We start from the raw sequence: 72,089 nt of genomic DNA, 5'->3' as shown, positions 1-72,089 counted from the left end.
TTGATCAGTATCGGACACACTTTTGGATATGCATGCTTGTCATTGTCATTTTCATCTCCCTGGTCGCAGTAAGGATGGTCTATGTGTCATTAAACCACACCTTTCTACCCTCATGACATTGCCACAGTCACCCTGTCCAACCCTACCTCAGAGATATCACACTAATGGAGATGAGAGATGATCAGAGACTTCATGCATAAGAGCACAGTCTCCATCTCCATCACCAATCAGTGTGTCACGCTCAAAGGGTCGCCCTTTTTATTTCACACCCACAATCCTCCACAAGAGCAGCTGGTAAGAAAAAACAAAATCATATTTATTTCAGTAATTGCCCTCTGCGCTTAAATGGATAATGTGTTTATTGCTCTTTTTTTCTCTTTTAGTTTGATTTCACCCTCTTTTTCTCCCCCTCTCTGCCCCCTCTCGCATTATCTTTCATTTTTTTCCTCTGAAATTGTTGAGCTGGTAAAAGCAGAGCGGAGACACGTATGCACTCTGGAAAGGTAATTTAAAAGCGAGTTGAGCCATGACAAATAGGGACAGCTGACCTAATTGAATCATTTGAGCTAATACAGCTCAACTTGGTTATCCTCAGCGCGGTGCCACAGTGATATTAGTATGAGAGTCACTAGCCATGAAATCACGTCTGTGCTCGCCGGCTGCATGCTTTATGACGTGACAGCCAGCAAGGCCTGCTCTTCGTCCCTGCACACCAAACAAGGCTCTTTTATCACTAACAGGCCAGGGGGCACGATGATGCTGTACACTACGCTGAGTTCTGGGCCCCCCAGCAGAGCACTGTCTATTAGTGTGTCCACTTTACTGTGTTAAATGACACTAAATAACATCTCTGCTGTGTGTAGATCTGTGTCTTTTTTAGCAATGTTTACACACACGTTTTAATAAATGGAATAACTGTGGTGTGAAAGATATCCATTATTTTTTTTACAACAATAACTAAGGGAAATATGGTCTTTGTGTAGTCAGACTGTGTGTATTGGTGTGTGTGTATGAATGTGTGTATACATTTGACCATTTTATTTTTATTTGTAATGACTATGGTAAAAATGTTTCGATAATAACATGAAAACAGAAACTAAGATAAGGAGGGCTTTTTTGTAGACTTGTGTGTGTGTGTGTGTGTGTGTGTGTGTTTCCCCTCCATGTGTGTAAGAGTGACTGTGTGAATACAACAATTGCAATTCTGTGTTTTAGGAACTGCCACACTTGAGAGGCCATAATGAGGTGCAATTACGTCGGTTCCCGGTTCATTCCTGAGGACCGTTTGCCAGTAATGTAATAAGGGGCGCATGATGGCGTCTGCTGTGGCTGGCAGAGGGGGCGGCAGCAAGCAACGCAGCAGGGGGAGAGAGCGCCACGCCACGCCACACCGCACCACACCACACCGCCCCATGCAGTGCCACATGTTCCGAGACACCACATGCCCCCGGGCCCACACTGCCTGGTTCCTCCCAGCGGACACCATGCCATGCCAGGACCGCCACACTACACTCGGCCACATCACTGGCGCTTTCTGAGCCGTTCACGAACTTTGCTATACAGAGAATGAGTTTCTAGAGAGGGCGATGTTTGAGAAGGAAACGAGGAGATAATGTTGTCCATACCAGGCTGAACAACGTGACTGCAACTCATACTGTTCAAGATGAATACTGTTCATCAGGGTGTAGTGGGAGAGAGATTTGGCTTTAGAATAGGCAGGGCTAGACAGGCAGGGGCTAGTAAAAACCTAATATAGATTTAGTATTGATGGTCCACCATCCCACAGATGCCCCCCCCCCCCCCCCCCCCCCCCCCCCCGGGGTTTGTCCCTGAATGCCAGACAGCCCGTACACCATTGTTGTGCATGGTTATCACGGAAGACAAAATAAATGCTATTTTGAGGGTGAATGTTATGTGCTACAGTCTGACGGATGAGTGGCATAGAGTAATTTGCTTGAATCAATGTTAAGAATATTGTTTTTTTCCTTGAAATTGAAAGAAGGATTAAGACTAAACGGAAGAAGATAAATAAAGAAGGACACTTTTAGAAGCTAACGTTCTCTTGACAACGAGTAAATATCATTGAATCAAAAGACTAGGATTACTGAAGATGTACCATTAACTCACTCACACACACACACACACACACAGACGCACACGCACACGCACACCCACACACACACAGGGGCAAAGCAGAGAGAGGGATTTTTAGAGGGGACTGGAGTGGAGAGCTGACAAAGGTCATAAAGAACTAATGTTATCCGAGCATGAGCGCACGTCACGAGCGTAATCTTCACTGCCTGTCTGCGGCAGGCCAGGGTCAGACAATTTAATGTAGCCTCATGCAGGATACTGTGCAATGTTCAGGGCCATTTGCTTGCGGCACTTTCCAAAGAGCGCAGGATGAGTGACCCCAATGAGTCGCCCTGTTTTAACTGTGGTGGCAGAGAATGATGCCCCACTAAACTAAAAAAAAAAAGACAGGGGTTTGGAGACCACATCAATAAGACCCACCTAAGGAACTCTTCACTGAGGCCAAAACACACACACACACACACACACACACACACACACACACACACACACACACACACACACACACACACACACACACACACACACACACACACACACACACACACACACACACACACACACACACACACACACACACACACACACACACACACACACACACACACACACACACACACACACACACACACACACACACACACATACACACATCCCCCTGGCCCTAGCCACTCTCAGGGAAAAAAATTGACACAAGCAATTACTGAGGAGCTTAAACATGACAGGTCTATTCCAGGTCTAACTGAGAACAGATAGGAGAGGCGGGCTGACAATCGTCTGGAAAGATGGAATTACCGACGTCCTGACTAAGCGGTCTGGGCTGACTGACTGCCCCTCTAACTCAGTTTTCCTCTCTCTCTCTCTCACTCTCTCGTTCTCACTCTCTCTCTCTTCCTATCTCCCCCCCCCACTCTCTCTCTCTCCTTCTCTCCCCCGAGGGTCTTTTGCAGTGCACGCTCCCTGGTTGTTTACACATCATTAATGGGATCCTCCAGAGCATCACTTCAGAAATGTGGACACGCACATCCAGGACAGAAAACTAGACAACCCAGCTCAGGCGTGATGGAGCCGAGTAGCCTGCACTGTAACATTTGATTACTTCAAAAGAAAATGACCCATGCCATTGCGACGGTTAGACTAAGGGACAGTAAGAGGTTGGCAGGAGTGCCATTACAGGTTTGGGTCCTGCTCCTAGATGCACGCCTCTCGTCCCCAAAGACACCAGGTCACAGGGCAATTAAGGAGATGGTGCCAGGCTGGTAGATCCCTTTGAAGCCTGTCACCGGTGAGCTGTAGGACAACAAATATGAGAGATGGGAGAAATGTAGTTAAAAAGATAAAGCACTTCTACTAGATGGTGCCCATATAAATCTCATCAAAAAGAGGGAAATGTTCATTTGATAATGACAGTGGATTTCACTGCAAAATGAGTTTGTTTTTTAAATTATGTTCAAATAACTACCATGTGCGTGAGACCTACTGCTTCTTGCTTAGGAAAGGCATCCACTTCACTTCCACCTTCTGATGGTTAATTCAAATCTCCAATTGTTTTTATCTGAAAATCCTCTAATGCTGAACACAACACTTTTCCAACAGCAAACGTAAGGGAAAGGGTCTGTAAGACAAATCATCAGATTTACTTCTTTTTTTAATTTTTCACATGGCACTGTTCCAAACAGGAACCTCTCCTTACAAATGAATCGGAGGCAGGTATCTATTGTCATGTTCTCAGCTTCTTCACTTGTGAAACATCTTCTCTGTGTGGGGCAGAGGAAGTGAGAGAAAGGGGAAGTCTGGCGAGCGGCAGCCAGCGCTCAGACAACAGTGGTAATGGAGCATTGGCAGAAAGTGATAATTATTTTAATTAATGATAATGGTTTTAATGATTCAACATTTTGGCTAATTGATTATGATTGATTGCACGTTACTAAACAGGGAAAGTGAACCAGGGAGGTAATCAGCGAGATGACAGCACGGGTCAACACTGCAGCGTGACAGGACATACAGCACACATGCAAATCAGGCCCGCAGAGAGAGAAGGGGAGAGAGAGACAGGGAGAGAGGGAGAGAGGGGGAGAGGGAGGGATAGAGAGAGAGAGAGGGGCAGGGAATTAAATAGATGAGAGAGAGAAGAGAGAAGTAGACAGATGGAGAGGAAGAGAGACAGAGGGGACAGAAGGAGAGAGACTAAGAAAAGGCGAGAGGGAGGAGAATGAGACAGAAGGAGAGAGAAAGAGAGGAAGATAGAGAGACAGAGGAAAGATGCGAAGAGAAAGAGAGAGAGATTGAGATGTGAGCACATGGGCATCAAACTGCAAGCTGATCTGACTATCTTGCCTGATCAGGATTCCTCCATGGGGTCTCTGGTCGGCCCCAGCCAAAACACATCAGGTTGACATTCCTGCTTGTTTTGACTCCGATGAGTCCCTAATGTGTTCTTTATGTCTTTTGCCAATTATGCTGGTCCATTGTAGATATTGACGAGGGTATTCAACAGCTATACAGTAAGGTGTTTTGGACTACGGATTCGTTTTGGGAGGTGTTCATTGTCACGTTAGAGCAAAAATTAGAGAGAGAACCGTACACAAACAAACATGTCACTGAACTATTTCCGAGCAAATCTGATCCGTTCAGTTAGTTTTTTTCATAGACCCCATCATTTTTGGAGTACTTTTGATATTCTGAGTCTTTGTTTTTGGTATCCACAGATTCATTGCCTGCTCTTTCTGTTTATTCCTCCCTGTTAGATATGTGGCCATGCATGTGTATGAGGGGCTTTTCAATAGCCTCATGAAGTGTAATCCACCCTGAATAAGTACAGTTGTGGGCCCTCGAGGAAAATGGCGGGGGTTAGCGAAGGGTTAGTGGCCATGAATAGAGAGGGTGTAAGAGGGTCCTCTTCCTCCTGCCAGGACACACTTTTAACGACTTGGGGTCCATGTCAGCCCCCCCTTGTCAGGGACACTCCACGTTTGTTTGAGTCGCAGGGGGAGCAGTGTTGGAGTCACCCGGGCGCCTTCACCCTCCCGACACAGCCGTGCCAGGCATGTAATTGTTTTGCCCACCCCTAGTGCTGCCCTGTCCTGGTGTGTTTGTGTGTATGTGTGTGTGTGTGTGTGTGTGTGTGTGTGTGTGTGTTTGTGTGCCTCCTCTCTGAGAGGATACTTACCCAGGGAGAGAGAGAGTGAGAGAGCGCCTCGGAGGCAGGCAGACTGGCACAGCCATCAAACAGTCCAGCCCCCCAATAACGAGCACCTCACATGCAAATGGGCCTCCCTTATTTCACTTTGGAGAGACAGTGAGAGTGGAGAGCCTGGTGCCCTTTGCCCATCCACCCACTCTGTACCCCCCAACACACACACACACACACCACACACTTTCACACTTTCACACACACACACACACACACACACACACTCACACTGACACTGACACTGACTCCCCCCCCCCCCACCACATTCTGAGCTCCCACCACTCCGAGGTGGCACTCCTCTCTCTCAGTAGATTGACTGGGTTAGGCTTTAATTAATGAAATGTATGATAATGTGATTTCTTTAATAGAATGACATAGTCTAATGGTGTTGTGTGATTATGATTAATATAGTACTTTACAACACGGGAACCCCTGCCAAAGGGGCTGAGCGAGGTTCGGGTTTCTCTCTCTGAATTCTAAAAAAGCCTTGATAGATTTCAACGATGGTGCCGGCGGTGGTGGTGGTGGTGAGTGGAAGCGGGAGTTAGTGCTTGAATTGCTGCCTGATGGTGGGCTCCCGGACGCATCACACACCCCAGGAAAAGCACCTATTGATTCACACACCCGAAGAAAACGACCTATTGATTAACACACTGCAAACCCCTCTACTAAAAAAAAAATATGTAAAGTCTACAGTTCTTAGAATCTGGAATTAGCATCAGAATGTGCTCCTTTACATTGCCAAAATAAATGTCATTTGAAGGATAACAGCAAAAACAATATCTGTCTCTGTGAAAAACAGCACTTTCCTGTGCAGCAGCATTTGTCCCTCTGATACCTTGCGAATTTGATAATTAATACCGTAATTCAACTGAAGCCACTCTGTGAGAGCTATAATGAAAACTGATGTACCTACTTAGCGCACTCTGCATCACAGGTGGGCCCAAATGAATGTGCAAATAGAGCTAAATTGCATGCACTTAGTGTTTTCGTCAACGTCATTCAGTTTGGGGGGAAATATCCGTAATTAATTCTGATACAACAAAGTCATAAATTTAAGGTTAAATATCTAGCATTACTTTCAGACGATGTGACAGGAGGCCCCCTGGATCAAATAGTCCCAGATGGGACCCCAAATAGCCTTCCTCCTCTGACAGTTCTGCAGTGCTTTCTGCCTCTTTAATCTCCTATTACCCAAACAGACTTTAACTAGGTTCTTTCTTCAACACAGATGAACTGTGCTTTGTGTCGTATGTTATGTGTTGCTTTATTTCATCAGAGGCTTTTAGTCTCCCATTAGATTTCTGCACTGCAGTGGTCTTATGCTAAGCCTAAATAGGTCCAGTATTTTGCACATTGCTCACAAAGCAGACACTAACTTTTGACTTTTCACAAAAAAAAAAAATTGGAATTGCTTTCAGCCTATTTTCAGTGTTACCTGTTATTTTGGAAATGTGTAAATTAAAGAATGTTCAAAAGGAGACTTATTTTTCCATCCGTGGTGAGTTATGCATTGAAGTGTGAATCAAAATCAAAACATTTCCATTCTGTCGGAGCTTCAGTTTGTGTTGCTGCTGGCGAGAAACTAAGGAGTTCCACTTCCACTTAATGAAAATAATGTCTGAAACCGAACCCCAGACGAATCGTAGAAATAATCACACGTTTATGAATATTTAATACCATAGTCATGGCAAATAAGGCAAGTAATTAGCAGTTTCCATAAATTTGCAAATTGTTATTTTCTGTTAATGAAAGATCTTCAGTGAGACTCATGAATAATTTATGAGTCAACAAAAAAGTTGAAGTGAAGGAGACAGGGAGTGGAGTGGAGAGACAGCCTGCTCTGTCACCAGAGACAGTATGATTTAACTATCACGCGCTCTACACACACGTTGCGTGTAACCCTAACTATCATACACACATAGCGTGTATTCCCTGGGAGTCAATCATTGCCCCGGTTAAATGAAAAAAAGAAGAAAAAAACACACACACAAACAGCCTTCCTGTCAGGCACCAGATTTGTCCTACAAGGACTTTCTCCTCTAGCTGACATTTACTTGTGAAACTGAAACATTTACCTCAAAGTCAGTTCCACAATTAATGTTTGGGTATAATAATACAATAGCTATCATCACCTGAGATATGTATATGTGTACACGAGGCTGCCACTGCTCACACAGTTCTAGTTTGTGTACTAGGGCCCTCCACGTCTAGGATGGGCTAGACGTGCTTTGAAATACTACCGCACTAAACTGACATTTTTTCTAATTACCCACAGATACGCCTCAGCACAGGAGATCATTTATCTGTAAAAGCGGGACATTACCAAAAAGAGCTGGCCTCTGCCTGACAGCCCGGGGATGGGGGAGATGGGGGGGGGGGGGGGGGGAGAGATGGGGGGCAGGCTTGGTGGGCTGCCACGAGACGAGTTGCGGCACGGTGCGGCGATTCGGAGGTGCTGAAGAGGAGCTGGGAGCAAGGGTTAATGTGAGCGCGGAGGCGCGGGAGGCAGCCAGTCAGAAAACAAGAGCAAAACAAATCTGTGATCTGGAAAGTTCTTAAGCACCCACTCAGGGGGGATTAATGGGGAGTGCGCGTCTGTGAAATTACGTGCCCTTTGAGTCAGGAAAATGGTCCTAGTGGTGCATGACCTTGAAATGAGGTGAAACAAACTTCACCTGATCCACAATTAACAATGTTACATGGGTGTGAGTGAGTGTGTGTGTGTGTGTGCGTCTGTGTGCGTGTGTGTGTGTGGAGGGGGGTGGCTGTGGTGTTGTCAGTACGGAGGCAGAGAAAAATCGCAATGTCGTCTGGCAAATTAGCAGCGAAGAGAAGGAAGGAGAGATGAAGAGAGAGGGAGAGAGAGAGAGGGAAATGAGCAACCAAGTGAAAAACACAAACGACGAAGAAGGTGAAGAAGATGAAGAGGAATAGACTCGTCCTCTTTTCCTAAATACTTTGCCAGATGATGGTTCCTGCTGCACACCGTGTGGTGTAGACACAGTGTAGGCTACTGTAAGGCCACACATGATTAAAAAGCATTACGGACAAGGAGCACTTGTTTTGCGACGCCGATCTTTGTGTGCCTTTGTTGTCTGGTGGGCCGCCTTCATCTTTGTGTAATTCTCCGTCTGATGAAATGTGTTTAAAGAGATGAATTGGGATCGGAGAAGCCATCCTGACATGATTATGAAGGATTCATCGGGAGCCATCTGCCATCGTTATGAGAGGGGGTGGGGAGCAGGGGGTGGGGGGGGGTGGGGGGGGGTGAGGGAGGGTTAGCCGAAAGAGAGCAGGGAGACGGCAGACCTTCTGTTCAAGCAGCTCTGTCACTAGCACACAATAGACCAGCCCAGAGCACAGAGAATCAGCATGCTGCCTGCTCCCTCTGTCTACATCACAAAGAGATGCATTGCCGGGTCAAAACCAGACTTGTTTGGGTTATATAGAGTAACCTGATGTTTGCCCTTGAGCTTAAATTACAGTCAAGTGGGGGTTAAAAATCAGGTACCGGATTCGGGCCAGAGCTGGTCCGAATATGGGTCGGACTGGGTTGCTTGCTGGGATCACGTGGGGAATAAATTAAACGTTATACGTCATATTCACACTCCAGTTGGAGAAACGTGGGCGCCAGATGGGTCCCATTGCTCATCACAAACGTCCAGGCGCTGTCCAAAATGGACAAGGCCACTGTGTTCCCCCGGCTGCCAAAGGCTTGCATGTGGGAGAAACATTAAAGGTTGTTTACCTCCGATTCCTTTTCAATATCGTGGCAAACACTTGGAATGCATCAGAGATAAGATCCAGTTTGAACATGGATATATCCGTCTTATAAAGGAATTATTGTGTCAGAGCAAATACTGATCAGCAAGTCAGATCAAAATATATTATTGATTCATCTGACAAGATCATTGTGTAGAGAGACAAGATTTAATATTCAGAAAAACATTCATAAAAAAACAAAATGCATAAACATGTGCAGCATTACAAGGAGGAGACAAGTATTTACCACAAGAAAAATATATTGACCATGTTACTATTTCCTCCATTATTCTGTGTACCAATCCAATCTATGTCTAATCTAAAAATCTAACCCATAAGAATGCATCACACTGGGCATTTCAAGTGTAATGATATCAGGACTTGAAAGGATTATTGTTTTTCATACAGTTTATAGGTTTTCCTATCATATTAAGGGGTAGTGAGACACAATGTAAACAAGTGTGTTGCCTCACGGAAGGTGGCCACTGACTAACCATTACGGTGAGCTAGCGATGTTAGCTGTGATATACAGATGGCATGTAAGCCTTAGAACAGATTCAGGTGATCCGGATCAGGTGCTGATTTATAATTACACTCCTTTGCTATATTATCATACATTCATGGATTCTTTTCATCAGATTCAGGCCGGACTCAGGTACTGATCTGTAATATATTTGAGATCAACAGAAGAACTTTGCACCTCAGATCAATCAGGTGATCAGACTCAGGTACTGATATATATCTATATTATATACTTATATAATAAGACTCATTTTAACATTCTGGAATCAGAATGCGGTGCCGATAAACATAGATGTCTTGTAAGAAACAGTGGGCCTGTGAACCTCAGGTCACACTTAGGGGGGCAAGGGGTAGAAAAAGAAATGTTTCCTCACAGTAGAGCTCACTGAAGTAGATGTATCCTCAGTAGAGCTCACTGAAGTAGATGTATCCTCAGTAGACCTCACTGGAGTAGATGTATCCTCAGTAGAGCTCACTGGAGTAGATGTATCCTCAGTAGACCTCACTGGAGTAGATGTATCCTCAGTTGACCTCACTGGAGTAGATGTATCCTCAGTAGAGCTCACTGGAGTACATACACCCTCAGTAGAGTTGCCACGGTGATGACTAGGAGGCTTGATTGAGTGTTGTTTTTCCACAGAACTGCATCCCCATAGGAGTGTATCTACCAGTGGGGGATTGAGTGAATAAAAGGCCCAACCAAACAAGATTGGACTTTCATTTAGTGGTCTCACAGTTCTGCGACACTGCATGAATGTATTGACAGCACTCGCTGTCAACACAGAAAGGACGGGATAATGAGTTGCATCCTCCCTTGCTTATCGCCAGTCTACTGAGGTGAATGCCGTTTTATGCCATCGCATAAAATGTCAAACGATCTTCCACAATGTTATAACAAAATGGAGGGCAGTCTCAGCACTGTCTGAATGCTTTGATGACAGCCGGTTACAAAGAGAAAATATATTTCCCTCTCAGCCCAATCTCTACACACACACACGCACACACGCACACACGCACACACACACACACACACACACACACACACACACGTCCTTCTGTTCAGTACGGCACTCTCGAATCCCCTGAGTTTCACAAAGTGCCTATTTCACCACCCCTCCCCCATATTAAAATGCTGCCATCACTTCATATTACAGGTCAAAGTTATGGTGCTTAATTATATGCCGGCCGCTCTCTGCTTCTAATAACCTGTCATTTGGGGGGAATTTGAATGTCACACCATATTGTAGACTAGTAATGGTGGTCGGCAGATCCACTGATGGGACGTTTTTGGACAATTACAGTGGATATTCAAATCGCAGGTGGAGAGTGTGAGTGTAGTGTGTGTGTGTGGTGGTGGTGGTGGAGGGGCATATTGAGTGAACTGCCAGGCTTCCTGCACACACATACACACACACACACACAGCTCTTTCCCTTTCACCTGTATATTGAGACGTACAAATTACACATCTTGACCCCTTTAATCCAGCGCACTTGACACAGACAAAATGAACACCCCCACCCCACACACACACACACACACACGCACCAGCATCATCACCATCAACCACCCACACCCTCCCCCTCCCCCTCCCACCGCTGAAACAGTTTAACTGTAGCCTGATCGCTTTTATTATCCTCCTAATCCAGATATCAGCTTTTTCATCAGGCCGGAAGATATGCATATCATGAATTATTTTGACACTGAGACCTTTTAATTTTCGCTGGCAATATTTCATCCCACCAATCAGTGCCGAGCGCCAGTGCAACCGCACGGCCATGGGGGTGTCAGAGGACAGTGCACCCTCCTACACACACACACACACACACACACACACACACACACACACACACACCTCTGATGACAACTCCAAATCATCTGGGAGCCATAATGAGCTGCGGTCAGAATTATGATCAGCTCCTGTGCTCATACATTTCATCAGCACGCCATGAGAAGGGAAGGCGAGTGGGAGGAGGGGGGGGGGGGGGGGGGGGGGGGGGGGGGCTAGTGAATAGGGGAACGAGAACACAGCTGACTCTTAAGTGTTTCCGGCTCTGTTCCGGCCCAATTCTGGCTCCAGTCTGACAGCTGAGTAGGGGGGCCCAGTTACAACATAACAACACATCAAACTCAATACAATTGTGGTGATACACGTGGTGGCAACGTTACGCCCCTCTGCACCGTCTATTGGCCTTGTGTAGCGCAAATGTCCTTGGGTGGTGCGTGGGCTAAATTGGCTTAATTGTCCACACCTGTAAAGGTGTTTCAGGGGGAGGCATGCATCCCCACCATGCTTGAGTGCACCAAGCTTTCCTTTGTGCTGACTGTGACGTTCATCCCCTAGATTTTACGTTACTTTATGTTATTATGGAAATAAACCCCCCGATTTTTGTCATCTCTGTTGTCTGTCTCCATTTGATATTGTGGTCCGCGAGCTGGGGGGCCAACAGTCCAAACTGATAAACTCTCATGGTCTCTTTCAGTGTGGGATCCTCAAGGGAGAGTGTAGCAGTTACGGGGCCGGCAGTGCCACAAAGCTTTGATGGCATGCTATTGTTATATCCATGATCAGAGTCATCTCAGTCTCCATAAAGGCTCTACTCAGAAAGGTGTAGCCAGTGTGTATCTTCAAACCACAGAGTTATGCCTTCTCTGGGGCAGCAAAAGGACCAAGAGAGTTTAATATATTGGAAACTACAACCTGCAATTATTGGCGCTCCATTTGGCTGCAGCTAGCGTGCATATGGGTTAGCGCAGAGTCATTACAGTCATTGTCTCCTAGCCTCTAGAGATTGAGTGCTTTACGACACATGCTTTCATCCAGCTAGCAGGAGAGGGTGACCTTCGCTCATCGAGGGTATTGACCTCCCATCTAAAGTGAGACATTACACCACATTACACAACAACACACCAACCTATCAGCGGCCCGGAGATAAAGAAAAATGTTTCAATTAAATCGGAAGCTATAGCTTCCCCTGCCAAAGACTGATTGTATCCCCAGACCGGCGATCTGGCCACTTTCGCACCCTCAAAAGTTATTTGACATAAATTACAGGTGTCACATCATTTTCCCTGCACAGTGAATGTAATTTACGGCTGATCCCATTGACTGGGAGTTGAACCTCAAATAAAATCGTCAAACTGCCTGCTCAATGAGATGCACTTCTCTCTCCCCCTATCACCCAGCAATCAGTTTCTCCTTCCCTCACATTCAGATTAACAATGCAAATACTGACAGCGATACGGACGACACATTTATTTGCAAATATGCAACTTGGCGGATATCTCCAGGAAACAGAGAGGTGCTGAGGTATGGAATACATTATCTATGGAGATGAAAGTGGAGTACGAGGAATCATGGAGTTTATCTGGAAATTATTCAACAGATTCAAAGACTTTATTGCTGAATTAAAGCAGAGGAATAGCTGATTTGTGTGGTCTAGCCACTGGGAGGCTGTGCGTGTACTTCATGCGTATGCAGATCCGTGTAAAGATCTTCCTGTGATCTGAGGAGCACAGCCTCTGAAGGTCCCTGGATGACAGTGATTTTATGAGCAGCCATATCTTTATTCCCAACTGGTGAACTGTGTGCAGTGAATCATGACTAAAGCATGTAGACAATGCAACATGGATTTATCCACTACACTAACTTCTCAAGTCATTTAAGTTTGGCTGCGCCGCTTCTGTTGCCTCTAATGCCTCTACCGCACTTGATCCCTTCTGATGCATTGTTGGGTTGTGCATAATGCACCCTCTCTTGCCATATCTGTTAGTCAATTTAAAAAAAATGTTTGCTAGTAAAAATCAACCCAAAAATGGTAGAAAGCCTACTCTAGTGCTTCCTCTAAGGCAGTGGTTCTCAACCTTTTTTCAGTTTTGTACCCCCTGTGAAATATTTTTTCAGCCAAGTACCCCCTAACCAGCGCAAAGCATTTTTGATTGAAAAAAAAATATGTTATACACAGCTCTATGCCATCATTGTCTGATTTATTAAACTGTCAGCACTGAAGATTGAACATTGAATATTGTTGCATTGAACTGAGTGCGTTTGCAATTACATTTTAGTAAGAAACTTGTGCTTCGCTGAAAATCTTTGTCAGTCTTGGTGGCAAGGAGGCAACTGCTGTGATCAAGCTCTTCTCCGGGCACAGTCTGTTTCTCTACTTTGTTTTGATCAGTCATTGCAGAGAAGGAGGCCTAACATAAATTTGTGGAGGCAAAGGGTAGTAGCTGCTCCAAAGCTTTCTCTCCCAGGTCAGGGTGCTCCTGCTTCACACACATCCAAAACTGTGTGAGTGTGGATGTGGCAAACTTCATCTGGAGCCCACGGTCAGATGACACTTCCATGAGTGTTTCCTGATTAGTGACAGAGCTTCCACATGTTTCGGACAAGAAAAATGTGTTTTTCACCCAATCCAGCTGTGTAGATTTCTCCTCCATGTCAGGAAAGTAGGAAATTGAAAATTAAAATGTTGAATCAATTTGGTCTAATGTCCCACGATGACCAACTGGACTGGAGCTCTGTCCACATCCTCACTAGAGAGAAAATCATCCATCTGAGGAAAGCAGGTGAAATCCCCCTGTGCAGAGGCTCTTCTCCACAGCTCTGCTTTCTTCGGGAAGCCTCCCACCTTGTCATACAGGTTTAAAAAGCTGGTGTCCTTTCCCTGCAGACATATTCAGTTCGTTCAGTTTGCTGAATATATCTGCCAGATAGCACATATGTGCAAGCCAGTCTGTGTGGCATTGGGGGATCTGTGCTCAATCAGAAAGGTCTGTACTTCAGATCGTAATTTTAACAGCCGTTTGAGTATTCTCCCTCGAGAGAGCCAACGCACTTCTGTGTGCAGCAGCAGTTGTGTGTGTTCAGCTCCCATGTTTTCGCGAAAAAAAACGCGCTTATTATGCAGTTACTTGCCAAAACGATAGAAGACATTACTCCAGGATACCTCTTTTGAATGAGTTTGTTGCCATTTCGTGATTTCCGCTAAGAAAAAAATAGTTCTGAACGCAAATGCTGAGCAATCCACCTTCTGACTTCAAGTTTCAATGACCTTCCGTTACGTTAACTAACCGGACTACTTGCGGAATGATATGCAATGTGAATTAGAAGCAAAAAACCCGTTGCCATGCAATGACAGCGGTGATAAACTTTACGAAGCAGTGAATATCAAGGAATTACAAACCTGCGAACAGAGACATTTAACCCACATATGGCCCATACAAATCAACGTGCATTTTGGAACATTCTGAAGAGCCGTATAATAAGTATTTTTAAATGATTTTTGGATGGAGGCTTATTTTAAATATATATTTTTTGTAATCTCACGTACCCCCTGGACTACCTTCACGTACCCCCAGGGGTACGCGTACCCCCGGTTGAGAACCACTGCTCTAAGGATCTGCATAATTCTCTCTCTCACCTAGTGCCTGCATATGGATAGAGAGTAGACATGCATATATACGTAGATATCTATTTATTAGGTATTATTATCACAAAACCAAATAAAACAACAATTCTGTTTAAATATATGTAAATATAACCCCAACCTGTGCTCTAGATTACATTTTTCCCACGTTGTGGCCATACATTTTCCAGATATTCTGAACGTCTCCCTGGAAAAGAGCAGTGACTGACAGAACAGAACAGATTATATAGCTAAGAATGTATATACATGTCTTACCTTCTCTCATCTGCTATTAGGCCTAAACAATTCTGCTGTTGGTGGCAGTGAACGTCCGGACACTGCGTACATCCTGACTGACAGAAAAAAATCTTAAAATGTTTAGTTAAAGGACATAAAGGATAACCAGCAATGAAAGAGACAAACAAACAAACACACGTACATTAAACTGCATCATGTAGATAGGGATGCTAAGACAGTGTCACTCAGCATCAAGAGTAAATAAATCACCATGTTTACAGACACCCACAAAAATGTCTTTGACAAGAACTGAACAGGGAAGAGGCACAGAGGCAGAGACTAGTGGAGCGTTATCAAATCTAACAGTAGCTTTCACAACTCATCCCTCAGGTTTGAACATTTTAAGTCTCCTAAAACCTCCAGTAAGCCTAAACTTTTACACAAAGATAAAAATAACTAATTGCGCAATAATACAGCTTTGCTACACTTCAGTCATTTACATGTCACACCAATTAGGACGCCGGCTTTTAAAGACAGCACTCGACCCAAAGTCCATACACAAGGCTCCTTCCTGAAAAGCACATTGTATTAGTGAGAAGTGTGTTATGTTAGGTCATAAGCTGACTCTGTGTGCTTGGATATTGGCTGAATACTTTGTCATGGCTGACTCACACCCCCTAGAGGGGAACTGAAGAAAATAGTTAAGTCAAATGGCAAGATTGCATGGGGTTGGTGTTATGTTAGCTAGACCAGGTCAGAGCCATAGAAAACACCAGGTATAATAGACCCCAATGCAAGAATACATATTTGCTTTATATGGGGTTTGAGTTCAGGGACTTTGGATGGATTTCCAGAGCAACAGATTATGTTTGCTGTTTGCTTTTAGATGATGATAAATTTAACATAATTACAGCAACTTAAAACAATGCATTAATCTAGCTGTGGATAGTATATGTAGAATATTACAGTACAGAGCCCAAGTCAAGGCAAGTAAATAAGAACTCATGCAAACTATGAATACCAGCAGATTTGTATTAAGTGGGCCTATGAAAATGTGGGCAGGTATCATCTCTTATATGCTTTTCTTTCTAGGCCAGGGAGAGCGATCTGGGCATAATCAGTACCTGTGAGTAGATAACATGCACTGTAAAAAAGGATTTGTTGTTTTAACTTAAAAAAGTAAGTAACCTGGTTGCCTTAAAATTTTGAGTTAATTGAAACTCATATATTAAGTTAGCACAACGTGGTAATCAAGTTGCTTCAACTAAAGATAGCTTGTTGATCTGACTAAAATTCTAAATCAGACAGTGTTCTATTAACTCAAGAATCTTTGTTAACACAACATTATCTTTAGTTAATGTGACTTGAAATTATACATCATATCAACTCATTTGAGCATGGGATGCATTGAGTCAACTCCTCAGTTTACGTTAACTCAACTTTTATGTTTAATTTGTCTTGACTAGGATCTTACTCAGGTTAACCTAATATACCTTGCTGTAATAACATTTCAAGAAATTGACTTGGTTGCCTTAAAAATCTAAGTTCTCTCAACTCAATATACCTTGCTGTAATAACATTTCAAGAAATTGACTTGGTTGCCTTAAAAATCTAAGTTCTCTCAACTCAATATACCTTGCTGTAATAAAATTTTTTAAGAAATTGACTTGGTTGCCTTAAAAATCTAAGTTCTCTTAACTCATTGCTTAAGTTAACATGACAAAAGCCCTTTTCTATGCTCTACCAGCTATTCTGACAAAACTGATAACATACATAAATAAGCAAACAACTTAATGTACAAGAATACATAACATTTATATTTATTTCAGATCAAAATAATGACCATCTTTTACAAGTTACATGTAATATGAGAGTGTTTTGAGTCGAATACGAGAACATTGTGTGTGTGTGTGTGTGTGTGTGTGTGTGTGTGTGTGTGTGTGTAATATTACTAACAAAGTTTAGATGAGTCTATGAATAACAGTATAGAAGTGATGCACTTCATATAAATGACGCACATTTAACAGTATGTAACAGTATAGAAGTGATGCACATTTAACAGTATGTAAAAGTATATACTGTACTCTTAGAGAGGTTTACACAGGAGTTTGTTCCGTAGTCCGTGAACTCTCACAGAGCAGGTGTCTCCACCAATGTTCATCACAACTTTTTGGATGACCTCGCAGATGTACCGTAACTCCTTGGGATAACCAATGTTTAGGGCATATAGAAGACCAAAAAGAATAGCAAAGGCGTACGGCACATCCTTCAGGTCAAGAAGAACGATTTATCCCTTCGACCATCTTATCTTCTTTGTGAGTTGGCTAATCAGGGAAGAAAGAAAGAAATTACAATAGGACACAAAACACAGCCTTCAACGGCATTTGTTGGTTAACAATGTATTTCATCAGTGAAAAGTCGAATAACGGTAACTTAACAGCTGTTTCAAGAACTCAAAGGACCAAAAATAGTTTAGTTAGTATCTCTTTAAAGTGAACGCTTTCACACTTTATAAGAAACACTTGGGCCAGAAACAAAATGAACTAATTACCCACATGTAAATGACTTATAGATTATCCAACAGTTAAGAAGGTAAGTACAGGAACTTAGGTAGGTATTCTTGGTTATAGGTTATCCATAAGGTACGTAACGTAGGCAAATAAGCAGGGCAGGAATCCGGGAGCATAAGGCAGACATGGAAACAGTGAGCAGGCGGGGCCAATCCCAAAATAATTGTCAATGCATGTGGCAGGTGGCTGGGCTAGTTGTGTACCTGTTGTGCTCTGGTTGGCGGGAATTATATGAACATTGCTCCTCCCTTCCTTTCGTTATAAACTTCATCAATCAACTTAAATTCATCACATTATTCGGAATTAATGTATTATTTCAAATGGATCCAACACCCATCTAACTTATTTGGAATTCCAGCCCAATAGGTTTACCTCGTACATACTCGAGATGTCCCTATTAAACTGCTAATTCTTCGTTTAAACTGTAACCTCTCAAATTTAACAACAAAGAGATGTTCACATACCTCACATATCTTGAAGAACTTAGAGGGCTGCTCTCTCAGGAAGTAAGGAAGGCCAAGAAGGACAAAGCTCTCCTACGTTGGTTCGAGTTCTGCAATAGGGCACACTGAATATTCCGAACAGAATCTCTGATCATCTAGTCGCATAAGTGTCGCATGAGAATATGATTTCTAACAGACATGAAACACTGTGAAGGAAATTTTGGTTTAATTTTAGAAAAACAAATACTCACATCATCATCAAGAGACTGGACAAGGCTCTTGAGCTCTTCAATGCCATCTCTCGTCTTGTACAAACGCAAGAATCTTGGCACATACTCATCAAGTCAATCAAAAAAGGTCTTCTTGAGGTCTATGGACACTATACGTCTGAATTCTGCCGGAATCTAATCAAATGCAAGGCACACAATGGGAATATATTATACAACAAAACAGAAACACGTGGTCAGATTTTATGTTTTGAGACTAGGCTAAGTGGATCAACTATCTTTATCATTTATGTTTCAATGCAATTCTATTTTTAAGAAAGTAACCCCCGCTTCAAGAAAGGATACTAACCTGTTTCGCTGTAAACAAAGCAGGCCATCTGCTCTTCACATCCTTAACCAAAGGCTCGTCCTCGATCACTTCCTTTCGCCTTAAAGAAAATGTGCTGTCCATAAGGGCATCAACTTCTTTCCAGTCCACAGTCCTTTTCTTCATCTCACACTCTAAACTCTTCATCTTCACTCTCACACTCTTACAGCCAGTAATGCGCAGCTTCTTCCTGAAGTTCCCCATTTTAAATTTCAGGCTGAACTTCCAAGCAAACCATCCACATGTAGATCAAGGCTATACACACACACAACCAAACATTCGGGGTTAAAGATAAAACAAACACTGAAATGTTCCATGGTATGTCAACATATGATTTTCACAAACTACTATACAATGAAATACTAGTGCTGTACCTCGGTGGAGCAGAAAAGCCTTTGGAGAGATGAGATGCCCTCCTCGAATGGTGTATAGTGAGAGTGGAGGGTAGTCATTTAGATCCTGAGGGTCTATGATGGTGATGTCAAAGGCCTGGCTCTTGCACAGTTCAAAGCATCGGAGGTGCTCCACAGACCATGCTGCTAAAGGTTCAACAATGAATTCAGTTTTTTGAGGAACAATAAGCACTTTTACTATCTTCTTCTTCTGAAGGTACAGTGACAGTCTATGTATATACAGGGCAAAGGGCAAGAGCTTCCATAATGTCCATGCTTACATTTATAATATTTGAAATCATGAATGCGTTGATTAGCCAGTCTACCTGGTCCAGTACAACCATATATTTCTGTTGAAAAGAAAATATAGTGTTAGCATATCTAAAGGGCAAAAAATACCAGAATTTAATGTAAAAGATAGCCATACACATACTTTCAATTAAAAGATGATAAAGATTAAAAGACCATTACAAGCATTGAGATATCACCTAGAGAGGCCAATGCATTTTTCTGCACTTCAATACTGTCTTTTGAAAATAACAATACAATATTTAATCAATGGATTGTCATAAAGAGCCACATTGGTTCTTGCAGGCAAATCCGTGCCATACAATACTTTTTATGAAGCTATGTGTTCCCAATAAAGTATTGATAAAAAGAAATTAAATTATTCAGTTATCAATAAATGATCCATCATTCATTTAATGTTATTGTTAAATTGAATCATTTTGGAGCTTTTTTGGTGCTTGAGCCAAATGACGGCATGGTGCTCTCTCACATGCACATGATCATGAGTAGCTTAGCTAGCTAACTTAACCACAACTTCTGCCTTATGAGCCAGAATTAAAACACTGCATTAAAACTGCCCTCAAACGACCAAAACTGCCCTCAAAAGCCACAATTCAAGCATAACAGGCTTAACATGAGCTAGCAATGTACTTGGCTAACCAGTCCTTCTTGCAACCAGCTAGCTAGCATTAATGGTTACAAAGGAATGTAATATAGCCTAATGCTAAGACTTTGCCGTTAATTATTTATTTATTTAAGCGTTTATTTGAAAAGGGACAGTGTACATTGATAAACATTTCCCAGAAAATTACCGTTTGTCCTTTAAGTGAACAAATATATGTTTCAACCCAATTTTAAGATAATGTGATCTAGTCGACGTTTTCTTGCAGCTGGTCCTGCATAATGCAAACCGTCTATCTAGCTAGCTACTGTATGATAGCCAGCTAATCTTCAATACAATTTCGGTTATCAAGTGCTTAGCTTGTGAGTTTGCACTGTCAGTTTACCACGGATTTAACCATCATCTATTTTCTGTTTCTATTCCACCCTACAAACAAAACTCAAATCATAAAGAAATAAAAACGAATTCTTAAAGCGAACTTTACTCACCATAAAACCACGTTGGTTGAGCCTACAACATTTCCATCCAAGCACAAAATGTCGAACTTCTGTTCTTGTTCTTCTTATTTTTTGTGGCTGTTGGCGGCGGTTGGCTCAGCATAAAGAAAATCAAAGGAATTCACGCGGGGTATATCTGCGCATGCGTGCGAAAGGTGACGCAGAGCCAGAGGCAAGTGAACTAATGACGGTTGTTGAACCAACAAGAAATATTAATTTGTATCAACTCATTGCAATTGTGTCATTAGTTTACACGACAAAAACACAGATTATTAAGTTATCTGAACACCACTGGTGAATAAAGGTCAATTTGACAAAAAAGTTTAAGTTAAGATAACAAAAAGGCCAAATCATTTTTTACAGTGTGGAAGTTCAGCTATTGATTTACCTACTGCAACACAATACTGTAAATTAGTCAGGTACCCAGGTAGATAAAACAGAGCTAAATTAAATATTCACTTAATCCTCTACTCCCACATTCTCATGACACTGTGACAGAGATGCTGTCTGCAATGATAAGCATACCATTTCTGCACCTCCTGAAACGAGGTCAATTATGAGCAAGCCCATCTTGGCTGACCTGTGCGAGAACAACACTGTTCTAATCCCATCTCAATTGTGCTTACTCTTGTTTTCTCTTCTCCTCTCCCCTCACGTCTTCTTCAGCAACATGTCACGCACAGGCCACGCAGTCATCACACCGAACCAGGCACTGTAATGTGACGAGTGGCGAGGCCGGGTGCTGTGGCGTGCGTACGGACGGTGGTGACAGGGGCTGCTGTCGCTGGCAGACTTGCCAGCAGATGCCCCAGCGATCGGCCACGGCTGTTACCACTGCTGCTGCTACTCTGGCTCCTGGCTCTCGGCTCTAGGCTCCGCAGCTGGCCTCCTGTGCATCGCAGCTTTCCCACAAGACCAAGATCCAGCACTGGAGGCAAGGCGGAGGGTGGAGAGGAGAGGGGTGGAGTGGGGTGGGGTGAGAGGAGGCACCCTAGGGGTGTAAATACTTTCTGTCGTAAGGAAAACAGATTCTCTCCCTCTGTCACTCACACTCACACACACACACACACAAACACACACACAAAATCACTCTCTCTTTCTTTTAACTCTATGGGTTGCCATGGTGCTAGGTGGCAGATGCCAGCGTCCCAGAGCCAAGCCTTTGGGTCCTGATGTGGCAGCGTGGCAGAGCAGAGGGAGGAAGCCGGCTGCCTGGTGCCACCCAGCCGTCAGAACCAGTCAGCAGCAGCACCAGAGCCAAGCAGGCCAGACATAAACAACCCAGTCCAGGAAAGCTGAGTCTCTACAGTCACCATAGGATTTGAGTTCTCAAGTACTTATACACGCGGCACCTGGTAAGGCTTCATTCATCTATACCGGGTGTACTGAAGAGGGATATACTTTGGATACTTGTCTACGGATAAAAGACTCCTGCTGTAATATTTGATGAAAATATTACATCTATTCAAGTTCAGCTTAGTTTAATAAGTGTATAATGTAGTAAGTAGTGCACCGAATACACATAAAAAAAAAAAAACATTGAAATAAATTACATCATACAGTTTCTTTCAATTTATTTGTATTTTAATAACTTGTCATTATTGTGAACAGGCAACAGTTGTTTGTGACCTGAAATACTTCACATAGCAGATTTACACTGTACATGAGAAGCTAGTTTACTATTTGGAGTTTTTGCTACCCTTTCTTGTTCTGCCTTCCTACTGAACTGTGAGAAATGAACGTGTTAATTAAAAAGAAAAGGAAAAAAAAAAAAGAAATCAAATCAAGAGGAAATGTTCAAGTAAGGATGACAACAGAACACACGTGGTGTAACAAACAAAACAAAAAATCAACTGTACATTATTTAAGTTAAGAAGTGATCTGAATCCTCTAGTTAAACATAATACTGAAGGATTACTGTTTTAATGATGTTGATCGCAGGCAACATTTTGGAAGGATGGTGTGCAAAATTGGCCTCAGTCAGATTTTTACAATTCATCAGTCCACATAATATGGCATTGCAATCCGTTTCATTCAAATCTGCATGAAACTGGATTGGTCTGCCATGCATTAAAATGCGCTTAATTCCCAACCTCTCTTTAAAAAATTAGAAAATGGAGAGAAGAGAGGATAAATCTTCATGATCAGTCTCAGAATCCGCTCTAGCTTCAAACTCCTTTAGGGGTAGCACGTTTGTACAGGGGGTAGCCATTCCAGTTACTAGAGGGTTCTCTAGGGGGAATTGTGAGGGGCAAATAATCGATAAAATGTCATCATAAGTCTGATGAGAGGTGCGTAACAGTGGCTCGACCTTCGACCTTCGACCTTCTACCTTTAACACTTGTGTACACTACAAGCGTGCTAATACAAGCACCCGTGATTTTGTTTGCTTGTTTGTGTCCTGCAAATAAGTAGCTCAGATATGCACGTGTGGTCTCTCGGTGGGCAAAAACCAATAAGGACACTGCTGGTCAGGAAAGAGCCAATGCAAAAGGATGTGGGGGCAGGACTGGCCAGCTGCAGAGAGAATGGTGATCAGGCACCAGGCAGAGCAGATTTTGGCAAAGCAAGTGTTCTCAATCTTGCTGGAAGGCTCTGCATTATGACTAGTTTGGTTTGATCTACTTTGTCTTGTGGGGTAAAGGTGACTAAGAAAGAGGACGTTAGTGTGTATTTCTCATCATTACTACAGGGTTTAAGCAATCTCAGCAGTGTCTAGCATTCTCACCCATTTGATTAAGTAGTGTTGAGGCTATTCATTTATATATATATATATATATATATATATATATATAGATATATATATATATCTTCAGGTTTTGCATAAAGTACTTCTCCCTCTACTGCTTGGCACATGGCATAACAGTAGACTGTGATGTGTTGCCTAGTCCCTCAGCCTAGCCCCTCACGATTTCCCTTTTCTGAGCGAAGCTAGCGAGGTATTTAGTGTCTGCTCCACAACAAACCAGGTAGTCGCCTCTGCTGGTGTTCACAGAGCTCCTGGTATGGAAGGAACCTGGTAAGATTAAGAGGCTTATGAACAAGGACAAGTGGATTCCGTGAAGTCAAAGCTAAAAAATGACGATCAAAGAAGATGCGCATTTGTTTGAGTGTGTGTGTGTGTGTAGGGGGGGGGGGGGTTCTTTTCTTCAGAAGGCTTCAAAAGTGTCAGTGAAAAAAAAATAATAATCTTAAAAACAAAAGGATATAAATGAAGGAGTAGCAAAAAAAACACAACCACTCACACACCCATTAAATGATAAATATTGTGAAGGAGGGAAAAAGTCATAAAAAAAATTACAGCATGCTTTGAAGAGGCTTTAACGGTAGAGGAAAGAAGCAAATTTTTATGATCAAATACTCTCCATAAGAAGGAGGAAGTTTCAGGCTAACAGTAAAGGATGAGGGGGGTGGAGAAGAGAACTCTTGTGTTTAGAAAGAGAGAAACAAACCATCATCTGTCCATGCCAGGACAAACCTGCAGTCAGCCCAACCCAAGCCAAGTCACAAGAACACACTAGGAGATGCCATGGGTAACCCCGATTTGGTATCAGAAAGATGGACCCATAAAAGAGAGAGCAAGGGGGAACATTTTTAAAAATGAACCGTTAAAAACTGACTGAAAAAAAAAAAAAAGAAGAAGAAGTGATAAGGGCTAAGATGAGAAGCCCATTCTGAGCGAGGCGTCTGTCCCCTGTATGGCTTTAGTGGTGAGTTGGCCAGGTGAGCAGCACTAGCGGGGTCATCTGGAGGGCTACTTGGAGGGACACTATCGTACACAGCCCGCTGCGGCTTCTGTTGTTGTTATTGTTATTGTTGCTGCTGTTGTTGTTGTTTGGAGCTCTTCTATACACAGTTATGGTTATTGCAAAAATAAAATTGCACTTGGCAGTCCGGCACCCCCTGGAGGGCAGGTGTGGGTATACGGGGCAAGAGGAGGAAGGGGTGGGGGCTGGGGAGGGCTTCAGAACGCAGGTCACCAGTAGAAGGAGCGTGTCAGGAAGTTGGCGGCCGTGTTCAACCAGCCTGCCCCGTCTTGCATGGAGCCCAGGCGTGACATGGCCTTGTGAGGCTCCTGGGATGGGCTCTCATCCTCGGGCAAGTAGTCCGGCAGCTCAGTGTTCTCCTCCACCACCACGTCCGAGCCCTCCTGAAGAGGCAGCATCACCTGGGCGGAGGAGAGAGGGAACAGGGCAGGAGATGAGCTCACATGGATGGCGTGAAGTAATCCTCACACAAAAGCCAGGCAAATTCTGAAGCTAAAGGCATTTGCATGGTTATCCAATTCACCTCGTACGACTTCACGAGAGACACGCCCTTTCTAATCTGATGATTGTACGACTCACCTCTACCTGCATGGTTCTACGAGGGGATGTGGAGATTACCAACGGTTTATTATGATGTTACAAGGCCATTACATCATCAACAACAAACTATAAAATAAGAAATCGTTTGTTTTTATCCCGTGTATTTTCAGTTAATGATCAGAGGCTGTTGTTGTGAAATGAATTACTAACGACAATGACCAAGCTCGCGGTTATTGCTGAATATTTTCTATTATTATACCACACAAACAGTTCTGCTTTTTTACGTCTACAATTCAGGTTATTTTACAATGTAATCATTTACACTGCATGCTCTGCTAACTCAAACACAAAGAGGCTGTTCGAAAACCAAGAAATGTTTTTATTATTGCTGTAATTAGACGACGTCTCCCTATGCTTTATATGCGGCGAGAGCCACGATAGAGCAAGGAAGAAGGGAGATGTCGGTTTTCCTCCTGCATCGCCGCTGGTGCCCTTCATAGTTTTTTTCATTTTTACAAACTTGTCCCTGATCTTCCTCCAACTCCTAATGCACTCCTGGACCTCCAGCCCCAGGTTCCCAGCGATCTCTCAGCGATTTTTTTAAAACGGATGTGCTGTCATATAGGGAACGAAACAGGAAACGTCATTTTAACCAGGGGTGTCGGACAGCTCGGTCGGATAGTTAGAAAATTCAAGCGGTGCTCCAGAGGCCATCCGACCCCCTCGGATGGCTCTCCGAGGTGCTCAAAGGTGTGGTCCCACTTCAAGGAGGGCGTTTAAGGGCGTGCCTCGTGAGATCGGAGAGCCCGATCGGATAAGCATGTGGGCGCCTTAAGCCAACAAAACCAAAACGCTCAAGCCTTCATAGTTATTTTCCAAAGAGGGTTATTTTCATTTAGATATGCAGATTACCTTGCACATATAGTACAGTCAACCTTTTTTCACTTAAGATATTTTTAAACCTAGTTCAAGGGACAATCAACTGTTACATTTCTGATGACCTGATTGATGGTAAGAAGGGGACGTATGATATTCACGATCTGTGTGTGAGAAGGGTCCTACATTAGACAGTGAGGCTTTGGGACACTTCATCCCTACACTCACAAATGTGACCTGTCCAGACAGCCATTTTTAACTAAAATATGCTAAACAAAGGATACAAACCTGCATCTGTATCATGTTATTCTATAGCCTATAGTTATAAACCACACAGCCACTGAAAGCTGAACCGTTACAGAAAAACTAAAACCACCATCACCAACTTCTGAGCAAGATGGCCAATACAGTGCTGTATAATTCTTTGACAATTCCAATAATAAAAAAAAATATTAAAAAAAAGGTGGCAAATACAGTCCATTCAAGCTCAGAAAACATGCCATAAAAGACAATCAACTCTGCCATCTGCTGGTGAAAGGAGGAACTACATCAACTGACAGAAGGGGGTACTGATGAATAGCTACTGTTGTCCATTTCAGGCCAGAGCTTTACACCTTGAGGTAGCAAATGCCCTTCAAGCCCCACCAGGGAAGACAGGCCTCATAATTACCAAACTGGCTCTTCTTACCAATGTTTGTGATTGTGTGTGTGTGTGTGTGTGTATGTATGTATGTGTGTGTGTGTGTGTGGGTGTGTGTGTGTGTGTGTGGGTGTGTGTGTGTGTGTGTGGGTGGGTGGGTGTGTGTGTGGGTGGGTGTGTGTGTGGGTGTGTGTGTGGGTGTGTGTGTGTGTGCGCGCAGAACTAAGTCTTGGCGGTGGTGGATGCTGATCCACTGCTCCAGGGTCAGAGGAGAAGAGGATCATGGGGGTGGTCATATGACTGGGTGAGTGAGTGAGAGACCCAGTGAGTAACTTGTGTGAAGGGGTAAGCCAGTCTTGTAGTGTGTGTGTGTGTGTGTGTATGTGTGTGTGTCACCAAGTGTGTGTGTGTGTGAGCCTGTGTTGAGAGTTTGTGTGTTTGTGTGTGTGTGTGTCTGCGTGCGAATGTGTGTGTATGTGCGGGAGCTGGTATTAAGAGTTCATGTGAGTGTGTCAGTCAGTGAGTCAGGGCGCGTGCGTGCGTGCGTGTGTGTGTGTGTGTGTGTGTGATGAGTGAGTGTGTGTGTGTGTGTGTGTGTGTGTTGGGAAGCCAGTCGCAGTTCCTGGGGCAGACAGGCATCACCAGCCCCCACACGTCAGGCCGCATCACCCTCGCCCCACTTTAAGCCCCCCACTGCCAGACACCACCGCCAGCACTGAGGCCTGGCCTCTCCACACTGCCTCACGACAGCAGGAGATCCACTGCTCTCCCACACATCCAGGAGGGGCCCACATAAGGACCCAACATGAGGAGCATTACTGAACTCATTAAACTCACTGTCTGAACACATTTTTCACCTAGTGTTATATCCTCTGGAAGCTTAGGGGAGAGGTAATTTGTGCGCCGTCTTTCAGACTAAATTCTAACTGTCTGGTAATGATGCAAAAAAGCATCACACTGCTCCCCACATCCACATTTTATGTGCAGCAACATTGCATTTATAATCTGAGGTCACATGCATGTATGTTTCCATGCATAATTTTTCCAAAGCTCTAACAGTGCCAACCCATGACAGTGACGCGATATGCTTCCATCGCTTTGAGTGGGCGTGGTGTAGCATGTGGAAATAGCATAACAACAGACTGGACTAGTGAGCAGGCTATCTAGTCACTTGTCTTTATATCAAACCTGTCATTGTGTTCAAATAAGCCCAGGATTAAATATATAACATACCAGAAGCAACAACAAGCCCTTACAAGGCCATCCGAGCCTTTCTTTTTAGCAAATTAAACGACCAAACGATGCCACAGTCCTACAATTTTCAAACCGTCAGAGACGACACCAAAGAATCTCATCGGCCGTTGCCGGGAAAAATCGCTCCTCATTTGCATAGGATTCAACATGTTCCAACTTTTATCGGTCGCGTTGCCCAAAACGGTGGTCTACGTCACAATGGATTGGCTCCCGTTGAAATGCATGGGGTTTAGAAATCGGTCGCTCATAACGGTGTCATGGGTTTGCACCGTAAGTGGGCCGCTAGCTAGCAACGTCTCACGGATTTATAACACTGTAGCCCAGGAAAGAATATGAACGTAGAGCACGTTATGTTACAAGTGGTCCACCTTAATCCATCCTCACTCCAATATTAAACCAGTACCCTCAAGACTCCATCATAGCCTCCTTAACCAGAGTAACATTTTGGCTTTGGGTTACTGGTCCAGAGGGTTCACGTTTGGCAATGGGCTACTGGTCCAGTGGGTGCACGTTTGGCAATGGGTTACTGGTCCAGAGGGTTCACGTTTGGCAATGGGCTGCTGGTCCAGTGGGTTCATGGTCTGAGTGCTCAGAACATTTGACTCACCTCAGCTCCATCCTCCTTCTTCACCACCTGGTGGGCCTTCATCACTTTGGTTGAGTTTATGGCTGTTCCTAGGGCCTGTAGAGAAGGAGAAGAACGAGGCGTGGTTAGGACATTACTCCAAACTCACTGCAGTCTCACTTGTGTCTGCTAAGGTTTCACTAATCTCCTACAGCCTTCATACATCACAGAACACAGCATCGGCACAGTTCATTAGACAATAAAAGCAGTTCAGGTCACTATCAAAGAGGTTCTTGATACTATGAAGGCAGTCCCACTCCGGGGGACAGGTGTTCGAGCATTAGCTTCAGTCAGTGAGCATCGACTAGTTTGGTGCCAACTCCTTGGTTTCCCAAAGGCTGTTTGAAATCATGCACAAGCGTGGCCAATCAGCTTAGGGGTATGGGTTACTGTGCTCATCAGTAATGTGGCTTTTGCAGCTCAGGTGCTTGGCTCTTCAAGTGTTGGTGCCAAAACTGAGAACCAATGTGGTGCTCATTCTCCTGGTCTTGAGTAGCTAGCGTAGCACTGGCCATTGACATGCGAGTGGTAATCGGTGTCTCATCTCCCTGAGTTTCCTTCAGTGTAGTTTGTGTCCTTCCACGCTAACTAGACTTCTATGCAATGTGAGATGTAAAAGAGTGTCACCTCAGCCTTCAGGTCGGAGCGGATCCGCACCACGCATCTCTTGACAGCCATCTGGAAGGTGAAGCTGATGACCCCTTTGATCTTCAGAAGAGCCTCCTCACACAGGCTGCGCCGGGCCTGAGAGACATTATTACAACACACACAGGACCAAAGGTCAGAAAGACCGACAGACATACAGACAGCCAACGGGCCAAAAGACAAACACACACACAGTTTATGATAGCACACTTATTATGAGAGTCCATTTTGTCTAAAAAAAGTCTCACTCGACCACGACCACACACAAACACCGGTATTGGTAGACAGTTATGTTGACATTACCTTTGTACACATTACAACCAACAGCGACCCCCCCCCCCCCCCATTCTCTCAAACAGAGTGAATCTGAGACAGATGCAGCTGTAATGTCACCTGGCTAGGTGCTGCTGCCCTGTGGCGCATGGCTCAGGTTACATCTGCACCCCATGTTGTTTGATTCGTGGTATTTACACCTCTTCCCCCGCCCCACCCCACACATATACACACACACACACACACGCACACACACACACACACACACGCACACACGCACACACAGCATGCTCTAGGCCGTGTTAAACAGAAGGTCAACCTCATGGACGACATGCCATCCAAGCTGTAGACACACCTAACAGCTTAGTTCATGGATTCAGTTAGACAGGAATCAGCACTTATAAGGGATGACCCTTTGTATAACGTGACTAAGCCATCATACATAACGTGCAATGAACTATACGATTATCTACAGAGAGCATCATCAAAGAATTACTTAAAACAGATATAGAGAGAGACATTGCCAAAGTCATGGGCTACATGCCAGCTCAGCTGTAGACCAATATGCTAACAACGCTTAGCTAACGTGTTCAGTTACACAGGATGCCTTTATTTGAAAGGAGTACATAGTACGTTGTATAAAAAAATGTCATAGTGCATAACATGTGATGAACATATCATTGGATTTTATGTACACTGCTAAGTAAACAGAGTATCATCACAGACACCACATCCACCAAATATTATCTGAACAGCTGCGTCCCTCTTTATCTTCAGGAATCTCTTACCATCTTGTCTCGTCAACTTATTTACACACACCGGGGAAGCTGTGTAAGAGGGGAAACGAAGGGAGAAACTTACCGAGTCGTCTAGGCCGTCGATCTGCAGGACCACGGTTTTGGCCCGTTTGTTGGTGCCCCCGAGGAAGAACTGAGCCTTACGCCTGCAGGAGGCAGCGGCCTCTGCCTCCTCGGCCTCCGACTTGCTGGCGTTCTGAAGGATTTCGTAGATCTCAGATGCCAGCAGCTTTGTCTCCCCTGGCGTCGTGCCTCTGAACACAAACAACAACTAGCCTTTAGCCCACATGCCCTTCATGAGATTGTGTTTGTGGATCCATTTGTGGATATTTAGTTTACCATTTACAACCAAAAGCAAATATTATGTTGTGTGAGGGATTTGTCACCTCAGAGACATGGATGATACAGTTATTCATTCATGTTATTCAGAATTTTGCATATTAATTTACATTTGAAAGAACTTGCTTTTTTTCCCTTCTAAATGATGGAATGAAATCACACGTGAAACCATGACAACCACAAGTAATTCGTCACAAGTAATTCAACCTGCATTCTTTTCATGTTTCCAAAAAAATTTCCCTCATGCTCACTCAGGCGTGTCTGTGCTGTATCTCTGCTCATCACGACTGATCTTTCAAAAGGTCATCTCTGCAGCAGACACCAGGGGACAATAAAACTACATTGTATGTGTGCGTGTGAGTGTGCGTGTGTGTGTGTGTGTGGCCTAGGACTGCCCAGTATGGGGGCATAGATAGAGCTAGCCAGCCAGACAGCGCTGTCTCCTGCTAACCTTTGCAGTGTAAAAATAAAACCACCATGTACATCTCCGGACATTTCACATGCTTCACCTAGTTTCCACATGGCTTTCACATATCAGCCATTTTTTAATTCATAGCTACGTGTCAATCAACCCTCAACATTAATACTACATGTCAACGCCAGAGCATCTATCTAAAAATAAGAGACCAGGAACTAATTAGGGATGGTGAGAGGAAAAGAGAGAGGGGGGAAGGGGGGCTTAGAAGCTCCCAGCATGAGGTTGCTGTCTCTGGTCGAGTGACCCTTTTGTTCCGAGGGGGTTAGGAGACTCAGCACCTCTTTGCCATCACCATACGAGGTCACTTTTGACACGGGGACCCTGCGTGGGCCCTCGTATATGGGCCACGTCAGACGGCCATCACTCAGACGGCGCTACAGGAGTTGACATCTGCTCTCTGGTATTGCCCGGCCTCCTGCCCCCTCACAGCCCGCCAGCCAGCCAGGCATGAGGGACTCCTGCCCGTGCAGAAGACCCCGGGGCACCCTGCAGGGCACGCCTACTGTATTGCATATTTACATGCCACCCCTGCCATACAGAAGCAGTATAGCTGCCAGTTCTTTTTTTTCCTCTACACTCAGAAGCGGATTGGAGCCTCATTCAAGGTTACAGTTACAGTTGTCTTTTAATACTTCTTTTCCACTTGCCTATTTACTGAAAGATATCATTGGGCTGGGTGAAAATGCTAAACAGATTTCCCGTAAAAACACCACTGTTATACTTTAATATAATATGTTTAAGCACTAAACATACACACTCACTAAGAGTTATGAATTCACAAAAAGTATAGTACTGCACAGTCCAGAAGAGTAAAGTTAAAACACCTGAGGGTCACAGGGATGTTATAGTTGTGGATTAAAAAAGACAAAAAGTGAAAAAGTGAAAATGGAGCTTCTTGGAGTCTTAATCTGAAGCCTCAAATGACCTCTACTCAAAGTCAGAGTGTCTGGAGTCGAAACACAGAGAGCGTGAGAGACTCCAGGGCACTTCTTTGACAGGCGTCACAGTAACCAAAATGACTGGCAGTTCCAGGGGCCACTAGAGGAGGAGGAGGAGGCTGGCAGGAGGAGGAGGAGGGGGGAAATCATGGCGCATTCTGCCCACCTCTGGCAGTTTTCTGCGTGATCTCTCATGATAAACAGCAGTCACTTACTGTCAAAGTGCCCTGGGACCCTAACACTCGACATAGCCCCCAAACACCCTCCTGTGGACCTCACACCCCTAAATTAAACAAACCTTGTGGAGAAGCCTCAGAATTAGACAACAGTGTGTTTTGAGCTGCTATAATCACTTAAACCAACTTTATCTGATGAAAATGGACGAGCACGCTCTTGACAATAGCAACCATTCTTGGGTTGTTATACAGTTCAAATCTGCCACAACGTTAAATGTTTTTAAGATACGGGTGAAAATCTGAGCCAATGCAAAAACTGACAACAGTATCGAATGAACCAGTTCCAGTATGTTGCCTTCACATAAAGCTCAGGTGGTTTATCAGACCCCTGGTGTGCTGAAGAATTAGTCAGGTTTAAGACAACATAAGTTTGAACTTTCTTTTTACATGTTGGAACAGCTCAGTTAATTTCCATCTAAGGTGGCCCATTTCACGTTAATCTCACAAAATCCAAAGACTGAACGAGGGGCTGTCCTATCCTTAATTACACTATTTGCCTGGCAAAGTATGCAAATCTCACACATTAAATCAAACAGCTCAGCAGACCTCTGCATGACAGCCACGTGAAGCAAAAAATGCACATTTCTGCATGCACTAGCAAGCTGCCCGTTATTGTCACAATACATCTTGCAAAAACAGCACATTTTACATTATCAGCCCCATTCAAATTCACAATGAATCAACTCTGTTGTGACAGCACAGCCACAGTCAGCCCCTTAACCACTGAAGATATGTGCCTACAACACACAATCCAGAAGACGAAAGTAAGGAGGATTGGTGCTTGGGTTATTTTCCCCCTCTCCCACCCTGAAAAAAAATAAAAAAATATGCCACGCATGCGGTTGTGCCGTGTCGGTTCTGAGTCGGGCGAACTCACTTCTGCATGACGTTCTGCAGGCTCAGCATCATCCCCAGCTCCCCCTTCATCTTCTCTCGGTTGGCCCGACATTCTGCCAGGTAGCGCACCGCCTGCAAGGACAAGGACACAGGCGGACATTATGGCTCTTCAGTCAGACAAACAAACACAAACACGTCCAGCTGCAGCCAGAGCTGTGTTTACACAGCTAAGACCAAGTGTACAGAGACCAGCCCTATGGGAATGTATGTTCAAGGACTCTAGACTAAAAGGAAGGACAAAGATAAAGGACCTTTTATGTCTCTGTAGTGAACGACTAATGGGGTTGAGGATAGTAATTCATAACTAACAGAAAAGCTCAATAGGATTGCATCACACATCAGAGTAACAAGTCTGTCCTTCTGTGATAATGTTGGTTAAGAGGGGAGGGAAGATAAGTGCTTACAAGCCTAAGGGAATGTAAAATCCAGGCCTACAGCAGAAAAACGAAATGAATAGGTATTTCTAGTTCTACAGAAACTGAGGACACTAGGATACTGTTCACACAACACAGGCCTACAAGGAGGGATTTGATGGGATTTTTCATTCTCCCCAGCTGCTTTAAAAGAACAGGGCAGACGACAGATGTCTCCACTTTGTCTCGTTCCTCCGAGACTGCTGGGGGAAAAGCCACAGTGTTAATGTCTATGCGACATGCGCAGTGGGGAGCATGGTACACTGGACGTTACTATAAGCCATTCTGACAGCAATAGACAGTGGGGGTGCCAAATCACATCTGGGTCTGCCACTAACGAGGAAGCTGACAAATTTTCTATCTATAAAGTTTTTCATTCAGAGAAATGATTTACCTGAGCCCTTCAACAGCAATGTGTTGGAGCAGCCCAAGGAAGATACGAATGGATAACATGTCAGACTTCACACTTTAGTGTAGTAAGGAATAGTACAGTTCAGTAGTATAATAATTTTATATAAAGTAGGAAGTGGGGGAAAAGTCTTCTTCAATTATTTTCCTTACTAAATAATCGTAATTATCTAAAGGGTAGGAAATGCTAGTGGTTTCATTGGGTCAACTCTTTGTACACCTGCACAGTTGGGACATGGAAATGGCTAGTATGCATATAACAGGAGTTCAAAGACAAAGCACTGACAGAAGTGGTATAAATGAAAGCATGAACAGAATAACTAGAGATACAACTGCATAAAATTGTAGCTTGATTGTTCTCTCCCTTGTACGTCGCTTTGGACAAAGGCGTCAGCTAAATTACTAAATGTAAATGTAAAAGAAATGAACAGATATGTCTCGTCATTGTTTTCCTGATCTAGGGTTAGACCAAAAAATTACTTACTAATAACGCTGAGTAGACCACTTGTGGGTTGGGGTGGTCCATAAACAAAATAAGACCGGGAAGGCATCCTTGATCCTCTACGATTGCACGCCTGTTCATAGGGTCAGCTGCCAGGTCCCGTAACTGGTTGACCACAGCCAACGCGCTTGGCTCCCCACTCATGGTGACGCCACACCGAGGGCCATGCACCAAAGACTGCAGATCTTACACTAGGAAGACAGATAAGAGTTCATGAATTTAGCAAGATTTCAAGTACAAAAGTATAGCAGCACTCTCACAGCATAAAAGGTATGAGATATTAATTAATGGGGTATAACAATAAGGTTGATTAAAAGCAGCAATACAGAGTTCTGTTCCAAAACTAGTAAGCTAACTTCCTTAAAGGCATGCAAAAACCTTGCAAACACCACAACAGCCCAGCTGACACTGATATAAGCTTGCCAACACACTAACTGGTGTCTTTTGGCAGTATAGCTGGCAATGTCATGCGTGTGAAAGCTTTTCTTCCATTTTTGCAGGGTTCCAGCATAGGACATATCTTGGATGGCTAGTGGGGAAGACACAGGTGTTTATCTGTCCTTCACATGACCAATTGCTTAATTTTGAGGATGGTACCAAAACTAGTTGCCTATAAAGCCACACCTCAAAAAGTGTCAAATTGTTGCATAGTGTTACTTTAAAGTACATTTCTATTGTAGAAGGTTGTTCAGGAGTATGACAAATGACAGAAGAGTTAGGAAGTGTCGTTCGCAAAATGATCAAGAGACTTCCACTGATAAAGCTATACATTTTCTACGGGACAAAACATTTCATTGATTTGATACAATATTGATGAGACAACAAACGTTATCCTATGATTTCCAAGTTCCAGTTTACGTGGCATTTGTCGAACCCGAATAGCCGGCTTCTTGACATAACGAGCAAAACGGTAGAACCATGAACACAATCATATCACTTTATGACAGCTTTCTCCTTCTACAAGTCATGAATAACCCAGAAACATTGGTTAATATCACAAAGTGCACTTGAAGTCCGCCTCTGTGGTGTAACACAGGGGACAGAACGAAAGAAAGGCCAAAGTGGATCTGTGGGCCTTGTTAGCCAGCTATCATAGCTAAATAACGTTAGCTAGCTGACCAGCTAACAGTTGCCACCTCTCTATAGCTATTAACTTTAGAAAAGCCTTTCAATGTAGCTCAAGACAATATCATCAGACACTAAACGAATGCAGGAGTGGTCCTTACGTAGGATGGCAAGTTGTCGTTTGTTGTTAAAAAAAAATAGAGAGAAAGAAAGATGCATGTTAGCCTACTGGCCTCTGAGGTATAGCTAAATCCTCAGTACTGATGTCATTGTCAACACAACCATCATGGACCAATCCCGTTTCATTGAAATAAAAATAAATTAATCCACTGTACAAATGAATTATACAACTGCCAGTTACAACTGCAAATAAATTCATGACCGAGTTAACAGGTCATGGTGGCCTACTTGACAAATCACCTTGTGTCCAGAATGTAATGGCATTTAGCAACCCACACATAACCTTTAACACGCCCAGGACAGACAGACAACACACTGCTTACAGGAATGAGCTAGCAGATAGCTAAAGCTAACGTTAGCTAACGTTTACCTCTCTTTAAATGTCTCTCCCTTCTTCCAGAAGTCCAGTGTCAATTTCAATATGAAATAGCTTTGACTCTTGAGACTCAAACAAATCAAGGTGTTCCCTGGCAAACAAACATTAACACCAAATACATAAAGACGATTTTGGAGCTATGCTGTTTGACTTGTATTTTACCCTCATGAAGCTCACAGCCAGTAAAGGGCTCACCCTGTTTCGCTAGCCTAGCTGTGCTGTGTTTGGTTATTTGCTACCCCTTAACTTCAAAGACACTGATTGGTCGAATTCATTCACAGCGACATTCTAAAGGCCATTGGGGAGGATTGTTACTAAAAGGCTAATATACGGGGTGCGGGTAGCTTTTGGACATTCGTTTTGCAGCTGGTGAAAAAGTGTTTTGCAATACCTTGACTTAGCTAGTATGATGATGTGTTCTTATGGACTATGACTATAACTATAAGTATATTGCTAAGATGCTTAATGTCTACACAAAGAAAAGCCTAAAGCGCATGATATGCCAACGAAGCACCAGTAAGGATGAAATAAGGCTGGTGCTAAGACGAAACAAACTCCTTTCAGGTTTGAATGTAAAGTTTAAAGTATTTGGCAGACGCTTTTGTCCTTAATCAAAAAGCGTCTCAAATCTAAACATGAAACATTTTTAGTAATTTACATAAATCAATGTTTCAGTACAATCTAAATTCCAAATTATGGCAATGTGTTTAAATCGTTGTATCTTAGTTTGAGTTGAAGCAGAATACAACTGATCTGTAATATTTGCATGCACTTGACATGAATATTTGTGTTTAACTCAGACTGATTTGCTCAACACAACCCACCGTCCTGTGGGTGGCAGTAATGTGAGTCAGGGAGCTAGCCGTCATCTTACATGAAATTCAACAAAGAAGATCCGAAAGTTGAGCAAGGAGTAAACGTATGGAGGAACCCGAAAACAGCGGTTGGGAATCCTTAGCTAGCTAAATATGTTGACCTTACACCCAAGACTATCCAAAGTAAGTACGGTTTTATTTATTTTTTGGTTTAGAATCGACGAAGAACGCTTTTATCCTTGATAGGTAGACATATCTTTCTAATACATAGAAGTATCATGTCATTAGTTAGTTATCAACAGGTGAGGTAACGTTCACTATCGTTAGCTGCTGTGAAATATCACAGAAGGACTTGGGTAGCACTGCCATCTCAAAAGCGGATAGCTTCATGCTAATATTAGATAGCCATGTTCAGTGAACTGTATGGACTTTTGCTAGCTAGCAAGCTACGTTAGCTTGGGTTTTTCTTACGCAGCTATCGTTAGCTAGCAAGCCAGAAACTTCACTCCCTCACCTCCGAGTTAATGTATTTGTAACGTTAGACACCCATCAGATGAGTATGTACACCGTACCCGCGAATTTGTTATGGTAAAGTTAGGTGACGTTAAATGTTTTTTCGTTTTTATGTTTTGTAACATTATATGTTAAGTTGTGTAGGATATGTTACCAAGAGCTCGGATACTAATCATTGCTCACATTGCTCACTTTAGCTAACTATTATTTCGCCAGATGTCCCAAACGAAGTTGTTTAATAATCTGAATAACGCTGTCAGTAAATGCTATCTGTGATTTGATTATATTAATGTGATGGGTATCCTAACATTTGATGACCGTTCCAACCTCTAACGTTACATCAGTACTCCCACTGTTTTGAGTCCTATGAGTAACGTGAAGTTGGTTTATGAGTAAAGTTATGATAAATAAGACGGGTGGCGGGTACTAGCTAATTTCGCACACAATTCCATACGTGACGTTATTTGTATGGTAACTAAACTAAATGACCAGGTAATGTTGATGATACCTTGCTAGATAAGTCAGCTCAGGACTGAGACTAATTATCGTGACAGGATTTGGGAACAACGGGACTGTTGTATCTTTAGCTTTCCAAGCTAGCTAAGTTCACAAACTCGATAACTAGCTGAATTAGGAGACCTGTCGTGTTCCCTTTAAATAGCCTTTGGCCCTGGCAATTTTATCAAGGGCTCACTGGACTTATTTGTAGGTAAACTTTGGCCTTGAACGTCCCTTCGCTAACTTTATTCTCTTCAGATTGTAATTGTGGCCATACGTAATTATTTCGTCTCTTTGCAGGTGATGAAACCATGTGGATGATAGAAGCACCCCGTGCAAACCAAAGATAAAATGAATAAAAGCCTTACAAATATTGAGATGGACCTGGTATGTGACAGATTTTATTATGTATTTATTTTTGCAACATAATGCATTTCTCCTTTGACTGATTCCGTAAATGACTTAACATAATTTCTGCATGTGAAGGCTTTTGGATCAGCAAGGACTTTTGGATCAGCAAGGACTTTTGGATCAGCAAGGAGTATAGTCAGGAGGATTGGGTCTACGCTCCCTCTTGCTCCCTGCCCTCGAATCCACTTTCAGGTATGGAGAAGATGTGTGTGTTTGTTGGCAGATGTCCACCTTAAGTAGTGTTGTTTGTGGTGGTGGAAAATAAGTGATATGTTGTGTTTATAAATATTAGAATGTGGTGATTGGCAGTACAGATATGTATAACACAAAAAATTGGGTGTTCATACTATCACTGTTCTTACCACTATGGACAATGGCAGTAAACATGCTGTCTGTTTCTGACATGTTTTTGTCTGTAATACCATGTAATGTTTGTTTCCATCCACTATGCCCTGTGGTTAAGACCGGCAGAGTTCTCTTAAAAGCCTGTCTGTACATGCATGGCTGAAACTCTTTTTCATGTGCAATTACATTTATTCATACGGCATATCACATGGCTTCTTATTACAGTTCTTTTTCTGCCTTATTGCTGTTTTACATGCATGTTAAAGAACCTGTTCTTTTCTTCTTAGCTTGCATTATACTGTCTTGGGGCACTTCCTGGCATTGTTTACCTATTATTTTATTTTTTTAATAAATGTTCAGCATTCTCACTCTTTCCTTCAAGCCCGCATCAAAACACTATACATGGCTTCTTTCCCATGTTGATACCCTAGCATTTGTCCACACCACAAACATCAAATGACATGACCCTGAAACAAATGCACGGTCGACATCAAAGCTATTATTGCCAATGTTGTGTCTATCTGAAGTAATGTGGCTTATGTAATGGCTTAGTTTTATTTAAAGGCTAATTATCCCTGTTTCTGTCAACAGTATATCTTTCTTGTCTCTCTTTTTTCCCCCTCTTCTTTCTTCCCAGCTGTCCTTTGTGAGGAATGCAGCTTGTCTGCTTTAGGTCAGTTCCCTGGTTACCTGAAATATTAGCTTGTGCTGACAGAGGGTAGTTAATGTTCTGCCCACAAGCATCGGAAAAGCCTTCCGATGCTTGTCTATAGGAAAGCATTCTGAAGATAAGATGAGGTTAGGCTATGTAGCTTGCACATAAATTAAATTTCTCTTTCCTCTCTTGCTCTTTTGCTTCACACTTTCAAGAAATGCTTTCAGAGTGGACTGACAGTGTAAACATTCCACATGTTTGCTCTTTCGACACTGTTTAAAATAATCTTTGTTCTTACAATTCCTGGTTACGTGAAATGTTTGGCCAGCGTAGCTACTTATCCACCTTAAAGACTGTCATTAACAGTAATCTATGTGTTTAACGTTTGTGAAGTTACTAATCAAATAAGAATCATTCCATTAATGCTCCAAACAGGATTTAGGTGTAAATACGGTCCTAATGTTTACTCAGCAGAGCCTTCCTTGGCATGTGAACTGAAGTGTCATGCTGAGCGAATGATTGTTGTCTGTGTCTGATCGTGTCTCACGCCTCCGTCTCCTCCTGTAGCTGTCCCCTTATGCTGCCAGCGCAGCTGCCCTTCACCCTCCTGGCACACCCAGTGGGCTGGTGCCCTCCCTAGCCGACGTCGCCTTGATCTACAAAGAAGAAAATGACTTCACTGACAGATCCAGGTGTGCTTAATCAACTCCTACAAAGCAGACCCTAGACAACCCATAAACATTTAGTTTTTTTTACCCTTATACCATTTTATTACCCCCTTATCCTTGGAGACAACAAAAGGTTGGACGAATAAAACAAGCGAGGATTGTTTAAGTTATAATGAGCAGTCACTTGTCTCACAGAAAGGGCCGATAACTTATCCGAGCCATCAGGAAAACTTGAACAACACTCAGTAAACATTCACCAGACCATCAACCTGAATGTGATTATGTCCAGTTTTAGGTGCGGGGCATTGTGTTAATTGGTTGACTGACTGATCGTTTCCCCTGCATTGGTTGGTTGGTTTTAGGTCGGAGGCTCCGTCAGGCCTGGTGTTCCGCACGCAGCAGCGGCAGCAGCCACTCAGGCGCCAGCGCTCGCTTCCCAGCCTGAACCAGGCCGAGCCCTCGCCGCAGGGGCCGACGGCCACCAACGATGTGGCCATCCAGAAGATCAGCGCCCTGGAGAACGAGCTGGCCACCCTTAGGGCTCAGATTGCACAGATCGTTCTGGCGCAGGAGCGCAGCGCAAACACAGCTGGTGAGAGAGTGGGAGGGGGGAGAGGAAAGGTTTTGGAGGGGGGCGGGGGCAGGAGAGAGGGAGAGAGAACTCGACCTCAGAGCAGGTGGGGAAGGTCACAATCTCTGTTATTGTTTCCCATTTTGCAAGGAAATACTGTTTAATTCTAATAATAGACAGGTTTGTCTATATAGCCCATTTAATTAGCTACAGGAAACATACTTGCACTTACATATATGCCTGCTTATATTGGGGCACTTGTTTTCTGTCATGGTGTTTGTCGACATGTTAACATGCATGCACATGTCCTTCCATACATGTTTACTATTCCGCTTGTAATCTTGCTTCACTTGATTTCTTGATGCACACAGCACCTGCTCCAGGTGCGCCCCCTCCTCCCCCTGGTCCCAACATGCCCCCTCCGCCCCCTCCCCCACCACCACCACCGCCTCCGCCCCCACCCCCACCGGGTCCCGGCATGCAGAGGAGCTTCTCGGCCATTGACCTCATCAGAGAGCGCCGGGGCAAGAAGGGTGACCAGCAGTCAGCACTGGACTCCAGACAGACTGAGACACCCAGCATGCTGGACGTGCTCAAGGACATGGGCAAAGTCAAGCTGCGCTCCGTCAAACGGTGAGACGTGTGTGTGTGTGTGTGTGTGTGTGTGTGTGTGTGTGTGTGTGTGTGTGTGTGTGTGTGTGTTTTTGTAAACTAGAACTAGATTAGCCTAAAGTTGAAAGTGTTTAACCTCTGGCAGGTGGCCTAGACATACTGAATGGCCTAGAGGTCTTTTGAGTCGAATATTTAGACTAAGTTATCATACGTCCCACGTTATCCTTTCTGATTTGGACATTAAAGTGCTGAACTTTGAACAGCCAGTATGGATTGCTGTTAAGAAACATTAAATCAACATAATAATTAAGTCTGTACCACTCATTTTGACAAAGTGCTAAAATGCCATAAACATGCTTGACCATGGCTTGTGTATTTTCAATCAACTAGTCTCTTCACTGATGAAAAAGTAATTAATGAGTGTGTGTGTGTCATGTGTGCGTATGTGTCCGTCCAGTGGGCCAGAGGAAGGCCACACCAAACCAAAGCTCACTGACCCGACAGACGCTGCTTCCCTCATCGCTGAGGCCCTGAAGCGCAAGTTCGCCCACCGCCACCGTGAGGACCGTGAGGACGACTTCTACCTCCCTGTCCCTGAGCAGAAGCCCTGCACAGACACGCCTCTGGTGAGGGAGACCCTCCTCCTTTCAGTCAGCCATGTGATCCAATCCTATACTACAGAAACGTACATTTCTTATGTGTTATTTGTCCTGCTGGCTACTGAGGCTGTAGGTCCAAAGGAAACATGTCAACATTTTAACTTCAACAAAGTTATTTACCATTCAGAATACCTCTTTGTACAAGTACTCGAACCTCAAATAGAAACAAATGTAGTAAAATGTGAACAAAAAAGATGTAGGAAAATACCAAGTTAAAAGGCTGTTTCCCAAACCGCTGCCAATAGATGACCATAGGACCATAAAATCATCTAAGCATGTATCAGTGTCTTAAATCCCAATTTGTCAAATCAACAAAGTCAAGCCTATTAGGCAGTCATTCTGTTGGCCAATAAGCAAAGCCATCTAATAGACAATCATTCTGTTGTCAATGCAGCATGGACCCACACCATCAAAGCTTCATGTGAAGTTTGGATACATTAGTGATATTTGATGTCCTTCTACTATCTCCACCGTTTGCCTGAAAAGTAGATTGATCGTGATATAAAATGGTCAGATCGCCCACCTCTAGTCCAAGGGAATGTGTGTTGGTTTAAAGCCCCAACATACTGTATTTTAAAAGTGAAAGCATACGTTCACCATCCACCTTTGTACTACTGACCCCGTCACAATCGCTGTGTCTTAGTTCGGCCACAGAAGTGAAAGTGACTCGGTGTGAATGGTCATTTTTATCATGTGCATCTCCCCATGGGTATGATTTGATCTCTGTATTCTGTCTTTTGTCTATGTTTTGTGTGTGTGTGTCCTGCAGTTTGGACAGCACATGCTGAAGTCGACAGGAAAGAAGAAGGTGTTGTGATGGCGGAGACGCTGGCGGTGCACATGGCTGTCTAGGGTACTGTTGGTGCCCCTCCATGTTTTCGTAAGACACATCAGGAGTCACGTTCACACATTCGAGACATGTACTTTTACTATTAGACATGCTTTGGGGGAGATCTGCTGTCTGCCTGCAGTGTTGCATCGCCTAGACCATGCCAGTGATTCTCAGCACTTTCGAACAAATATGGTTGTGCATTGCCAAGTGGATTTTATGTATTTTTAAGTCAGGTATGTTTTTGTAAACGCATGTTTGGTATTTCTGCACAGACTCTTGGTTGGAGTCCAATATGTTGTCTGTTTTTGTGGATGTTTTCATTTGGATAACTGACATTTTCATTTAATAACTAACACTACAGTACAATAGACAACCCCATTCCCACCTCCAGACTCTCATTCGGAGGTTCCAGGAAAGAGCGATCAAGGGTAACAAAGTTATAGCCAAATGCTTAAATGTGCCTTAACTTGTCTGAACATGTATACTGAAGTTATGGGTTAAAACGATGATTTTTTTTTTTTGGAAAAGAAATGCCACATTCCTTGGTTCTGTTTTCATGGATTAGTTTTAGTATTTTTTTTTTAACAATTTGTATGTTTAATTTATGATTCTGGGAAACTTATTTATGTGTAGAGTGTAGGTTCTTCGGTTAACACTATCACCAGAAATAGCTTATGTCCCTTGAATTATGTACTAGCTTGATGTGCTTAATTTAAGCATGTTGGTAACAAATGTGGGTTTTAAGCTTGCTTTCAGAGTTTATATATAAAGTACCTCAGCTTGTGCCCAAACACATAAGAGGAGTCAAAGTTGACTGCATTTCTCTTAAAAATAGCATACAAAACACTTCATGTTCACGTTCATTTTCCAGTCCAGTTTAAAATTATTCATGTGCCAATGAATCAACACTATCCATCTGTCAAACATCAAGTGTAATTTCCTCCATTTCCATGGTGGACGACCAAATGCTTGAAGAGGAACATTAGTGCTGCTCAGAGGCTGAAGCAAATTGGCTACCTTTTTTCATTCCATGTCTTCCATTTTTTTTTTTCATTGCCCTGGAAAAAGTGTAAATGATGTTCTACTATCGTCTGTGTGGGGTGTTGTCAAATGTTTCTCGCTGGTACCTTCTGGCCCGAGCCGGTACTGAGGTTGGCAGAAGTCTGAGGCCTCAAGCCAGCATTGGCTGTGGAGAGCTTCAACACAACCTTAAGGGCCCAGCCCTCTTGATGTTTGGTGGTGACAGTATTTGGGCTGTGGGAAAATGTGCTTTGTCTATCTGCTTGTAAATTGAAGCCATTACCTAAAACAAAGAAATGTTGATGGACCAAATGACCTACAGGACTGAAGGGAATATCAGTTCAGTATATCTGACTGCTTTTAGAAAAGGAAACAATTTTGCTGACACTACGTTTGATTCAACTACACTGTTAAATAACTGGGGGAAAAAGTACAAATAAAAGTCTAAACTATGTGATAACCTGACAACTGCCTGATTTTTCTTTGAAGATGAAACATAAGTTCCTCACATAAGCCTGTAGGGTCAGGATCTGCACAACTGATTTTCACTCCTTTCCTCCTCTAGTGTAATACTTTACTGGAAAATATTGAATTATAATAAAAGTAAACCAGACAAGCCAAGATCAGGAGGCATGGAATCAGACAAGCCATGATAAAGAGCATCACAAAGGCAAAAATCTGTCCCTGGACTTCAAACTTCAGTTATTTCTCTTGAAGTCTTTCTTTCTGAACACTAGAGGGCAGTATCAAGCAACAATAGATAAACTTCACAGTATCGTGGTTGAACCCTCAGGAAAACGCATCAAACCCTGAGACAATTCAGCCCTGATCTAATAGCGCAGAAGGTGTCATCGGATGCAGATTTTCTGAATGAAAGCCTTTTTTTAATATCAACATGTTTTATTCATCAAAATTGAACTGCAACAAGCAATGTATCAAAAAGCCTATACGGCAAAGCCTTTACAAAATGGCTTGATACTTAAGTCTTCTCCCCAAAATGGCTGTTACAACAAATTGTAAACAGTTTTTTTTCTCTCAACAGTCTTACAGCACTTGACAACAAAAATAACAAATCCGCTAAAATAAGAAAAGCACCTGTTAATCATTCAAAATGTCAAGAAACACAAAAAACACAACTGTGCCGTATGTACAGATTAAAAAATAATAATTAACCAGAAAAAGATGGAATGTTTCATGTCTTAAAAAAACAAAAAACTTTTCCTCCAAATAATATTTTTTTTTCCATTTTCCTCACAACAAAGGCATAGGGACTGACAATGCATTAAAAGAGCACAACACATGATGCACTTTGAGAATAGTAGCTGGTTTGGTCACTTAGCTTTTGTGCATAGTTTTAAGGCATCCAATGCAGTGTCTGGGGTTGCAGTGTGATTTTGTGTCGAGACATTCTGAAAGGGCCGACTGCTCCTTCACTCATCCGTGTTGTGCCTCTCCTTGCGTTGAAACGCGGCTCTGGATTGGGCTCAGTAAGTCGGGTAGTTGGTAGGCGAAAAGGGGTAGTTGGAAGGGATAAAAAAAGGGGGACAGGAGTGGAGGTGGGGGGGTTGGGGTGCGAGAGGAGCTACCTGTGAAAGGCACCATGAAGCCTCCCCTGCTCCCTAAAAACACCGACAACTTGGCAAAACCGAGAGAGATTCGTCAGAGGATCAAAGTCAGCTACGAGTCCAATACAAATGGGTCAGGCTGCGAAGTTCAGTGTCTGAGAAGGCGGTGTGGTGTGTGTGGTGGGGTGAGGGGTGTTGGTTGGCTGTCTGCCACTCTGCCAGCACTAGTTGGGCAGTGAAATCCCTTCCGAACAGAACACTGTCCCATAAAGCAACAGGGTGGTGAGGAGAAGAGTAACAAGAAAAGTCCGTCCCCTTTTCTTTAAGGAGCAGAAGCTGCATGTCCTAAAAAAAACAGTGGAGTGCAAGAGGAGAAAGAAAGAAAGAAAGAAAAAAACAAAACCCAACAAAGCACAAATGGCTTCACTATGGCATCGGGTGCATCTGACTGCCAATGGCAATCCAATGGAGTTTTCTTTTAGTTTTTTTTTGTCTTTTCCTGTTCGTTTTTGTTCAGCAGTAGGACAATGGTTCAAATGTGAATTTGAGTGGTTCTTCACATCTGTGCATAAAAAAATATATACAAAACACACACCAAAAAAATTATAAAATCACAAAAAACTGACAGAATTAATTTCATATCAAGATAAGACATTTTGTAAACAGTCTTCATAGAGGCAGCAAAACGACTGGGCTCTTCACATTTTGTTGTTTTTGTTTTTTGTTTTTTACTTAAGGAGGAAGATTTCATTGCAAATGCACTGACACACACACACACACACACACACACACACACACACACACACACACACACACACGTGCATACACACAGTCTCTCTGTGCAGTCTCGGAAAACCTCTCTTACCAATACTCCAGGTGTTCCAAATCACTTTCCAGAGCAACTCAAATGGCACTTTGAAACCCAGTGAAGGGGAATCCTTCTTATATTGTACTCTTGAAGTCTCTTATCAAAAACACAAAGTGTACAATGCGTCACACCCCAGAAACAGAGGAAACAGGATAAATAAATAAAAGGAGACCATTTTTTTTCTAAAAAAAAGGGGAAAACAAAACTTACAGCAGTTGCCAAATGAGGTATCTATGTATTGCTCTATGTCAAGACAAAATAAAATAAACAAAAAGATTAAAAATTAAATAAATTAAATTTTAAAAAGATTCATCAGTGGTTGAGTTTGGGTTGGGATGGGAGGCAAGCAACAAGCAACAAAATGTGACTTCAGGGTGTTGGACTGGGGTGTGAGTGTATACCAGTGGGCCTCTCTATCACACACACACACACACACACACACACACACACACACACACACACACACACACACACACACACACACACACACACACACACACACACACACACACACACACACACACACACACACACACACACACACACACACACACACACACACACACAGAGACAGAGAGGCAGGCAGCACCACAACACACACTCTGTGCAGCCTTTGCCCAGGGTCTGGTTTGGGGGTGGGTAATCAAAACTCCTGGCTTCCCTGAGCTAAGGTTCTGGGGGTGGGTTCTTCTGTGGCTGGGGCTCCTGGGCCAGGCCTGGTGCTGGGGGTGGCGGTGGGTCCGGGTCGGGTTCTGGCTCTGGCTCTGGCTCATCCAGGCTCCCCTCTGCCCGAAGCCCGCTCCAGCTGGCCTTGTTCAGACCCAGGTGACCCAGCATGGTCTGGGACAGGCGCGTGTCCGAGAACCGGGCCCATTCGGCAAACAGAGGCTCCACTACGTATGTCATGAAGCCTGAAACACACACACAAAGGTATAAAATGTGCACACATGTGCATACACACACACACACACACATATATACACACACATATATATATATAAACATGCATACACGTGCACAGACATGCGTACACAAACACAAGCACCCACACACACATATGGCACTCAGAGATTATTTTGAATGAAGAGTGCGTTACAAATAAAATGCATTATTATTATTATTATAAAACACGCATACATGTGCACTGCGTACGGTGCCTTTCTGTACAGATCAGCACAGCGTTCCCAGACTCCTACAGGCATAAGAACGTAAGGAGCTGTATGCTTACCGATCTGAATGTCCCCTACTGTGTTGGACTGACTGTCACACAGCAGGCTGACTTCCAGCTTGTGCCTCTTCTCAATGTTACCTGTTGAGAAGCCAACGGCATATCACAACAGTTATTCCAAACCACTCGCCCAACTGATTAGAAAAACAACACGTTGAATTCACTATTTATATTGAGCTCATTTATATTGAATTTCACTATTGATAAGCCATCCAACTGTGAGAGGACTGGAGATGGATGCACACACACACACACACACACACACACACAACACACAGACACACACACACGAGGAGAGAAAAAACCTACATCATTTTACACACATTTCCACTGTCAGGAATTCTTGGATTTACAAACTGTATGAATACATACACTCCAATAATTATTTAGTCCAACAAAGCTTGTGTGAGATCTGTACGTGTCTTTTGTAGTTTGAAAGCAGTGAAAGTTTGTGTGCAGTCACTAGTACACCGTCAGGGCACCATGTTTGTGTGCAGTCACTACTACACCGTCAGGGCACTATGTTTGTGTGCAGTCACTAGTACACCGTCAGGGCACCATGTTTGTGTGCAGTCACTAGTACACGTCAGGGCACCATGTTTGTGTGCAGTCACTAGTACACAGTCAGGGCACCATGTTTGTGTGCAGTCACTAGTACACCGTCAAGGCACCATGTTTGTGTGCAGTCACTAGTACACCGTCAGGGCACCATGTTTGTGTGCAGTCACAATTACAGTGTCAGGTCACCATGTTTGTGTGCAGTCACTAGTACATCGTCAGGGCACCATGTTTGTGTGCAGTCACTAGTACATCGTCAGGGCACCATGTTTGTGTGCAGTCACTAGTACATCGTCAGGGCACCATGTTTGTGTGCAGTCACAATTACAGTGTCAGGTCACCATGTTTGTGTGCAGTCACTAGTACATCGTCAGGGCACCATGTTTGTGTGCAGTCACTAGTACATTGTCAGGGCACCATGTTTGTGTGCAGTCACAATTACAGTGTCAGGTCACCATGTTTGTGTGCAGTCACTAGTACACCGTCAGGGCACCATGTTTGTGTGCAGTCACTAGTACACCGTCAGGGCACCATGTTTGTGTGCAGTCACAATTACAGTGTCAGGTCACCATGTTTGTGTGCAGTCACTAGTACATCGTCAGGGCACCATGTTTGTGTGCAGTCACTAGTACACCGTCAGGGCACCATGTTTGTGTGCAGTCACTAGTACACCGTCAGGGCACCATGTTTGTGTGCAGTCACTAGTACATCGTCAGGGCACCATGTTTGTGTGCAGTCACTAGTACATCGTCAGGGCACCATGTTTGTGTGCAGTCACTAGTACATCGTCAGGGCACCATGTTTGTGTGCAGTCACAAATACAGTGTCAGGTCACCTTGCTCAAAAAACTCCTCTGTCACTTTCTCACTCCACTGTTTGCTCAACTCCCAGGGCCGGCAGGGGTTACAGATATCAGCACACTTCAGGGCCATCTGCACAAACACACACACACACAAAACACACGACACACATATACACACAGACAACGTCCACCACACACACACACACACACACACACACACACACACACGTAAATGTATCAGTTACACACTATGCACACAGAGAGTATAAGAGACACAGTTTGGCCTAACCCCAAGCCATAACAGAACAGTTGATCAATCAGTCACTGAAATGCATACAGCTAAACTACTTATTTTAGAAAAATTCATACAAAAGCCTATTTCATTGTCATAATAATAACAATGTTGATGTGCTCTAGAATGTACCAGAAAACTATGCATCCAATTACAAGATCATTGGATAACTGTTTAAGCACTGCTGAAATGTTTATACCTTCAGCCTTCCATTTCTCCTTTCAGTGCAAAATACAGACTACATTTCCCATAAGACAATTCACCTGGAGGATGAAGTGGCGATGTGAGGCGTTGCTCAAGCACAAGTCATCCTGGTCCAGGTGCCTCCTGAACTTGGACAGGTACTCATTCTGTCTGCTGATGTCAGTGGCAAGGATCAAAGACCCCAGCTGTCTTTCCATGTTTAATCTGGGAGACACACACACACACACACACACACACACACACACACACACACACAGAGTTCTTCTCAATGTCACATTGATCTAAATATCTTCAAGGTTATTGTTACTAAATATATAAATACATACAGATATAGTAACTTCAAAGCTGGATTTACACCAAAGGCACAACAGATCGCTCAGTATCTTACACTCCTGTGTTATAAAAAGTGATTGGCCTGTTGTACTTTTAGAGTTGCTTTAGTTTGGAAACAAACGAGTGTTTTGCATTGTTTCCACACAGAAGCATGAGCATCAAACACAACATCCCACACACTGTATCAACAGGGTTTAAGATAATACAAGGTGTTTGTGTGTGTGTGTGTGTGTTTAAGAGAAAGATGTGTGTGACTGACCCATCCTTTGCAGGTAAGTGGGAGAGTTAATATGAGCGGTCGGTCTGTCTGTGTGTGTGTGTGTGTGAGAGAGAGAGATGTGTATGACTGACCCATCCTCTGCAGGTAAGTGGGAAAAAAGTCCTGTCTCTCGCAGGAGCCCAACAGCTGATCTCCAGTGATGATTCTCCAGAACTGAGGTATTCTTTCAGAAAGAAAAACACAAACATGTCTGTTAACATCATGGAAGGCACTGGATGCTCATGGGGGATTCTGGAGTGTTTTCCACATGTGAGACAATAAACTGAGGACTGAGTTCTAGAAGGCTTGTGCTTCCCTTCTTTTGTGCAAAGCTGCTTGGTAACGCCTGGTAGTAACTAATAAGTAAGGGATAACGGCCGACGAGCTGTGCAGTTCTACGAAGTTAATGGACGCTGCGGGGCAAAGAACACCACGACACGGAGCGGAGTGGTGTTGGTCCGCGAAGTCCATTAACTTTGTAGAACTGCACAGCTCGGAGGCCGTTATCCCGCTTATCTCCCGTTTACAACATCCAAAAATGTTTTTATTATTATTATCATTATTTAGAATTTCCTTTATCTTTAGGAAATTTAATATGCATAATAACCTGATGAATTCTTGATTTGAAGCCTAGTGCTCCCGTTAGAGAAAGTAGTGCCTGGAACCGGCTGTTTTTCAAAAAAAAAAACGTTACGTTGGTTGTCAATGGTAACCATTCAAGAGCATTGATATGGAACGGCGATTTAACTTTTCTACTGGGACTACGTCCAAGGTGTGCGGTTCCACGAACTTAATGTACACCCCATTAGCCAATCAGAAAACAGTATTTCGTTCCAGAGGGTGATAATAATAATAATAATAACCACTGACTAGTACTAACATATAGGTCTGTGCTTCTTCTGGTCCAGTTTTGTGCAAAGCTGCTTGGTAACGCCTGGTAGTAACTAATAATAATAATAATAATAATAATAAACCACTGACTAGTACTAACATATAGGTCTGTGCTTCTTCTGGTCCAGTTCAAAGCTGGTAGGTAATGGTTTGCCGTTTCTTGTTCCCCCTAACATTTACATGTGTACATCTAGCTGACACTTGCACTCAAAACAGCATGTACCACATAACAGCTGTACAGACATATATCAGAGTATGTGCTCCGTGGGCATTGAACACATGACCTTAGTGTTGTCAGCACTCTTACCCTGTACAAAGCTGCTAGGTAATGGTTGGTTTTGATGAGGAAGGGCTGGTTGACCCCTGGGTGGTCAAGGTCATGGGTGGCCGCGGCTAGCAGGCCCAGGAGGATGTCACAGGACGTCAGCGACTTGGCGAGCTGCACAGGTACACACGTACACAGAGCCTTAGCACAAAGATCAAAACTGCTGTGCATACACCTCTCTGCCCTATTCCTCTAGGAACTGCTTAGACACCACATTTCACACTGATCGTAAAACACATATCTGACCACGTAGACGAGAGGAACGATAAGAAAAAAAGAGGAGGATGAGAAAGAGGAGTCCCACCTTGGGCTCTTTCAGGTAACAGTACATGGCCTGGGTCACGTCTGCAGCATGGACTGCATTGTGATAAGGGTTCTGGCGGTGGTAGTCTTCTTGGACCATGACTGAAACATGAAATGTTTACCAAAAAGATAAAAATATGTAAAAATATACTCAATACTGTTTATTTGTAAAACATTAGGATACCACTTGTTTTTATTAAATGCAATTACGAGACACCATTCAGGGAAGAACAAAAGAGAAAGGAGCTAAAAGACATACCTATAAATTGACGAAGTTTCACCATGTCTAACTGGAAGAGCTCAATTAATCCATACTGGTTTAACAGGTGGAACGTCAGGGTGACGAGGCTGTTTCCTAGCAATGAAGACAACAATGGGGGCATGAGTGTACCTTCAGAATACCTAAACAAAACACCATCCCAACCAATCAGCTTCTAGCACACCACAGCAGAGAATATCTACGACCAGCAGGGGGCACTGTTGCCCAGCAGAGCGCTGGCATGCCAGGACTCGTGAGAGGGAAATAGTGTGGGGACTCTTGGGAATAGAAATTGATTCAGCGGAGCGTGCTGGGGGATCATCCAGGCACCTCTCCAGAGACACACACATTTGGAGTGAAATAATATGTACCATTTGTTAATCTGTCGAAGAGGAAAATGTCAAAATTCCAGCTTCCAACCTTTGCCAGCATACACTGCAACACAAAAGAGGGAATATACTAGATAAGGTGATGGCAAAACAAATGTCAATGGAAAAAAATCCAACAGATTTCAAAGATGGTAAAACAATAATACAAGAAAAAGAAGACTAACCACAAAGCATTAAGCAAATCGTATTTGTGATCATTTCCCTAGGAGGAAAACGAATCGTACTAGAAGAGCTCTGTTTTATTGTTAAGGACCAAAAAATAGTTTTAAAAGCTCTAAACTATACAGACTGTCATACAGAGTTCTCCTTTAAGGCTCAATATAAAACCAATGCGAGACGTCACAGCACCATAAGAGTTTCCGAGTACAAGCAATTCTGTTTGGAATATGAACCAGAGTTACTAGGGGGAAGTGACATCACAGTGGTTCTCTTTTCTTACTTCCCTCCTCCTTTGGGCATCTGCACATTCGGGAAGTAGACGTTTGATATCTCATTCCTCTGGGGGTTTGATATAGCCTATTCTTCACTGTACAGTCAGTGCGTGCTGACACTGGGTGGGGGTGGGGGACTGGGGGGGATGAGTGGGGGTGGAGGGTGAAGCAGACCTTGGCCTGGCCCAGGTAGTCTTCGTCCAGGATGTGCAGAGGGTTGTAGGGCCAGGTGGTGGCACTGTGGAGCCGGCGTGAGGAGTGCAGGTGGCGCTGGAAGCTGAAGAGCCTGTGAACCCGCCGGCCGGGCACTGGCCTTGCATTCTCACTCCGGGCTGTGGAGAAACAAACGGAACACTCGGAACCAGAACCAAGAGAACCAGAGCCGCAGACAACCAGAACCAACACGACAGACAACCAGAACCAATACTACAGACAACTAGAGCTTTTTCTGTCGGAGACACACACAGAAGTGACAGTACAGACTCTGAAAAGCTTTAAGACAAATGGACCATTTGTAAACATGAAAAACTAACTATATAGGGATTCCTCAAAGCTAAAAGCTGTTCCGAAGTGGATGGCTCAAGAACTAGCAGTGACTTTGTACAAATAAGCGATAGAAAAGAGGGCTCTTATTTGGAACTTTAACCAGTTCTACGACAGAAACCATTTGAAAGTCGCAAATTAATACATTTAACCTGTAAGTGAAATTAAAAACTGTAATTAAGGACAAAATACCTACTCAGTCCATAAAACACACACTAACCAATCTATTGTTTGGTTGGGGACATCACTAATGAGCAGTGGGAAAATTCGGTCCTTTGTCCCTGAGCATTTCAGACAACAGTAGCGAGCGAACACAGTGAACACAGGGGTACCAGTGGACACAGAGACCTGTTACTCCACTCACTGCCACAGTGGTAGGAAGGGATAGAGAGGAGGAGAAGAAAGAAGAACTAACAAACACAACACACCACAAAACACCACACACACCATACAACCCAATACCACACCACTCAGCACAGCGCACAACACCACACAGCATACAACAAATTATTAACAGCATGTGTGTGTGTGTGTGTGTGTGTGTGTGTGTGTGTGTGTGTGTGTACTGGCATGCCAGAGGGCACGGGGACATACTGCTGACGCAGCGTGCCGCTCTAAAGCCGGCTGCCAGGGCACAAAAGTCAGCGGCCCGCTCACTGCTCCCTCTATGCCCTCATTGGGCACGCCTGAGCGGGCACACCGGGCACCCACAGAGCCACGGCCTCTCAGCCCCAGTTAAAGAGACTATACACACACGCGCACACACACACACACACGGGGGCGTGTGTGTGTGTGTGTGTGTGTGTGTGTGTGTGTGTGTGTGTTTGTGTGTGTGTGTGTGTGTGAGTTACTGTGAGCATTCAGTTGCATGTTTCCCTTTCAATGTGCATACTTACAGTGCAAGGTTCGGAAATCGACACACAGGTAGGGGTGCGAGCCTCGTCGTTCCGGTTCAAATCCTACCTGGCTTCTCACTCTCACGTCTCCTGAAGAGCAGCATAAACACAACAGGTCCTCAAGACACTCGCCAAGGCAAACAACAACAACAACAACACTCACAAAACAACAACAAATGCACTAATGCCACCTCTAATGCCATCCACACACCAGGAGCAAAGGGACTAACCTGGGGAAAGACACAAACACAGCAAACACAGCCAGAGGAGAGGAGAGGAGAGGAGAGGAGGAACATATAAACATGCACTACCATGCCAGCGAGGACTTCAAACATTAGTATTCAGGCTGCCGTGAGCAAAAGAGGGGAGGCAGGGACTAAAAGACAAGCTTGTGCTTCAAGACTCAAAAGACAGGATGAGGATCAGGAAGAGGAGGAGGAGAAGGAGGAAGAGGAGGAGAAGAGTGAAGGGAATAGATAAATAAAGAAATAAACAAACAAATAAAACTCAGACTTCAATGAGGCAAGCCAAGACCTTCCAGTCACATGTGTTAATAGGCATTCAGTAGGGCTATAAGCTCACTGGGGGGGGGGGGGGTCTCGGGAGTGGGCCGGGTAAGTTGCACAAGAGTCTTTCTACACAAAGATATGGCAGCCTCCAGTTCATCAGTCACTACTGTTTGGTGTTTGTTTGCAATTAAATGTCCAAAATCAAAAACTGGAAATGAAGAGAATGAAAAGGCACCCTCCCACCACTGCTGTACTTACTTGAAAACAGCTGTTTGAATATTACACAAGCCCCTATCAACATACCGAAACTGGGAATTACTATCCAGTAAAACCAAACAAAAACTAAACAAACAAGAGGTGTATAACAAAAGGCATTCACAGATTTGACAGGGAATGTACAAAAAGTGTGTAGCACAAACATGTCGCATGCAACCAAAGTACCAGACAAAACAAGCCCTAAAAGAACCACTACATTTAAAAAAAGAAATAATCAACAGAAGCTTCTGGATCATGCGTTAGAAATGAAGCTGCTTCAACTTCAACTTTTTTTTCTAATATGTTGAAACATTAGTGTAGTCCCCCAGTGTTTTAGCAGCAGCCAAAGTCATCCCAGGCCAATGGTGACTGTACTGCCTATCTGCCGCAGGTCCGGAGTCAGCTGCTCCCTACGGTCACTCTAGTTTTGAGTCACGTCACTAAGAGCATGGCCTGACCTCTGCCGCCCTGCTGATGCCTCACTGTCTCTGTCTGTCCGTCCGCGCCCAAGGCTTTTTTTTAACACAACCATTAAGTTACCCCATGTGACAAATCCCACTGAGGGTGACCCTGACAGAGGCATCCTTACAGTGATGCACAGGCCTGATGTGAACTAACCATGACTCTCCCAACACACACACACACACACACACACACACACACACTTTAGTGAGTGGAAATGCAGGCGTGTGTGAATGTTACTGTGCAAATGAACGCAGCCCCTGTAGAGTGGCTCTGAGGTTGAGGCCATAAGCATATGGCAGCAAGCTGCATAACTGGCCTTGACATCCACCCGTATGTATGTACGTACACACACACACACACACACACACACACACACACACACACACACACACACGCCTTGCCTTGCACAACCAGTAGCCCAGGTTTCACATACTCAACTCGCCTTCCTGCTACCAAGACAGAGGGAGATAGTGTGAGAGTGTGTAAATGGGAGAGTGTGAGAGATATTTTCTGCACTGAGCCTCTGCTGGGTGATGACGATGACACAGTGGCTACGCGCTAACCTCCGGGCAGACCATAACTTCCGTAGAGATAGAAGCTGGCACCGTTAGGCTTAAAAGCTGGGGTAGGGGGCAGGATATGGAGCAGAATTAGATCTTTATTCACTACGAGAGGATGAGAAATGTACAGAATGGCTAAACACTTTCCCTGTGACACACACACACACACACGCTGGAGATGAGTGACTTAAGGCCCAGAGGTCTGAGATTGACAGGGGGGTCTCTCTCTCTCTCTAGCTGTTGCGTAATGTGGTGTGTGATCAACAACTGTACTACCCCAGCCCCCCCCCACCCCCAAAACAAAACAAAAACGGGTGTCATGAGACAGTATTTTGTATTTTTGGTTTGTACGTGTGTGTGTGAGCGAGAGATAAAAGTGTATTTGTGTGTAAGAAATAAGGAAGAGGGTGTGGTGCGGTGTGGTGTGGTGGCAGTGCCGCCCCTTACCTAGCATACGAATGTACAACGCAGTCTGATCAGAGCTGTCATAGGAGATCGCTCCACGTCTCTGTGGAAAAGGGCAAACACACACACACCGTAGGTCATCCGTCACGCCTGGTCATGATCTACTGTGACACACACACTCAAACTTTACAACACACTTTAAGTAACATGGAACAAATGAAGCATCAACAGTTGAAATTTTCAAACTGAAATGAATGTTATGCAGAGAAAAAGATCTATCTAATTACTGATCTTATATAGATCAATATATTCTCTTCAAGTTTGAGTTTAAAGGTTATTGGGGGTGTGGGGGGAGTGGGGTGGGGTGGCAAACCCGTGACGAGGGCAGTGAAACTCGAGAGGGATTAAGGCTGAATGCTTTCCACTGGCATCTCCCATAAGGTGTCCAGCCCAAGACTACTTCATCCATCCATCCACACCTTCAACACCCCCCTCCCCCCTCTCCTAGGCCCCCCCCCCCCCCCCCCCCACACACACACACACACACACACACACACACACACACACACACACACACACACCCCAGGGGTGGAAAACTAACAGGTGGCAATTCATGACACTCTATTTACACCTCTCATCTCTCCAGTACCTCACAAAAACACAAAGACACACAAAGCGGCTGTGTTGACACTGATAATGTCACTTCCACAAAATATATATTGTGTCATCAAATTGCCCTCATTCAGGGTTCCACCAAGACTGAATACGACACTGCCATCACACTACACTCTTACCCTTCATGGAAAAGCTATACATTCTCCTATACAACGTCCTCCAACAACTACTACAGACCGGAGTCCCTGTATGTACAAATTTGGCCAACGCAACTCAATCACTGATTTCAATTCTAAATAAAAAAAAATGTTTAAAAAGTCCAGAAACAGGCTAATCATTCTTTCACACGGTCTCAACACTCTGCATTTTGGGTAGCAGTCTTCCTCAGAGTGTCAGTGTTGCCTTCTGAAACACTCAAAGCTGCACATGGATTCCATGGCATTTCAACTTTCTTAAAAAAAAAAATCAAATAAAAAACCCTGATGCCTTGTGAAGCAATTCATGAGAGACTAACACTACTCTCCATCATAACTGGCTACACATGGCCCACCGTATTCAAAATGATTAAGCCACAGCTCTTTTACAGTTCCTCTACCATTTCTCTAACCAACAATTTGTCTCCTGGCCAGGGATTACACAACTAGTCCTGGCCTTCAATCCGGGTTTGCAGCAGGAGGATCTCATTCAGAGTGCAATCTAGTCCCAGGTCCGAGGCTTAATCTCTGGACAGAAAAGCAGTGAAGCTAAGCCAGGTGCTGATTAATGCAAGAACTAAGAAGGACACTGGTGCTTCACAAGCTTAAGTGGCACGCAAGGAACTCACAGTAGGTGAGCAGAGAGAGAGAGAGAGAGAGAGAGAGAGAGAGTAGGAGAGAGACAGCGCAGAGAGACAGCAGAGAAAGAAAGAAAAAAGAACAAAGAGAGAGAGAGAGAGAGAGAGAGGCCATGACAAGAGACAGAAAGAAAGAGATACATACACAGATACAGTACATAGACAGAGAGAGAGAAGGGGAAGGAGAGAGAGGGGAGGATTGAATGGGGAATGTATGATAGGTTGGTATGTATGCAACAGTGTGTGTGTGTGTGTGAGGGTGTGTGTGTGTGTGTGTGAGGGTGCTATCTAAACCGTTCATCAGGAAAAGAGCATCATGACAGATAGCAGTGCTTTGGGAGGCTGGAGGAAATGGTGGTGGATATGCCTGCCTCAATGCATTAGCATCGCTTTGGAATGTGAAGAAATAAAGTCATCTGCAGCTTACACACACACACTTTACCACCTTCACACACATATGTACACACACACACCCACACACACACACAGAACCATTGGGAACACTATGGGATCTCCCTGGGTCATGTTTTCAAAGGACAACCTCCTGCCAGTGTTTGTTTTCGTGTGTGTGTCTGTTGTGTGTGTGTAGACAGGGTTAGTCGCAGATGGGACAGGACCAGGCTTGCCTTACGCTGGCTTACCTCTCCATCCACCCTTCACACACACACACACACACACACACACACACACACACACACACACACACACTCACACACTCACTCACACACTCACACACTCTCTCTCCTTCTCTCTCTTTCTCTCTCTGGCTCCTCTCCAGTGCTGCATTCAAAAATCACTGGCTAGGGTGTCCCCTGGTGCCGTCCAATTCAGACGATGACGTCAATGGACTGAACCAATTTGCATAGTTGATTTTAATCCATTATAAATCCACGGCTCCCCCCGGGCTTCTCTCGAAAATAAAAAAGCAAGAGGAACACTTTGTAGCAATACGCTTCCTTTTGAGTGCCAGAAGCCCAGGAAGACAAGCGCTCCCAGACAACCAGGAAGGGCTTTATGACAGGAATAAACCTCCTAACTACACAGGGTTTACGATCTTGGCGCGCCAGTTGAAAGAAATACAGAAGAAGAAAAAAAAAAAACGAAACAAAAAGACGTGCGCAGATTTCTATCACCAAAGTGTGGTGATGGCCTGCCAGACCTGCCAGCCTTCTGACGATGGCCAGTCACAGCCACGCCATTTTGTTTTTGGAAAGGACAGGATTACTATAGTGTGTCATAGGGCTAGGTATTGGCACACATGGTCCAATTTGATTTGATTCCCATTCACAAGCTTACGATTTGATTAAATCCTGTTAGATTCAAATTTAAAAGTGATAGAAATGACGAAATACTATAAAGCAGCTTTTCATAAATAGACAGATGTTTAAAAAGATCAAAAGAAATCCCCCTGTTTTTTCAAATGGTATATGTGTAATATTAGATATACATGTTTTGAAAAAAGGGATGCAATAGGACGGGTTATTATATCAAACCGTTCGGCACGCCCCCTAACTGTTCAATACACACAGACGTGAACTGTGGTATTGAGATATAGCCGTGATTTCCTTTCCTTTAAAAAAATTGCTTGCTGCAATGCAGACCACACGCACGTTGTGCTTTCAGATCCACAAAACATCTCTGGAGTCCGTGGGAATGGAGACTCTGGAGCCTATCAACACTCTTGATACAAACAGATGCTGAGAAGGAGAAGGGAAACTAAAAAAGAAATGATCTCAGCTCCAACTTCTCGATGGCAAACACTAGCTAGACAGAACGAAGCTAGGAGAGGCGCCGAAGTCTTTCAAAACCAATGTGTGGGAACATTTTGGATTCAGTGTTCAGTAAGACAACTATAAACAAACAAAGAACAGTCTGGAAGCATTGCTTTGACACTGACCAAAAACAAAAACGAAAGCAGTGGTAGTATTTACAGCTAAAGATTTGCAGCCCTATTCAGTGGTTTCACACTCGGGATTATGTCATCTGATGGGGGGGAAAACATGAACCGTATTATAATGCCATTCACAAACCCATTTCATCAGCATAGCTCTATGAAACACCACAGAGAAAAACTGAAAATGAATTGACTCAGACACACCATCTAACTTTCTCTACTGATAGTTGGACATCCAGAGCAAGTGAGACAGAAACCTGGCCTCATTAGACAGGCAGACATTTTTCTTAATAGAATGTTGTATTGAGTTGAATGTGATTGTTGTTGTTGTTAAATAGGGTGATTTAATTTTTTTATTTAATATAAAGATACCGAAACCAGTACCGTTAGGTGGGCCAAAAATGTTACACACACCATTCCGTGGGCCAACTGTACCATTACATCACCTACCCCCCAACTCTGGTAGGTGTACACCCCCGCACAGTACCTTGTGTCTTCATCATCGGTAAATGATGTTACCATGAGTAAATTGTGGTCTCATAACCCTTGTCTCATTGCGTTTAGCCCGTTAGGATAGAGGAAACGAGGGACAAAACATAAATGTCTTTATCAGAAAAAGTCATGGACTGTCATAGGGAAAACGGGATGTCTAGCCACCATACTCTAAATGGAACACAAATTTACAAATGCAGTCACTGGAAACAATTTGTGCATTTTCCTTTATGCATTTGCAGTGTTCACAAGTGGAACGAGAGAGTGGCATTTAATGGGGAGAACTGGTAATAATTGGATTTTCTATAATATGAATGTTAGGCTATGTCTAACCATTGCGGAAATGAAAAAAAATAACCAGAAAAAATGTATAGCAGCCTTAAAGTTCAAACCAGAAATTTTACAGATCGATATCTGTATTTAAAAAAAGCGAACAATCGATAAAACGATATTTTTGCACACCCCTAGTGTGTCATTATTGCTTATTGGCAATGCTACGTTCAGATGGGATACTGCCTAATACAGCTGACACTCAAAATAGTCTCCATCTATCCACATTTTATACAATTCTCTGTCTGTCGATTCAATGTCGTTTGTGTAAAACTAGTTGTCTTGGACACGCTTTACAGACATCAGAAAAACTAGTTCACTGCTTTCAAAAAAGGTTTGAGTTAAGCCAATGTTTTTTCAAAGATACTGAGCTATCCACTGCTTGTGAACAGTCTCTCAGCTTCTTGAGCTGACTGCATGCCCAGCCGGCGTGGTGTTTGTTTGGAATCTGATGACCCATCATCATGCCGGTTTGTCCAAGTTAAATACCAGGGTGTGCCCACTGCTGACCTAGACCTTAACCGTCTGGGTCTCGCCCCATAAAAGCCTGATGACATATACGGCATCACTGGTACTCCCTTCCAACCACTTATTATCACCATCACCACCATCTGACAACCATCTGACCGCCAGCACCCAACCAGCCATTTCTAAAGCGATCAGCCAACTCCAGTGGTCTGACTCAGGCAGCAACTGGCATGGTGATATTTTAGCATCAACAACCACACTGTTTACACACAGCACTGCTCTTTAGCGTATGAGTAATTCCTAATGTGTGTGATGCGTGTCTGTGGGGGGTGAAAATGATTTGTGGCACACAGGCAGGCTTCTGTGTTCCTTGTTGAAGGACTAAAACGATAGCCATGCCCACGCCATGATAAATGCTAAAAGATTCCTTCTGCATCGTTTCCCTGGAATCTTTGGCCTCTTCGACAACTAACATGTCACTTTTCACTCTAAGGCACAGTAACACAATACATCTTGTGCATGTTGGAACCAACACCTTGATCTGTTTCATACTATTTTTCAATTCACAGTGAAGGACTGGGGTTAAGGCCAGATGGCTCTAAGCTGGAAACAACCCGCCTGTCTACACGCTCACCGGTGGGATGGCAAGAGACGAAGAAGACAGCCATTACGTGGACTGTTCAAGTGCTTCACAAGCTCATTGAACAAAGAGCTCATTGCACAGACTCCAGCATGTGCCGTACCATGAAACTACGGCATTGTTCTGCACTACAAAGGTGAAAACACACTTGCACCTGTGACTTTTCGGCATAGCCACTCACGATTGGCAGTCTCCCACCACCGGCTGCTGCAGGCACAAAACTGTCTGACATCAGCAGATACAGACCGATGAGTCTAAACCAGTCCTGATCATCTCCATGCATGTGTTGGGCCATATCAGGGTCACATCAGGGCTAGACTAGGGCCACATCAGGGTCAGGGCCTAGAGTTGGTGCCTCTTTGAATGTGAGATAAAGAGCCTGAGCTAGAGCTGATCAGAGTTATGACTCAATCACTGTCTACCAGCCAACTAGTTTCAAAGTTGCAGAAGAAATGTAAAACATCTATTAAAAAAAACTCTGTCATAGCATAGGGTACACCACACACAACAGCCTCTATGATGGCATAGGGTACACCACACACAACAGCCTCTATGATGGCATAGGGTACACCACACACACAACAGCCTCTATGATAGCATAGGGTTCACCATACAAAACAATGGCCTCTCAACAAAGAACACATAACGGCTGATTAAAAGAGTTATATGTAGCTTTTGTTGTAAAAAAAGGGCGTAATTTACATCCAAGGTATTTCTCTGCATTTTATTTCATTCCCCAGTATAAAACACGTGTAACAAAGAACGAAGTTAAATAGAGTACACACAAGCACTGTTTTCCCAGCACTGTTTTCCAACCAATCCTTCTGAACTTCTTCGTTATGGTACATTTAGAACCATTTTAGTTTTTGAACAGTAGAACTACAAAGTGCACCTTTAACTCTCCAGACTCTTATGTCAATATTCTTGGCTATTGAAGCACATATAATCAGTAGTCCTAAAGGTTACTGATAACTTGCGATCTTCATTAAACAGGAGAGCATTTTTGACTGCATGCTCTGCTGTCATTGTTCCGACATTCACTACAATACGCAATCGGAATGGTGTGCTGTAAGCCTAGAACTGCCGAAAGGTCTTGTTCTCGAAGTCTAACATCTGCCTAAAGCAAAGCAGCGATTTGATGACAACAATAAAACCTTGTTACAAAATGACTGTGCTTAGTAGCACCCCTTCACTCATTGCTTCAGATACATGAGGAATCCTAGCTATGCTCTGAGGTCCGTTTGCACAGGGTCGCCATCGTCCACTAGACATGCCCCATGCAAACATAGTGGAGCTGTGTAAAACACCAGGAGAAAGGCCAGGAGAGGGAGAGTACACACACACTGCCCACGACATGGAAACAGCCAACATTACTCAGAAACAAAATAAACCCTGATCATATGATGATTCCCCATTAGAAGGAGTTTAATTTAGGCTAATCTAAAATGTTATCATTGGTGCCGTTGACTATTGAGCTAATAACTTGGATAGACTCAGTGTTGCATCACACCAGCCTCCCAATGACACACAAAACCATCTGATTAATAGGAAGCACAATGAATGTTTAATTTTGGTGTGAATAGACACACGCAGCAAACCATGGCCAACTTTGACATCTAAGGGGAAAAAGAAATGAGTTGGCATCTTATCACTGCCATAAAAACGATCACACCCTCACACACACAAAGCACACACACCAAAGTGACCTTACACTCACTACCAAATAAAAAAAAAACAGAGCATACAGATAGCCAGTGTTGGCGTATTTAAAAGCTGAACATGTGCTACACCTACAGCCTTGGTTGGGCCACACGAACACACTACCTACCTTTAAGAACATCCATCTGACCAGAATCACCACTAAAGACCAAATCAAAGCAATTCCCATTGGATCTCCCCTACGCTGAAGATCATAGTTTCTCTGTGTGTGCATGCGTATACGTGCGTGCGTGTCTGTGTGTGTGCGTGTGCGACTCTGGAAAAATATTGTGTGCGGAGACTAAGCTTTAGCGTGAGCAGCCTGAGTGAGCAGTGTATCAGGGGGGGTGTGTGTGTGTGCGTCTATGTGCGTGTTTCCTCTCTGGCATAGATAAGTGGCAGCTCACAGATGGAGCCGGACTCGAAGCCCAGACAGAGAACGTTCACGCTGGGGCTTAGTGCAGCTGTCTTAGCCATGCTGCCGTCACCTGACCATACAATCATGGGACAGCCGCCACGGTAACACACACACACACACACACACACACACACACACACACACACACGCAAGCAAGCAGGGGCTGCCTGTGTCCTCTGTGAGCGACACACTGCACCCCTGCCCTCCCTCCAGCCCTCTCCTCTGTGGCCCCCCTCCCCCACAGGCTCCTAGCGACAGCCAACCAGGCGTGTGGCGACACTGACGCACGTACGGGGAGGGGCCAGGCAGAGAAAGCACAGCAGAAGCCGTCTTATCAACAGGCCCTGAGTGCACACTGTACACTTTGTTTACTAAATTATAAAAACGCACGCACGCATAAACACACACACCCACTCAAACTCACACACACACAGCTTACACCAACCGGACCGGCATGGGCTTTGTAATGGGTACATGCAGCGTATTTATTTTTAATTTGCACTTTCATGTTGCAGATTATGTCCCCCTTCCACCAGAGCGGCACAGCCTCCCCACCTCACACAAGCAGACAGCGTGTGCATGTGTTTGGGTGCGTGTGTGTGTGTGACAGTGTGTGAGCACACATGCACACAGAGAGAAAGAGAGTAAAGAGAGAGTAAAGCTGCAGTCAGACGTGTACAGTAAGCTACAGACTTTCTCTGGCTTATCGCTGCGTCAGTCTGGGCGAGACCAGGGCTATGCCAGCTCTCGCTCACACACACATAGAGGGAGAGAGAGAGAGAGAGACTCCGACATGTTAGCAAAGCTGCGTCAGTCGGGGTGAAACCAGGGCTATGCCAGCACACGCACACACACACACACACACACACACACACACACACACACACACACAGAGAGAGAAGGAGAGAGAGAGGGAGAGAGACTCCGACATGTTAGTAAAGCTGCGTCTGTCTGGTTGAGACCAGGGCTATGCCAACACTCTCTCTTGGGCTGTGGCAGCGGTTGGCCTTGAGGACAGGCGGGTTTGAAAAACAGGTGTGAGACACTCTCTCACTCTCTCTCACCCTATCTGTCCCTCCATCTCTCTCTCTCTCTCTCTAACCACCCCCTCCCTCCCATTCTTTAAGATTTGAAATATATTGGTTTTAACTGGTAATTAAAGAAACCTTCAAAGTCAAAAGTCTCTCTCTCTCGCTCTACATTCTTCCTCAACCCATGATGATGGCATCACAGAAACACCCCTAGGCTGGTAGGGTTGTGAATGCTTCCAGTGCTTGGTAGGGCGAGAGCACCTTCTCTCCAACTGGGTCAAAGGTAGAGGCTCATCTAACCAGTGCTTAATGCTCATTTCCCATTGATTTCCTCTGTAAAAGGAGAGCTTTGCCACGGCACCACAGCTACGTCACAGACTAAATAAACTAAAGATGTGAGCTTGGGTCAGACACACACATCGTGTGTGTGTGTGTGTGTGTGTGTGTGTGTGTGTGTGTGTGTGTGTGTGTGTGAGAGAGAGTGTGGGAGGGCAGGGGGGGGGGGGGGGGGGGGGGGGGGGGGGGGTCGATGAGGGGGATCCTGTTCAGACTCGGAGTGATGGCAAGGCCTGGCCCCGGGCACATGTGGTTTGAATTCACCGTGCCTTGAAAGACGAGACCAACAGATGCGCATTTCTCCTTTTTTTACCTCCTTTAAAGAAAAGCTAGAAAACACAAGATTCACAAGATTGCTGGAGCAAGAAACCCAAATCCTCCAGAGGCTCCTGTTCCACAGCGGAATCCCCTGATCTACGCTGGCCTTCACTGGCCTGGAGTCCCCCCCCCCCCCCCACCCAACTGGAGTCTCAGCATGACAACCGCCAGCTTTCAGTACAAGATGGAGAGTAGCAATGAGCGTGAGTGAGAGAGTGAGAGAGAGAGAGAGTAGCAGTCACGGCTTCATGGCCTTGGTCAAGATGCCAATGTCAACAACAACAACGTCATACTGCCGATTTCCTTTCCTAATTGGCACCTCAAAGTTCTTTAACCACTGAACCACTCACTAGTTTGCCCATCGGAATGCTTCAATCAGAGAGATTTAGAGATGATATGCATGTTAAGCTTGGCACCTGGCCATGGTCCTGGGATGCCTACAGTGGAGATCGACCCCCCCTATGGATGACAGGGGAGCTTAGAGCTATCAGTGAAATGGAAGAGGGATGCTTTGAAACACGGAGAATGTGGTTTATTGGACAGGAATAAATCTTCTAGAATGCGGAAGTGGGGTGAGAGCAGCTGTCAATCATCCCTTTGGGCTCCCTTTGTTTACAAAAACATTGTCAAACATCATCAGCCTGGAACACCACAGAAGCCCTTGGAACAAGCTGCAAAAAAAACGTAAACAAGTTATGACCTGGAAGTAAAAATCTCTACTAACATTGTGAACCAGCTAAGTGTCAGCCATGTTGGCAAACTCTCTGGTGTTATTTATTTGCACTATGCAGAGTTTAAAAGACATACAAGTTAGGTCCCAAGCTGGCTTGATAGCTGCATGGGCATTGAGATGTGTCCGAAAAATTGTGAAATTGCGTCATCACAACATATCACAACCCAAAGTGACAGCTCATTAGCACTTTGATTCCTCTTGATTGACGGTCTTAATCGAGAGCAGTGTAGGGGTCGAGGCTAACCAAGCTAGGAGTAAAAGAGGAAGCCAGACGAGGCCAGGCCACCATTAAGTCTTATCCGCGGCGCATCCCAAAACTCACAGATCTTAAACCCCCGGTGTTCGGCACAGCCTCGTAAATTGAGAGCTTCCTCATGGGCTACCGCACCAGACAGAAAGATCTGTGTGACGGGACTGTGCACTCCTGTAAGTGCGGGGCAATAAACACTGGCTATTACAGCAAGGTGCGCGCGGACACACACACACACACACACACACACACACACACACAGCCTGTGGACTGAGTTTACCTGTGCACTCAACTTTTTATGTGGCGACACTTGAACTTCGATGAGCTATTAGTGGCCTTGTACAGTCATTATGGTCTCAAGAGGATGCGATGTACGTCAGCAGGTTTTAGTGCACAAGCGGGAAACCATGTTGGACGGCGGTGACGTATCAAGTTTGAGTTGTCCACCAAATTGCACTTCATGGAAATGTTGTTCAGCCCCCATCAATCCAATGACATTCAACAGCATTGCAATGCGTGTCCAAGGAAAACACTCAAGGAGTATAAAAGGTGAGTAACACACTGGATCATATGGTGGATCAACACTGTAAACAAGACCCTACAACTGGAGAACATTTTTTTTATTAATTTCACTGCAATGTATCAGAATTCCCGCAGCAAATTCAGTCAGTTTTAGCCACAACAAATACAACAAACCCCTGCAAGATCCTGAGAGACACCATATTACCCCCATGGTTAAAAACAGTAATAAAAACTATGGTAAAACAATTTAACAGTCGAAAGGTCTGTTGCAACGTGTTTTCTCTTCGCACGTAGTCTACATGATAAAAGACTGCCGACTTGCACATCCGAGAAGGTTCAAAATACCAACAGAACTACTACTTGTAATTAGTGACACAATCAGAATTCTAGAACATGCATGACTTCTCCAGACTGATTGTCCCACTGACTTGTGACCAAACCTGTTCCTCTCAAAAGCAGAGGATACCGTTGTTACTCTTGCAAGTAACCTGGAAACTGTTACTGTTATAAAGCTTAAAACACATACACAAAAACAAAAAACAAATAATAATTTGTCTTGCTCCCAAAAGTTATATAGTATAAATGAAATGTAATACCATTTCCACTAGTTTTTAAACATATCTGGCCCTTTTGCAGTCCTCAGTCATGCATGGGTAACATGCTAGAACGAGTTGTGAAACCCAACCCTATGCACAGCTCCTTCTTGCCACATCCTGAAACTACGTCAATCCAGCAGTCCTGCATGAAAAACCTTATCGCCTCTGCGAAGATAAACAAACTATGTAAAAAAAAAAAACCTGTCGTAGAAGTCGGCTGGTGATAAGCCTACGAAGGAACAGCTCGAAGCTCTCCACTCCTTTACTTTACTCTCTCTCTGGAATTCAGATTGACGTCACAGCTGCCTTCATCTGACAGCGTAACCACAAGATGACAGGACAGCAACTTGGCCCTGGCCTGAGGCCGCGGCGTTTCCTACGTGTTTTTTGGGCGTCGGTAGATACTTGAAATGTCAAAAAAAAACGTGGCAAACTGTGGGCGGGTGAGGTCGGGCTGCTTGTCATCACCAAAAGCCAAGGCTCAGATGCTCGCACACGGGCTGCAGAGCCAATCCGGGCCGCACGCTTTGTAGTTCCACATGCTTCTGAGCGGGCCTGGGAGCAGAGGCCTGCAGCCATCCACATGAAAACCCAAAAAGGAGACATGGTGGTGGACTATAAGTGCATTAGCCTGGAAATGAAACAGTCATGCTTAGCATGTTTTCAACGCAAGTCTTCTCAGGACATTTGGGTGGGCTGGGTTTTTATGAATACTGAGTGTAGTATGCTGCATATACTGAGTGTAGTATGCTGAATGTGCAGTGTCGTATGCTGCATGTGCTGAGTGTAGTATGCTGCGTGAAGTATGCTGTGTGTGCGGAGTGTAGTATGCTGCGTGTGCATGAAGTATGCTGAGTGTGCAGAGTGTCGTATGTTGCGTGTGCCGAGTGTCGTATGCTGCGTGTGCTGAGTGTAGTATGCTGCGTGAAATATGCTGCTTGTGCGGAGTGTAGTATGCTGAGTGTGCGGAGTGTAGTATGCTGCGTGTGCCGAGTGTAGTATGTTGCGTGTGCCGAGTGTAGTATGCTTCGTGTGCCGAGTGTAGTATGCTGCGTGTGCCGAGTGTAGTTTGCTGCGTGTGCTGCGTGTGCTGCGTGTAGTATGCTGCGTGTGCTGCGTGTAGTATGCTGCGTGTGCTGCGTGTAGTATGCTGCACATCAGACTGCTACTGCAACTGGTTTGGTGATATTACCATTACTGAAATTTTCCTTTGACCTGAAACTGTGATTGTGAAGGTTGGTTCATTAGTCTGAAAGTGGAGCACATATTTCTGAAAACAGGGTGACAAATAAAGGACACTTTTCTGCCCTTCGTGTGCAAGTGTCATCTAGAGATCGTGTTTACTGGTGACTGGAAATAATGCAGTGTCTGATACAAGCTTCTAAAACTAGACTTCTGTTCCAAATCCTCTGAGGTGGTTCTAAATACTCTGTTTTCCACCACTGGGGCTGATAACTCGTCACTGCAAAGGTCTTCAGAAACATAAATCACAATTTCTGAAAAAACATGAATAGAAAGGAAAGACAGAACCAGAAAACAGAAAGAACAAGAGAGTAAGACAGACAAAAAGAGAGAGATTGAGTAAGAAAGAAAGAATCAGAGAGAGATAGAGAGAGAGAAAGTGAGTGAGAAAGAAGGAAAGAAAGAAAGAGAGATAAAGACAGACAGTGAGTGAGTGAGAGAAAGAAAAGACTAGCCATCTGCGATGCTGGCACCAGGCCAAACCACTGCCCCCAGAGCCCAAGCACATGTTTTACTGCTTCCCTCTGCAACGGTAGCCTGCCTAAGCTCCCACAAGCACAGCAGCATGGAGACACCACACCACACACACACACACACACACACACACGCACTGCAGCTCAGGCTCACTCACTCGCTAACACTGGCAACAGATACAGAGGGGAAAATACAGTGTTGACAAAAGGCAAACAGAAGCCCCCCCAAAAAAACGAAGCACAGTCTTTACTTCCAACTTTCTTCTCGTTCCCCTCTCTCTGTAGTTACTCTAGTCAGGATACAAGCACAATCTCTGTAGTTACTCTAGTCAGGATACAAGCACAATCCTGACCTCCAACTTCTCTTTCACACACACACACACACACACACACACACACACACACACACACACACACACACACACTCGTGGCAATGTGAGTATTCCATGAGACTGCTACTGGAGGCTTGAAAGGCAAAATCTGCCTCACTGCACCACCTCCCATTGAGTCCACAACAAAACACCAGGGGGGGAAACACGACAGGCAAACGTGACCCCACCGCTGAGGAATTTACCAATTTGCTCTCTCCTGCTCCACCGGGCCCATCTGATCTAATGGGTCAGCAGAGAGCAAGAGAGAGAGAGAGAGAGAGAGAGATAGAGAGAGACGGGGCCTTTCAGAGCCAGCCCGCCTAAGTGCAGCTCTCTGAGGCCCCCCTGGTCACAGTGCACAGTTTGCGAAACAGGGCCATTCATGGTGCGGTGGGTGTGTGTGTTGGGGGGGGGGGGGGCTGACGGGGACACACTGACAACAGACCCCCCTCCACTAGATCAGCATTCTCCCTGCAGGCATCATTTCCATGTGGAGGGAGCACAAAGGGGGGAGAGAGAGGGGACAAGTCAGAGAATGCACTGAAGACAGAGAGGGCAGAAAAGATGGGAAGATGCATGGGCCTAGTCCTGTGATGACATGCCATTCAGGAGGCCTGGGGATGCCTGGGAGGACATCCCTATTGCAGTTAGGCCACTGATACTAAAGACCCACAACTAAAATTCCATTGTATTTTCCTGTGGAATGGATATATATGTGTCTGTAATGGTGAACCAATAGACGAAAAAGGTGTTGGGAGACGGTACTTAATGGAAAAGATACTATACAGGCCACATTATGCAAAACTGAGGGCTCTGAGTCAACATTCCTTGAGTAATTTAACATAAACAAAAACACTGTAATTTAACACTTACACAAGTGAAGTTAAACCAGAATGGAGGGGTTCTATGTTATGATTCTGTTCGCTGGTACACTTCACAATACTTCACTGCAATACACAGATCTTGCATACACCTTAATATGAACTTTCCCTTGTGTAAATATTGTTTGCATACATTTCGACCAATTCAGAAGTTTAGATGTCTCTGAAACAATTATATTTTGAAACATGAGGCTGAAACTTGATTTCATGTTCTCTTTTGAGTCTTGAGTAATAACTGGTGGACAAACAGACCAAGTCATCTGCAGCGTGTGTCAATACAAGTTGCTCGGTGACCAAGGCCCAGCCCTTATTTTGGAGTTGATAGCACACTGTAGATCAAAACAGCCACACAGAGCGGTAAAGCAAATGATCAATCTCTCACTTTGAGTGGATCAATTATCAAAATCCTGAAAAGGTGTCTTTTCAACATCGGCAAGGAGTTCACAATGTGTTCACCCAAACTTTCTTAAAGCCTGGTTTACTAGAAATAGTATGCAAGAGGGCGTTACGTTCACATACACATCAATACTGGGCCTAAATCAATTAACACAAATGTAGCCTTTTAAACACAAACACTGGAATATTGGAACACAAGTCAAAACACTAAACCCTAAACACTAAGAACACATGTGTCTCAATACAACAGTTGGATTAATGTTTTATGGACTAATTATGTATAGATAATTGGTAAAGACTAAATGCACGACTTGAAACAAGGATATCATGCTGTCTGCAAATGATACAATGTCACAAGCTGCAGGGGAGAAAAAGCAATACCTAAGATGTTCTTAGGCATGCATTCGCTCTACCTAATGTCGATGTTAGGTCGACTCACAAACAGTGGATTTTGCTCCTGTTTATACATCAAACACATTTTCTGGTAAACCTCCGAAGAAGAAGTAGCTGCAAATACAACATGTTTGAAGGGGGGGTTCCCGTGTATCACCTGCTTGTTCCTCCTCAGAATATACCACAGGTTACAGTAAACAGACATTATCGTCGACTAATCGTAAAGGCAATGTCTGAATGTAAATGTAAAAGCTATGTCAATGAAAGCAAAATACCTGTGACAGCTGTCGTGGATCGGGGGCCCCGAACAGCGAGGAGCTGGAGCTGAAACTGATGGCTCCCCTCCGGCTGAGAACATGCTTGGGAACCGGCCTGTCTAGAGGCAAAACCGGCAACTGATAACATACTTCCATTGAACAATGTCAACGCTGGTTCCAGATCAAAAATTAAAATAAAAAACGATAATTGTTCCAAATCCTGGAGGAGGAATTTCATGGATTAGGTACCGTTGTCAGCAAAGCCTCTCCAACAGAAATCTTCCTCGTGAAATACATATAAAAATAGAGAACAATAATGTCAATTTCACGTTTAGCATACGGAGTACTTCATTTTGTTCGGATAGACTTCAAACTTGCACAAATCGCCGTCTTAGATACATTGTCTATGTTTCTGCGTCCGCGTGTCTCGTATTCCATTTCACTCGATTTTATTCATCTGGCTCCATGGACCCCTTTCCCCCTTTTTAACAAGATCTGGGCCTGTAGATGATGAGGCCTCTATCTTTTTAGTATCTTTTAAAAAATGCTTCCTCATTTTTTAAACTCCGTTCAGTCGTGCTTCATCGTGAAATGGCTCCGCAGTATGCCTCTAAATCAAAACAAAAGGCAAGACCACTTACTAGAACGATATCGATGCTTGGAAAAAATGGCAAAAGTGGGGGGGAAAACCTGCGGTTAAATGTGCAGGAACTTGCCTTTAGAGAGGTTCGACGGTTTTCATTCAAGGTCTTGGTGCTTGCAGAGAAACTATCAGCCTTTATTCAGTCCTTTTTTCTCAATGCAGTCATAGATAGCACCCGTAATCCACTACGCATCGGGATCACTCAGCGCACTGAATATACAAGAGAAAGTGGCTTGAAGAAACCAAACCACACTCAATACTAGTGCAGAACATGTATTGGCACATACTGTGAAATTCGTATAAAAAAAGTAAAAGAAAACGTGAAACAAATTACGTTGATAATCTATGACTACCTAGCTATCTTCCTAAACATTGCAAGCTATTTCCGAACATGCACCACCTGCCAGAGATGGGGCTGTTGAAGCGCATACAAAACGTTCATTTTCTTT

General features: G+C 44.0%; 3 protein-coding genes across 4 annotated transcripts; 1 reads left to right on the top strand and 2 right to left on the bottom strand.

The window, feature by feature from the left end:
- Positions 1 to 22,180: 22,180 nt before the first annotated feature.
- Positions 22,181 to 36,057, bottom strand: armc1 (armadillo repeat containing 1). Its single transcript, XM_080855427.1, has 7 exons — positions 35,867 to 36,057; positions 34,234 to 34,442; positions 32,909 to 33,000; positions 30,105 to 30,294; positions 28,953 to 29,069; positions 28,308 to 28,382; positions 22,181 to 24,791 (listed from the first exon to the last, which is right to left on the bottom strand). Exons 2-7 carry the CDS (start codon positions 34,393 to 34,395, stop codon positions 24,600 to 24,602), a joined length of 828 nt encoding a protein of 275 aa, XP_080711553.1. The 5' UTR covers positions 34,396 to 34,442; positions 35,867 to 36,057; the 3' UTR covers positions 22,181 to 24,599.
- A 728-nt stretch (positions 36,058 to 36,785) lies between these two features.
- mtfr1 (mitochondrial fission regulator 1) lies at positions 36,786 to 43,003 on the top strand. The gene is made up of 8 exons (XM_080855004.1): positions 36,786 to 36,870; positions 37,999 to 38,089; positions 38,198 to 38,301; positions 39,677 to 39,801; positions 40,140 to 40,369; positions 40,720 to 40,981; positions 41,418 to 41,586; positions 42,389 to 43,003. Exons 2-8 carry the CDS (start codon positions 38,050 to 38,052, stop codon positions 42,434 to 42,436), a joined length of 978 nt encoding a protein of 325 aa, XP_080711130.1. The 5' UTR covers positions 36,786 to 36,870; positions 37,999 to 38,049; the 3' UTR covers positions 42,437 to 43,003.
- A 3,313-nt stretch (positions 43,004 to 46,316) lies between these two features.
- pde7a (phosphodiesterase 7A) lies at positions 46,317 to 71,444 on the bottom strand. Of its 2 annotated transcripts, none has more exons than XM_080854678.1 (13): positions 71,016 to 71,444; positions 55,854 to 55,914; positions 53,618 to 53,707; positions 52,353 to 52,510; positions 51,730 to 51,793; positions 51,359 to 51,454; positions 51,101 to 51,201; positions 50,779 to 50,910; positions 49,673 to 49,764; positions 49,048 to 49,192; positions 48,526 to 48,622; positions 47,133 to 47,213; positions 46,317 to 46,815 (listed from the first exon to the last, which is right to left on the bottom strand). In XM_080854678.1, the coding sequence occupies exons 1-13, from the start codon at positions 71,151 to 71,153 to the stop codon at positions 46,571 to 46,573; spliced, it is 1,500 nt and encodes a 499-aa protein (XP_080710804.1). In that variant the 5' UTR covers positions 71,154 to 71,444; the 3' UTR covers positions 46,317 to 46,570. The 2 variants fall into 2 exon arrangements, with proteins under 2 accessions (XP_080710804.1, XP_080710805.1); XM_080854679.1 differs by lacking the exon at positions 71,016 to 71,444 and adding an exon at positions 62,911 to 63,042.
- Positions 71,445 to 72,089: the final 645 nt, after the last annotated feature.

This window comes from Sprattus sprattus (assembly GCF_963457725.1).
Source record: "Sprattus sprattus genome assembly, chromosome: 17".
Taxonomy (NCBI): Eukaryota; Metazoa; Chordata; class Actinopteri; order Clupeiformes; family Clupeidae; genus Sprattus; species Sprattus sprattus.
This window is presented reverse-complemented; position numbering and strand designations above follow the sequence as displayed.

Coding starts and splice junctions, on each gene's coding strand:
- mtfr1 (XM_080855004.1), top strand. CDS start 38,050: ATGAATAAAAGCCTTACAAATATTGAGATGGACCTGGTAT. Junction 40,370..40,719: donor GCGCAGCGCAAACACAGCTG/GTGAGAGAGTGG, acceptor TGATGCACACAG/CACCTGCTCCAGGTGCGCCC. Junction 40,982..41,417: donor AAGCTGCGCTCCGTCAAACG/GTGAGACGTGTG, acceptor GTGTCCGTCCAG/TGGGCCAGAGGAAGGCCACA.
- armc1 (XM_080855427.1), bottom strand. CDS start 34,395: ATGAGTGGGGAGCCAAGCGCGTTGGCTGTGGTCAACCAGTTACGGGAC. Junction 30,295..32,908: donor CTGCAGAACGTCATGCAGAA/GTGAGTTCGCCC, acceptor GTTTGTGTTCAG/AGGCACGACGCCAGGGGAGA. Junction 28,383..28,952: donor GCTCCGACCTGAAGGCTGAG/GTGACACTCTTT, acceptor CCTTCTCTACAG/GCCCTAGGAACAGCCATAAA.
- pde7a (XM_080854678.1), bottom strand. CDS start 71,153: ATGGAAGTATGTTATCAGTTGCCGGTTTTGCCTCTAGACAGGCCGGTT. Junction 51,202..51,358: donor GAAACTTCGTCAATTTATAG/GTATGTCTTTTA, acceptor TTCATGTTTCAG/TCATGGTCCAAGAAGACTAC. Junction 49,193..49,672: donor CACTTACCTGCAGAGGATGG/GTCAGTCATACA, acceptor TGTGTCTCCCAG/ATTAAACATGGAAAGACAGC.